The following is a 54,720-nucleotide window of genomic DNA, read 5'->3' as shown; positions in this document are numbered from 1 at the left end:
TATCTTCTAATTTTCGTAGTATACTAACCTTACTTATAGGTTACCTACCAATATTAAACAATTTGACAATAAATATAATATCCGGTGGGACCCACTTTAGATAAGTATGCATCGTTTTTACTATTCAAGCTGTGTTTAATTTCTCGGTAAACGAACAAGGAAATGGGATACACTTCCAATCGGAAACGCGCTGCAAATAAACTTCTTTGACTGCACAAAATTTTCTGATAATGATAAACGTTTTATAATGTTTTTTCATTAGTACTTTTTCTTTTTCATTGATCGAGCACTGCAATAGCAGGCCTGGGCCCCTGTTATGTCATCTCGGTTTATTGTGACCGGAATTGAACACAGATAATTGTTGATAATTGTTGATCTAGATGTTTGGCCAAAAACTTGGATTTATCACCAGAATTGAAAGGTTTTTCCACATTGTGAAAGCTTAATAAAACACCTGCCAAAATTAGGGCTGCAGGGAACAGTCCCTGAATTTCTCTCCAGGCTTTTATCCTTTTGGGGGACACTAATGAGCAGTTGCTAATGTTCGTGATACTACTGAAGTCTTATTTTTTATTTAGACTAGACGAATCAATTTCAGTGTGTCCTTAAACACAAAAGTGTAACGGGTAAGCGAACAGTCCTCTTTTTCTATTTTCGATGTAAAATAGGTATCGATGACATTTGCAACTAGAGCGTGTCATCTCAAAGATTACAATTATAGTTTTTATAACATTTTGTTGTTAGCGACACTGCAGCGTTTCATTTAAAAGAGCTGTACAATGGCGTGAAGAATTTAACCGATGGTACGGAAATAAAAACTACTTAATGAATTTATATTTGTTCTTATTGTTTTGCGTCTTAACAATTTGTTTAACTTTTGATAGGTAATTAAATAAAACATGATTAAATCATCATCCTCCTTGGCCTACTAACAGAGACGGCCTCTATCATAGGAGATTTTGATTTAGAACTTTGGCCCACCACTTGGATTTGTAGCCAATCATGCTAATCCCTAGACGAGATAGACCTATTATGATTCATAAGCTCTATATTTTGACCTGAAAAAAAAACACATATTGTAGAGTTTATTTGCTTTTCTATTGAATGATGTACGTATTTTAATTGCATATACTACGTATTTATGATTGTATATACTATAAAATTTTGCGCTAAAGTTATGTTAAATAAATGAGGAAACAACATTTATGAAGTTCATACTGCGCTGTTACAAGTTTATGTCAACTGTTAACTATTGTTTCTTTTCTCAGAGTTCAAATAATAAGTCAACAATAATGATTTTATTGAAAGAAATGTTATTAATAAACTTCGAACCTACGATGATGGGTGAAAAAAAGCTTTATTAACGTTAGCTTAAATTGAAAACTCCACGCCTGCCTTTGTTTAGGTCCTATAATAGCTATATTCCTTCACAATGAAACAGTATGATCTTAGAATTTGATCAATGGCAGACAATAGTATTATATAACATAAAGTATTGTTTTTATGTATCTACGACTTTGTTTTATGAGACAATGGTTCGAGCTGGTGGGTCATATCATAGTCTGTGTAAATTAGCTTTTATTGAGGTTAATACGAGTTTGCAATTGGTTTTTCTAAATGCTATTATTATTTGTGTTTGACTAATCTGCAAAAAGAACCCGAAAGCGGTGCAAGCAAATGCAGACTCATACCTACTGCCACGCCACAAAAGAAGGTTTATTCTATTTCTGAATTTAGAAAGATCATATTCCAGTATTTGTTTTTCTATCGGTATCGGTAGGTACTCACTGGAAAGGTATTTTCCCTTAGCAGTAATACGATTGTTTACAAATAACTAAAAATGGAATTACTTAAAAGTGTAATATTAGTTCCAATGTACTCCGCAGACCGCATGTCAAATGTGGCGCTTCAAATAAGGACAAAATTTCAGGTGTCATTGGTATGCATTTGTATATCTTTGTAGCAATTACAGCCATTTATGTGGTAGTAAAATAGGTCAGTATTATTAACTGAACTCAGAAAGAAATCAGCGCATTATGGATGCATCTATACTACACATAGCAACAGCGGCAATAATAATTATGAATGGTAGGGCCATTAAAATGCCTACTCGAGCGATACTCTATTGAATAATGTCTTGTTACTGTAGTTATCTCATTACAAGTTACAAAGGCGTTTACACACGGGGAATGTTATCATGATACCAAAGTCTGTTTCCACTCAGCGGAGCAGAGACAGTTAAAGATGGACAAATTGAATAATAAAGCGATGATATTATCATGAAGTCGGAAGCAGAAACGCATCAGCGGAAAGATTTTTTATTAGGAAGTTTACTGTTTTTGTCGGAATTGTTATTTGCGTATTGTAAACACGGACTGGCAACATTATCTAAATGCTGAGAGGTTATTGGCTGAAATGATAACCTTATTTTTTTACAGGATAAACTTGCGCTTCAATTGGCCTCGTCATTGCTTCTTGATAAAAGAAAGCAATGACGAGGTTTATTTTGGGGCGTGTTTGACTAAAAAATTCACTGCTACCTTTAAGGTCCTCAAGTTGCACTGAGCAACGAATTAAAAAAAAAAATGATAAATTATGTTGGAACTTTGGCTAACTAGGAAGAGGTTAAGTAGAGTTTAACATATTACTATAGATAGACGATATGGCTTAGCTGGTATACGCGCGTCACGAATAAATCGCGACGTAATCGTATGTAAGAGACCTAACAGTTTTTCATTACGTTTCGCGTAACGTCGTATATATTATACAATCTGTAATTTCCTTCCCGACATCCATTCATCCATGAATGTAACTTTATACACCTTTTTATTATTTTATTGTGTAAATAAACACGATCTCAAAAAAACAAGAGGTATTCTTTCTAATCACTTTGTGACTCGCGAATTTGCTGACGTGATAGCAACGTCTTGTCCAACTTCACAGTTTGTTATTTCAGATGGCTGCTGTGTTTTGAAAATTTCTAGACTCTAGATCAAATATTCGGCAAAATAAAAAATTGTGATTAGTCTTGTGAATCTATTTGAGTTAAGAATCTGAGACCCACCTTTTATTCAATTCTTCACACTTTACACTATTTTAGATTTCTTATTTTTATATACGATAGAATAAGGAAGCGTACAGCGTCTAAAAATCAAATTCCTCACTCCTAAGAAAGAAGAACGTGCAGAATCAATGCATAAGAAAAGCGAGAGAAATTTTCTGAACTAACTAAAAAACTAGAAAACATTTTCGAACTTTAAACCCACAAGAAGCTGTTAAACAATACAAATTGAAAGTGGGTGGGAATTGCCACCTCAATTTCGTTTGATGTTTACACGTCCAATCAATATTTACATGTCAATTTATTAATAAAAGTTAGTATAAACTTTCACACATCAAATTAACATCGGAATGTGAACCTTTCAAGGGCAAGGTTCAAGAGAACATTGCGCAAATGCTTACATCATTATCAGTTTAATAATATCTAAGACTAAACTCTCAGACTATGAATTCAGGCAAAACGAGAGTTGTAGGGCGATCTTGCACCCAACGAGCTAATTATGCGTACTATTTTCTCGTCCCATTTATGTAAGACGAGATAATGGGTAGGCTTGTCCTACAGGAGAGGTTTAAATAAAACTAGAGGGTCCGCTGAAGAGCTGATACTCCTGGTCCTGGCTTGACGCAAGGTATTCTCGCTTCGTCATCATCATCAACACATCAACCGATAGACGTCCACTGCTGTACATAGGTCTTATGTAGGGAGTTCCAAATTCCACGGCTCTGTGCCGTTTGGATCCAGCGGCTACCTGCGACGCGCTTTATGTCGTCTGTCCACCTCGTTGGGGGTCGACCAACGCTGCGCTTACCAGTTCGGGGCTGCCATTCCAGCACCTCGCTTTCTCGCTTCTTAAGTGATGTTAATTTTAGTGTAAGAGATAATGACCGACTGGGAAACGTGCTCATCTATAACTCTCTTAAAATCAGTACATTTACAAATTCTGGTTAATACCAGGCACTAAAATAAATAAGACTGATTTCTTAAAAAGAATTATTATAAAACCCGTGGCCGTGCCGGCCGTGGCTAGTTACCACTAAACCATTTACCTTTCCGGTAGGTACGATGTCACGTGGAAACCGATTAGGAGTATGGGTTTATTTAAAAATGCCATTCCCTTAACAAGTTAGCCCGCTGCCATATTAGACATCACTTTAATAAAACCTCTAAAGTTAATAATGGGAAGGCCCATGTTTAGTATGTATAATTATCATCATCATATCAATCTATCGTCGCCCTACTACAGGGCACGGGTCTTCTCCCACAGTAATAAGAGGTTATTATAGTTATCTGTTACCTTAGAATTGAAAAAAAAAATGGAGTGCACACGTAGTTACTAAACTTTTAAAATATTCAACATCATCATCCGCAGCCCATTATTGTTCTGCTGGCCGCTGGCCACAACCCCTCCTCTTTTATAGAGAAGATGGTTTTAGAATATAGATATAAAAGCTTCGCCAATGCGAGCTCTTAAAAATATTAGATTCGTATTTTTGTATGTATACAATTAAAATAAATGGGCAAATGCATTTCTTGGTTTGTCCTTTTTACACGCAGCAATGGAGCAAAGGATTGATTTGATTTTTTTGTACAGATATATCCAGTTAAATAGTCCGAGTTTGACTTAGGTTTACATTTATCTCGGAAACGAAACCGTAAGCTAATCTTACTTACTGTAAGATAAGCAAAACATCGCGGGAACAGAATACTACTTATATCCACACACAGAGATATTGTCTTCTGGTTGCGGAAGATATCACAACATCAGATGGCCATCGCACCGTGTAAACACCGGTAGTATGGGAATCTAGGTTAAACACCGGCGGAATTCTTTCCACCCTAGATCGAGATACCAACAAAGATAGACTAGAAGAGTTCATTTCATCTTGGTTATGGGTGAAAGAAAGGTAGAGAGTGGTATATACATAGATGCGACTTTGCTGAGCAGTATATTGTGCATGGTAACGGAGAAACGTTGAGCTTATTGGGGTAACTGGAGGGGTCATTGATCTGGTTAAATGATTTGGGAGGCCCGAATTTGCCCTTTACTCGTTTCCCATGCTTCATCAGTTGACTCGTAAATGTCGGTGTTATAATATAGTAAAACCGACCTAGCACGAGTCTGCGGACGGTTACGTACTCAGCCAGAAAAAGTATTCCAGATTCAAATTTTCTTTTTCCATGTTGACCTATCGCAGGCATTTATAAAGCGTTCATAAAATAAATAAATAAATATACTACGACAATACACATATCGCCATCTAGCCCCAAAGTAAGCGTAGCTTATGGGTACTAAGATGACTGATAAATATTTTTATGAATAATATATATATAAATACTTAGAATGTACATATAAACACCCAGACACTGAAAACATTCATGCTCATCACACAAACATTTTCCAGTAGTGGGAATCGAACCCACGGCCTTGGGCTAAGAAAGCAGGGTCTCTGCAAACTGCGCCAATCGGCCGTCAAATTCATATATATACTTTTACATATTTGTGTGACGGTGATGATGAACTTCGTTCGCTAACTTAAATTTTACGCTACGAGGGTTCCAAACGCGCTATGGTCTAAGAAAAGTCCACGACAAACTTAGCCGGATAATTCTTTTTCATTTATTCATTTCATTCATTTCAAAGTCAATTAATAATTAGGGAACGAAGTTAGAGCAATTCACACCCAAGCTTTTTTATCGTTTAAGTAATCCTTAATATTATAATAGGATGATTCTATAGGCTTACGATTTATATAAACTTTGAATTCGAGTACAACGAACTTTATTAACAAAATTTCACTTTTGTTTAAAGAGCCCCAAAGTAGAGTTTAAGGACTAACCTAATTTTGAGTTTTTTTACAATTAATTAAATACTATTAGTATGCTTCATATTAAAATAATCTGTGTTTAAAAGTAATTTAAGTAAGTAATTTAAGTAGTTATATTACTTAATTTGGCCTGGGTCGGAAAAATCGGGTAATTGAAACCTTAAAATAAGATATTTACCCGTCATTTAAATTAAAATACAAATAATTTTCGTTTTTGTATTGACAATTTACGTCCACTACACAAACAAATTATGTCAATTGCTTTCGAAGAAGGAACTCTAAAATTAAAATATATATATGTATTTTCAGGAGAAACAAAATATATAAAATGACAGATAGTTAATTAAAATTAAAATTGATAAGAAATCAAAATTACAAGGAAAATATCATAATTAAAATAATACATTTAAAATATAAAATAATACATGTTAAATAAAATGTTTTTTTGTTGAAAATAAATGATTGTTTTCCACTGCACGCCCTATGATGTCAACAATCGCAAGAATGAAAGTGCACGACTTGAACATTCCGATCACATGCTTTGGGTCTCTACAGATCGATTTATACACCAGAAAAAGCAATACGCGGGTAATAACAAATATTTTAAACTTTTGTTAAGTTCTTATTAATATTTTAATTGCGAAACGGTGTTTGTTTGTTTGGGTGTTTATTTGTTTGGGTGTTGGGGTGTTTCGGTGTTTGTTTGTTTGTTTGTTTGTTTGTCCTTCATCACGTGGCAGGCTTATTTCTGTCGCTAAGCAGCATTTTCGCAATGCAGTGTTCCGGTCTGAGAGACGTGCTTGCCGATGTAATAGCGGGCACATGAGGGCGATGGTTTAACACTTACCATCCGGTGGGCCATCTGATTAGTCCATCATTTAATACTACAAAAAAAATAAAGTAACATAGGCTACTTTTTAGCTTAGGATAACAAACGGTTCCTACGGGATTATCTCGGGAGTAATAAACCGCTATAAACGCGAACGAAGAACGCGGGCAAAAGATACTAATTTTATATGTTACTGGGAATGTCCAATATAACTGGATTTAAGATGCACTAGTGCTATCACACGTGGGTGTACATTTTGAAAGGACCTTAGTTTGTTAGCTTGCTTTAAAAATCGTTCTTTATTTGATGGTACCTACTTCGATAAAAAAATAGTAGGAACATATACGAGAGATAAGACGGGAAAATGGGTAGACATAATAATTACCTTAAGCTTTTGTGTGGCCCCACTGAAGTCCATAGAGGTGTGAAAATTCGAGCCGATCTCGTTGATTTTAATATAAATTTTGATGATTAATTAGTTATTTCGATGTGATCTTGTGGTACAAGATCAAGTTGGGTTTACGTACGACCCGTAAAGACAATGGTGATAGTCAGTTTTGGGACCGTAAGCTTTATAATTTTTCTATATATAAATAACCTAGGTTATTTTTATTACTAGAAAGGTACATTTAATAAACCTAAAATATAAAATATTAAGTCACTTTGATTTTAGTAAAACGGTTGGTTTTTTCTTTATTCTGGATTACATCTCAGAAAAGTCAAGTTCGGGGCCCAAAGGTCTTGATGAGCGGTTAATGTTTGGTTGTTTGTTTACGTGGTCTAAATTATTTTAGCCAATTCAACGTCTGGTATGTAGCACCCGTGCGTCACGACGTACGACTGAGCTTCAAGAAGTGCATCTAACCGTGATCTAATGATGTAACGCTTCCGGCCTCCAAGTATTACCTCATTGTTGGGCTCGGAAGCCCGATGGCTCGCTCCCATTCTTTCAGCCGGTTCAGTGAAAGGGTCCTCCGATACACTTTTACCCTCGACAGCGCCAGCGCTCAAGCGGGTGCTAGACTTACGCCGTCATATAAATTCGGTGAAAACACTGCGACATCACATTACGAATTCGGCGGCTGTACAAGGCGGTCGTCCGATTAGTAATATTTACGTGTTAGTGTTGTCCTTACACATAGTGGTTTAGTTTCGACAACGTGTCTAGCGTTCTTAAATAAACGTACAAAATGAAATTCACGGTGAGTGTGTGTTCTGTGATATAAAAAGTGCAGGGTTTAGAATTAGTGAACGTCAAAAAACAAGCGATAACCTGTACTTTAAGGATTCCAGTGACAACTGACCTATAAATCAGTAATTCGTTTCAAATTAATGGAATATAATTTTCGGAAAAAAAGCAAAAAGAGTAAAAGCTTTTTCTAAGTTGAATATATTGATTTTAATTTACCATCAAGTTATTCACAATACAGCTTTTAATAGAATGTTACAGAGAGAAATATTGCCAATATGTAGAATGCCTCGCTATGGAGCTTTCATCCATACATTAACTTTCTAAGCTTAAGACTTTCAACGGCATGTTAAAGACTAATTGCATACAAATTGGTCCTGAGTGTAGGTTTATTTTTTGTACCGAGTAAAAGTGGTAAAAGTGAAATTAAATTTATTACGGCAGCTATAATAATCTTGTACAGTGCCATGCGGGTCGTTGTTCTAAATAAACAAGTTTTTGATTCCCGTAGCTTAATTTGCATTAACGAAAGTAATATTACATTATTAAAATGCTACAATAGTTGCCCGCCAACCCGCATTGGAGTCGCGTGGAGGGTTGTTGTAGGCCTTATGTGAATTTATTTTATTTTATTGTTTCAGGTATTCACAGTTTTACTTACCATATCAACAACATGGGGTTTAAAATCCAAAACGGAAGAACCCAAAGATAAAAGAGAAGCATCAGGCACTTATCTACCACAAAGCTCCCACAACTACCAATCACCATCATCCTTGGGCCAGGAAGAAGCTAATGCTATCAGTATTGGAGCCGGATACAGCGTAGGAGGAGGTGCCAAGCCCACCTACAGTTTTGGTGGACAAAATGCTGGAGTTGGAGCCTCATATCAGTTACAGCCAGAAAGTGGACATGCAAACCTTCAACTGGCTGGTTTACAATCTTCGAACGGTGGTCTTGTATCAAATGACCTTTCGCAGCTAATGAGTCAAATATCTCAAGGCCTTAATAGTGGAGCTATATCCTTACCTTCATCTGGTGGTCAAGGAGCTCTATATCAATTTGCCGGCCAAGGCAGTCATGGTGGTCAAGAAATTTCTCTACCCCAATTTACTTACGGAAGCCCGCAATTGCAGCAGTATAGCTTAGGTGAACAAAGTCAAGGAGGCGCTCCAGCTTACGCTTTTGGCACTAAAGGCCTAGGAACGTATGGCTCAACAGGTCCAGTTTTATTTAGCCCTGAATCTTCCGGTAATCAAGCCGCACTAAGCTATGCAGCACCAAATTTCGGTCAATCTTATCAAGCTGCCGCTTTACCTTTAGGTGATTCTGGGCATTCTCTTCCTGGTTTTTCCTTCGGCGGCTCGGGACAGTCTTTCGGTGGATCTCTAAAAGGATTCAGTGGCAACTACGCTACACCAGCTGGAAAATCCTCCTTTAAACCGTCAGCTTTCTTAGGTTCATCAGTCCAAAGTGATTCGGGCGCTGGTCTTGCAGGTTTAACTGGTTCTTATGGATCTCCGTCCTTTACTAACTTCCAGTCATCAGCCGGTGGTCATGGCATTTCTGCTCTTGGTGCTGGCGGACATGGTGCTGGTTTCGGCTCTTTATCCGCCTTTTCCGGTGGTCCATCTAAAGGAGTAGCTGCATCATATTTACCTTCCAAATTTGAAGGTGTGGGATCTTTAGAGTCTATTGCTTCTGCATTTTCTGCTAGTGGTCAAATTGGTCAACCAGGAGCAACCTATGGGTCGTCTCCAAATGCGTACTCTAGCAATGCACATGCAGCATCGGCACCATCCCCTGCCTATTACATTTCATCTGGTAAACATTCTTCACCTAGCTTTGGTTTGGGCAGTTCATCTTACAGAAGCCCTGCCTCAGGTCATAGTTCTTTAAATTCTTTTTCCTCCGGACCTAAATATAGTTTTGGTGGACAGGGCAGTTCACGCTATTTGCCAGCCAAAGACATTCAAGGCTCTTACAGTGAACCCAAATATAATACAATCAAATACAGCGAGGAGTTTAAGCCTCGTTTTAACTAAGGTTATATAGAATTTTATATGTAGATTATGATGTAAATGCTGAATACTGGTTAAGATTGTTTGTGTGGAAGAAGTAAAAAGCGCACAGTGATATTGAGTTGCCTCTGGTAATTTATTTGGGTATGTTCCGATATATGGATTAATCAACGACTGCTGAACACTATATCCTTTTAGAGCTATTTTGAATTTCCAAACTAAATGGTATAGTTTACATAATGTACAAAACTTTTAAACTAGTTATACAGTTCAGTACATTGTAAAAGACTCAATTAGGTGGTTCAATGACCACCGCTACGAGTAATGTTGTTATTTTGTTGCTGTGAATACGTTGAATTTCTGTACATAATTATTATTAGATGTAAGAATGTTTATTTATTGTTGATACGTTGTTACTTTAAGACTGTTATTGTCTAATAAATGATTGTTACGAAATATCTTGTATTTTTTTTTTGCAAATATACCTACATCATTTTACATTTAAATTAATTAACCAAATACAGGAGATGCAATTGAGAAAATCACGAGGTCAGTCGTTTTGAAAATTTAGGTAGAGTTTGTTCTTTATTTAAACTTAACCAGACCAACTTACAAATAGACAACCTATTTGTTACCTACTACTGCTTCACCAGGATTTATAAGTAAAATACTGAGCTATTCTTATTCTAAAGGCTTGCTTACCTGAGACCATACAAGCGAACTAGATTGTAAACGTTTCTTATTACCCACTACGAAATAAACAATAATAACTGTGCAATCTAAAATGAGTTTGACTTAACTATGTCTTATGTATTATGGAGTTCAAGTTATCTAAGAACTTTCCTTACCCAGTTATCATAAAGCGCTACCTGCATTTTGGGTACCTCAAGATTTAAGCTTTGTGATACTTTTGTAACATGTGCTTAAATAATGTAAATTAAGTCAAATCGTTATAATTCTCAATCAAAAATAGCTGATTCTAAAATTAAAGTGTGTGATTTACTATGTATAATATAAGTATAGCTATATCTCACGGATTTGTCTACTTGAAGCTAATCAATTTTTCAAATTTATCAACCTGAAATACCATTTAATTAATAATACACTGGTTTACTCACTTATTTACTACTTAAAAAATTACAATAATTCTATCTTGGTGTACCCAGCGTTTTCTGAGTTCAATAATTCTCATATTAGCCCCAATGTCTAGAAGAAATCTTTTTTAGGGATAAGCTGATCTTATAGAGTGTACAAGTCCTGACATTTTTATACTTAGTTCTATTAGTTTTTGGTATTAACCTACGTCTAACCTAATAACTTTGAGTAACCTATTTAGGTATAAATTGTATTGTAACATAGTTATTATAAATGTGAATAAAGAAACAATTCCCATCTCCAGGATCATATTCATATCTATAAGCCAAATTTTGTCAAGATCCGTTCAGTGGCTCGAACATAGATACCGAATATGATGCTTAAGTTTTGGTGAATCCCACAGAATTCCTTTATTTTACAATATCCTATATCCTTGAGGATGCCATGTATCCCTGTGCCCAGTTTCGTTCAACATCAGTACAGTGCTTGAATTGAACATGGGTAATAAACAAACAAATACTTACGTTTATATAATATTGGTAATATTAGTAGGGAAATGATGATATGAACGAGCGTTGTGGGTGTGATATACATCTAGGACAATACCAAAGTTACACAAACTGATGAGTCACTGTATTGTGCAAATACATGGCTGTATTATGTCCGAGTGGCCACGCTTCAAGAAACATGTATCTTAATTCGCAGTAGCGAAATGCGTTCACTTCCGAATTCTTTGTTACGTATTGCATAAGTATTTTTGTTACCATTTTTATTCGATGTGATTGTTTGTTTTTATTTGTTCTGATTGAAATTGAATCAGAATAAAGTGAGTGGTGTTAACGTAACACAATTTGAGTTAACAAATACGTTTCGAGTTTATATATATATAACAAATTTATATTACGTGTAACACGTTTTTTCTTTTTTTATTAAATGCCGCAAGAACGGTTATGTATACTTATAACTTTTTTGTTTATCATATTAAATATTATTTTATTTATTTAGTCCAGTAAAAACACCAGAACCGAAGCAAAATATAGTGTTCGCTACGAAGCGATCAGGCCGCCATTTGTATTCTGATTTTGTTTTTTTTAAATTGTCTTTTATTTCCTTAGTTTGTAAGTAATGTGTAAATTTATAGTTTGAATATATAAACAGTGTCCTATCTGATATCTCCAAATCCAGGATGCCAGCTTGCTTTATGCAAAATTATGCCAAGATCGGTTGATCGTGGGTGATACAGGTACATACAGGTAACATAAGACTATTTATTATAATCCCTCGTAAAAGTTGTTATCCCCAGGATAGTATTTTAAAATACAAAAAGTGCGAGATTTCAGAACGACATCAGGCGCAGGATCGACTGCTTAACGTGCTCTCCGAGGCACGGGGGTCAATTACTTCCAATTTCCAAACTCCGCGCCGTTACTAAGAATTTCTTGATAGAAAAACCCAAAACTCTGTATTACAACGACCAGGGATCAATTCCAGACACGTGATCTGCAGTCAAATATGGTAACCACTAGACCAACGAGACAGTGGTCAAACAGTGGTCGTATATCCTATACAGTAAGCAGAACGGAGCTTTCTTTTGCATATATTTTGGAATTAAGTTCAGATTCAATAAGTTACCATAGTTTTAGGCCAACCAGGTTCAGTGGGTACTCAGTGCTCCATCAGGGATTGCGTGAATGCTTGCAGATATTTTTTATCCACCTATCCAGGTCAGCTGCAAATTATAGCTTGATGCACACTCATTCAATTATTTTTTAATGCCTCCCAGCGTACCTAAAACTGTCATTTATGGCATGAAGTATTTAACATTGGTTGGTGTAATATATCTAGATAACGAACGGGGATCCACATCGTTGTCGGATTTAATTGTTCAAAGCCTACAGCCCAGAAAGATCGGTCTAAAGACCGTAATTTATCGTAGATCTATATAAAATTACACCGCGGGTTTTTAGTACAGCCCAATAGTAACAATCGATAAATGTAGTGTCGCCACCTGATCTCATAGTTGTGTACTAGAAAGCCAACTGTATATTAGCGTTAGGGTTTCTATCCTTATACATAGATGGCGCTCTTTGCATTTTATTTTAAACAAAAAACTGCTACAACGCCACCATTAAATATTGTTAATATTAAATAGTGTTCCTATTTAGTAGTGAAAAGTTGAACCCAAATCCTCAATCGGGTTCTACGCAACACCGTCGTACCGAAATGCCAAATCACTTGGTGGCATGTCTTTGTCGGTAGGGTGATAACTAACCATGGCCGAAACCTATCAGAAAAGATCGGAGAAAATTCAGAAATTATTAATTACTTTATTTTATTACCTCCCACCTTTAAGAATACTTTTCCTACTCTACTAATAGAACAACTAAGAACTGCCCTAGGTAGGTAGGTATTACACGGCAGGTTACAATTCCAGCAATTACCTTATTATAAGAAATTAACTCATTTGTTTCACGATTTACCGTAATATATAGAAGATGACTATAATATAAAAATAGTCGGCATCTCAACGATGCTTATTAGGAGTAAAATATACTTACTTGATTGAGTTACTTTATTTCTTCCATAGAGCTATGCTTATAGATTCGAAAATATGTATGGAGCTTTACTAAATGTATTGAAAGGAAATAAATAAACTTTTTAACAACATTCATACTTTTATATAATTTATGAGTAACCTTGACTTACTGACTTGTTTAGTGACGGATAGCTGTTATTATTTTAAGTGATTCAGCATCGACACATGCCATGAACAACTACTGGTAAAAAAGAACTAGGGATATGAACGTGCCATAAGAAAGTTTTCTGTGAAAATATATCGCTAAGCTTAAACTCCATACAGGGGATGAAAACTTGTAAAAAGGTCCTGTTATTTCTGAATTTAGGTTGCCAAATAAGAAAAATAAAATACTGTTTAAGCGTTTTCCAAATATCAGCTACTGAAACCACACACTGAAAGCGGACGTCGGCTATTTTTAAAGATGGAAGTAACGTGAGATCTTCATTTATCCGTACTTAGGTATAATAAAACCGTAACTGGAAGATTTTTGTACAATTAATATATTTTGAAATATTTGACTGGGGGAACCTTTATAATCGATACTGAGTACAAAACAGATTTTTATTATTATTAAATTTTTGTCTGTCTGTCTGACCGAGCATCACGTGAAAACTACTGAACGGATTTAAATAAAATTTTGATATAGTGGTAGCTGGTATCCCGGGTCAACATATAGGATACTTTCTATCCCGATAAACAATAAGTTTCCTCCGGGAAATTTGCACCGGTTTTAATAATTCTTGTTTTTATTTGACAGTGGGTACTACCATGTATTGTCTAATTTTAATAAAGATCTGATGAATATTATCGGAGATCAAGGACATAATTATTCACATATAACAGCAAGTCGCAAGGCATATGGGACAACGATCGAATACATGCGTACCATACTACTTAATATTATAAATGCGAAAGTTTGTGAGGGTGGATGTATGGATGTATGGATGTATGTATGTATCAACTAAAATAATGACTTAGTATACCACGTAAAATAATAGTAGGTACAGTGGCGTGCACAGGTTTTTGACCAAGGTATGCATAAAGCACATGGTACATGGCATAAAATGGAAAAATTCCCCTTAAATACGAGCTATATAAAATAATTTGGGTATGCAGTGCTTTTGTGCATGTATGAAGTGCACGCCACTGAGTAGGTACATAGCTTGCCACGATGATTATGATGTTAGCATCACATCTATTCTAGCTTCTCGATTGACTCATACGAGGGCGAAGTCGCGAGGGTCCGCTAGTATATAAATATAAGGCTTTCTCATCCTTGGTTGCCATAGATAAACAAAATGCAACATGATTATGAAATACAATCATTAACAAGATACCGAGGTTGTGCTATTCATTGGAAATAGTCCAATATGCACTAATAAGTATACTAACTTGCTAATTGCTAATATACGAGCGCGTTTCAAAGATTTTTTAGCCCAATTTAAAATGAACCACAATTTATTTATTTATTTATTAGTAATCCAACAGCGTTACGAACTATTTTGGTTAAAGGTTTATCTTATTAGTAAAATAAGGCCAAATCTAGATTACAAATATAAATCAATAGGTACAAGTACAACATATACAAAATAATCAGTTACGATATTCACAACAGCATGAATGAGTGTGAGTGGGTGTGAGTGTGCGTAAGTGTGTGCGTGTGTTCATAAGTGTGCAAAAATGAATTATTTCACATCATTTATTATCTCTCGCGATGCAGTTTAGTTATTTCATTCTTCATATACAATGAAGATAATTCGCGATAACTAGAGACTTTCGTCTAAAATCGACCTGATGCGGTGGGTGGATTACACCAATTACCTGTTTTTGTAGTTATTATTGACGGCCGAAGCAGTCGGCTCACCTGATGCTAGGTACGTGGAAAACTATACATCATAAACAGGGCACGCAAGGAACACATCCTATACAAAGATTGTATATATATATATATATATATATATATATATATATAATTGGAATCTCGGAATCGGCTCCAACGATTTTCATGAAATTTAGTCACTCACTTGAGTTGATCAGTCTTATCACTCTGAGACATTGATATACTATTGATACACTATTAGACAAGAAAAAGAAGATAGTAAATTAACCCTAATGAGTGGAGATACTGTGAAAGTTATTTTAATATTAATATGAATAAAACGTCGAAAATATACAGATTTGTTGCTTCACGTAATCGCTTTCGGTAGTCTCTGACTTGTATAGGAAACCTATGTCGTGTCTGACATAACTCAACAGCCACTTTAAAAATCGCAATATCTTTAATATCTTCGATGGGAACGCGTCTATAAGTGCTCGCAATGCGTTTCCGCCGTGTTGCAGGAAGCTGGCGTTCTCAGAGAAACTGGATCTGTTACGATGCAGGACAAAGACCTATCGGTCACTTCCCTTAGTAGGTACTTCCATCTGGAACCGAAGGAAAGTTGCCCATAGCCGCTCATATAAATAAGTGAACTTTATATTCACTTACACTTTTCCGAGCAACGGTGAATAGAACACTTTTACTTAAAGTAATTTTAATCGAGAAATGTAATTGCACAAAATGGTGAAAAAGGGATTCTTTGTAAGTTATGCATTGCTCTTCTTTAAATGGGCATATTGTGTTACTTATTAGCGTTTCGAATTCGTTGTTAGTTTCGCAACCTTTAACCTTAGGCCTGGTTTACATCAAGCAAAGTGTAGGTCGAGGAACTCTCTGTTACATTTGGCAAACACGAGTTCGACTCAATAAAACACGCGTCGAACAAACTTTTCCACTTTAATATTCACTGTCAGCCTTTGTTTTATCAAAAGTACGATTAAGAATAGCTCTGAATTGGTATAAACTAACCGTCATACGAAAGAAAAATACAATGCAGCTATAAGGCACTGATTGATGGATCTAAACGCCTATTTGGAATTGTCTATGTCGAATTGTAAAACTGGTTTTTTTTTTCAGATCTTCGCCGCTTTCGCTGCACTCGTGTTGGCTAGCGAGATTGAAGACAATGAGCAAAAGAAAAGGGGAGCTGGGAAGACGAACACTCTGAACGCCATCCCTACGGGAGCACAAAAGCCTGAATATACTTACAGCATTTATACCCAAAGTGCGAATGCACAGAGCATCCCAAGCCAGTCCTATCAGAGTCAAGTACCAAATTTATTCTATCCTAGTAGTCAGGTTGCAAGCCAGTACTATGCTCCATCTAACAACCCTGACACATCTACCTCAAACTCTCTTCATACTCAAGTTACACCAAATATCAACTCCCAAGTCGCACAGCACACTCAACCTCAATTCATACCTATAAACTTCATTCCCAATCCAGGTTATCAATCGAAATATCAAATTTTATCTCCAAAACAAAGTGGAAGTTTGCAGTTGGCTTTTGTACAGCAGCCTGCAATACAACCTTCGCAAATTCTTCAGTATCCTCATTCATTCTTTTCGCCGAGTCATTCAAATCTCATCACAACCCAAAATGGCATTTTGGGTTCCCAAGGGCATTTTAGTTTCAGTCCGACCTTGCAACCTTTATCGTTGGGGGGTTCTTTTCTAGGTCAACCTTCAATGGTTGTCCTACCTCAGGGTCATTCCGGCCTATACAATAATTTGGTTTACCCTAACCCGACTCAAAGCTTCTATAACTATTATCCATCGCATTCTCAAGCCAAGTATAGTTACGCTTCAGGGCAAACCGTATCGCAGTCTAATGATCAAGCCCAAAGCACAATCCCTCAATCTATTACAAAAGATGACTCTATAAGCGCACACAACAGTGAATACATAACTCCTTCGGATTCCAGCTCCGGATACAAAAACTCGTATACCAGAAGTACTTATTCCAAACTTTGAAGATTGATAGATTGTAATGCCAAATATTGCTTTTAATTGTTTACTGTTATTTGTTTTTGTTAATCTTTTATTTATTTGTTCGACTTAATAACTAAGCCATGTTAAATAATAACAAATACAATTTTATAAATAATTATTATGGTTTTATTTGTATTTTTATAGAGGTGTTTAATGACTGTTATATAAGTTATTGTTGTAGCCGAGGGCAGTAACGGCATTAATGTGATTAGACCAACTATAATGATTACTTAGTAGGGTTATAAATACATGATTTGTTATGAGAAAGAAGCGGGTCATGCATTATAGTTTTATACACCTACTTTTTGCTTTTCGATAATGTTATTAGGGCATATTGCATGAAGATTTGGTGTAAATAAGCAACGATATTTACTACGTATGAATTAGTTGAACTTAAATTGTTGAAGTGAGAAAAGTAAGTGATTAAATATAGCGCCATTGAAATCAATAAATCCATCTGTAACCCACCAAGTTATTTAAATATTGGTTAACGTTCTGCAAGGATTTTTTGATTATATTATCATATTTCGCCACTACTAAATTTTCGCGGAGTATTGCAAATTAAGCTTAATTTACATACTAACCTGATGATTTAAAATTGTTTGGAATCTAACCCTGATGATTGAAGCAAACCCAGTAATTAGGCCAATAAGGCAGTTATACAAATATTTAATGCCTTGAACGTATTGCAATATGTTAAAAAAAAAAACAGATGAATGTGTCAATACTTATCAAAACGCGTGACCTCATCTTCTTGAACTCTTCAGTGAAAGGAATACATAAATGCTCGTTAATTGCAGCTTGTAATATTTGTAACATTTCTATATACATTATCTGTGCTATAATAACATAAGATGCGAGTGCTTTCGATTGTATTTTTAAATTGGGGTAACTTCACATATGAAGGTATGTAGCTATTAAAGTGACAGGTGTTTATGTAATTTCTTTAGCCTCTCTTGTCACACATCCATCAAAGATTTATCAATGAAGTATATGTTGCAGATAAATCTTATAAGTAATCGATTATTTAGGCGTAAATCAACGATTTATTTTTATCCGAAATATTGGATCGTTTTACGAATTTGGTTGGAGATATATTAATTGAAAATCCACTTTTTGGGTCCTAATATAAATATTGACCACCAAACTGCATTGGAGCAGCGTGGTAGGTTCTATGCTCTTAAATGCTCTCTCCTATCGCGAGAATATAGGAGGCTTGTGCCCAAGAGCGATAGTTATTAGGCTGATGCTGATGGTGATAGATAATATATAATATTATAAAAAAATCTAAAATCCATTTCCGATACATTCGCTTTTATTCTTTAACGTTTAATACCCTAACCTTAAATACCAACGAAAACAATCGTATTCAATACACATACTAACATACATACATTGCTAATACCATAATCTCTGTCGTGAATAAAAAACAATAGGTAAGGTACCTACCATAGTTTGGTGAAAAGTGGAGCTCTTAAGGTAAATCTGAAAAAGGTGCCTGACATGTTATAGATCAGACTATATCTATATATTTCATGCCCTAGAATTACAGAGAAACATGAAATAAAAGTAGTTCGTCTCAAATTGATCAACGTACATTTATATATGTTTGTAGGGAGCTTCCTAGCATCACTTAAATCGGTATTACTGTTAAACTGTAGTATATAACTATATATAATGTTTGTAGTATATTATGTACATAACTTACTTTATTTTGAAATAATTTTGGATTATATTAATGAAACAAACGTCAACAAAATCAAATCAAGTAGGCTACCAGTGTATTGCAAACACTACGCAAATCTACAGACGGTCAACAGCATGGTGAGCGATTATGTGAAAATTCTGTATCATTACATTTATGTTGTAATACGATTGCGTAATACCACCATAGGAAATTATTCGAGCGAACACTTCATAAGCGGAGTATGAAATTGTATCTTCATCTGACTATGAAGCAATTTCAAAGATTGACAGAATTCGACCATCCGTTTGTGCTACCAAATTATACCGCGCGGCAAGAACAGGTCGACGCAATATAATGTTCATCCATTAATTTTTTACCGCACATAGAAGAGTTATATGCTTTGTTTGTTTTTGATATGGTCATTTGCAACACCTGCTACTAGCGACTACACAAAATTGCTGCCTTAATATGAAAATTATTTGCTTTGAAACTCTCGTCTCTTATCTCTACATACTTAGAGTGACACATTAAGAAAAAATGCTAAGCTTGTAACACTCCACAGTAAGTAATAAAAAAAGGAATTAGTCAACTAGGATTTACATTGATTCCTTCCTAATAATTCCCTACTGCGGTGTGCCGAGGTCTTCTTAGAAGAGAGGAAATAAGATCACTTAAGACTATTCGATTGCGATTGGTGATAAAAACCGAGGCCGAGGTCTTAACGTGTTCTCTGAGGCAAGGGGTTGGATGCTGCCAATTTCATAACTCTAGTTTAGTACTGAGAGTTCCTTGCAAGAAACTGCCAATAAGTATTATCTGACCTCGTATATATAAGTAGTATCTGGTCGAACAAAAATAAGGCAGTTTTATCGCAATCATACGCGAATCATGAAATTATATCTATACGTTGTGACGCTGATTTGGGGGATTAGTTTAGTATAACTGTCGAAAAAGTCAGGTAGTTTCCATCTTAGATTACATTAGCATTTACCACCAGGTATGATTGCAGTCAAGGTCAAACTTGTCAAATGACAAAAAAAGGTTGTCGTTCTAACTATTCACACTATACCTACAGAGCATCTGCATTAAAGAAAACCACAAGGTCTCAATAACTCAACACAATAGGAAAGGCGTTGGTATCGGATGCAAGGGTTACAAAGAGAGATCGCAATAGGATATCGGCTCCGCTCAGGTGGGTTAGAAAGTGCAGTGAAACCGATAGTACTAGGCTGTCTAGGGCCCAGTATTTTTACATGAACGTGAAACGTGTGCTATTACGTCGACAGCGCATTACGGACGCATTTTTTAATACTGAATGAAAAAATGAAAAAAAAAATGAAAAAATTTTTATTCAAAAAATACGTTTTACATTTAACATTTATCCGTTGTTGGGACATCCTTTTAAGTAATTATTTTACTTGTGCCAGGGTGTCCCGCCTTCCGTAAAATGTATATAATATGTATTATCTGTGTATATATTCTTATATATATAAAATCAAATCAATAACCGGGAGAGAGTGTGTGTGTTTCTGTGTGTGTGTGTGTGTGTGTGTGTGTGTGTGTGAGTGTTTGTGTGTGTGTGTGTGTGTGTGTGTGAGTGTGTGTGTGAGTGTTTGTGTTGCGATTGGGATTTTACTTGTTTGCTTCGAGTAATGCCTCAGTGTCTTCATATGTTAGTTTTCCAAGCCACTCAGTTAGAGTCTTTTTAAGCTGGTAAGTATTAAGTGAGTGTATATTTAATAAACTGTTTACCTTCTTGTAGATATAAGTCGATTGTCTAGTATATTGTTTTTTAGCAAATGTAGTTTTTACAATATTTGAACCTGTTCTAATGTTTATTCTTCTTTTCGTCTTTGTGTTTATGTCTATGGTTACTGTTTTATGCCTCCTTAATAATAGTTGTAATATATATAGCTTTCTCACACTCAACAAGTTATCTATGGAGTATAGCTCAATTGTGGGGAATCGATATGGTTTGCAGTACATTACTTTTAACAAGGCGCGATGACTACGTTCTAATTCAAGGAATTTAATTTTTGATGCTCCTCCCCATATTGGAACGCAGTAAGACAGTATGGATTTAGCAAGAGCTGTATAGACTTGTTTAACAACTTTATTTGTTGCAACATGTCTTAAGATTTTAAAGATCCAAATTAATTTTCTAATTCTGCTAGATATTAATTCAAGATGGGAATGCCAGGATAATCTTTGGTCAATAATTATGCCTAAGTATTTGGTTGAGTTTATTTTATCAATGGTAGGACACGTACAAATTACGCTCTGGTCGTCACAGTAATGTATTTTTAGATTTGATGTAATTGGTTGACTTTTATTATTTATTGCGAAACATATATAGTTTGTTTTATTAGTGTTAAGTGTGAGAAAGTGAGCATTAAGCCAACTTGATATTTTTCTTAAGCCTGTTTCGGCAGCGCTATGAACTTCTATCCAAGTTTTCCCATAAAATACTATAGCAGTGTCATCTGCATAAGAGTAAATATGTCCAGAATTTATTTTAAAATCACATAAGTCATTTATGTATATTAAAAACAAGGTAGGTCCCAAGACACTACCTTGTGGAACACCAAAGGTCATTTCAAGATCAGAACTGATAGAGTCGTCTATTTTTACGCGCTGAGTTCGGTTACTTAGATAGTCCTTCATCAGGTTAAGCTGGTTTCCTCTAATTCCTATGTTATGTAGTTTTTTTACAAGGATGGGGATAGAAACTGTATCGAACGCCTTTTTTAGATCCAAAAAGACAGTTAGACATTTATTTTTCTGGTCAAGATGGTCAGTAATTCGCGAAGTTAAATCTAAGATGATATCTTGCGTACTTTTCCCTTGTCTAAAGCCATATTGCGAGGTAGATAATATGTTAAATTTATTTAGGTAGTGAATTAGTCTGTTATTAATTAATTTTTCCATTACTTTAGACATACCCGTTAATACTGAAATTGGCCTGTAGTTATTGATTTGAGTTTTTTCCCCATTTTTATACACAGGAGTAATAATTGATTGCTTCATAAGTGAAGGGAAAACACCTTTTGTAAAACAAAGATTTGCTAAATAAGTGAGTATGGGAACTATTAAGTCTTTTGAGCGTTTTAAAAACTTTGTAGGGATGTTATCAATACCAGAAGCACTGTCTGATTTTAACTTCAAGAGAATTGAAGTTACCTCTTCGTGATCGGTATTTAAGATAACAAAGGATGACAATTGATTATTACCGTTAGGTATCTCTATTGATTTGTGAAGGAGTGATAATTGATTGTTTGATTCAATTTCTTTAGCAAGGTTTGGTCCAACATTAGCAAAGAAGTTATTTACCGAGTTAACTGCCTTTGCAGGACATGGGTCGATGTCTAGTAATTGGGAATTTGTTGTTTTACTGGGTTTTGAATTAGTTAAATTTCTTACATTGTTCCATAGCACTTTTGGATTTTTATCAAGTAATAATTTCCTATCATGTAAACGTTTTACTTTCTTAATTAAATTGTTACAGTAATTGCGATATCTTTTAAATGTTATTTTAAGTATGTTATCATCTGGATTACGTTTTAGTTGTTTTTGCAAATTATTTCTATGACGAATACAGCGTAAGATACCATGAGTTATCCATGGTTTTAATGTTCTTTGTTTTTTAGGTAAATTCATAGTATGTGTATTTTCTTGTAAAGATTCAGTGATTTTAGTAGTTAGAGTTTCAAGTAAACTGTTCGGGTCGTCACATTGCAGTAAAGAAGATAGGTTTTTATTTGCTAGTGTTATAAGAGCTTTGTCAAAATCAATATAAGTTTTCTTCTTAGTAGTCTCTCTAGCATATTTAATTTTAGTTAAACTACAAAATACCATAAGATGGTCTGTGATGGTTGTGTTAAAGACAGCTACACTAGCATTGATCTTTTTTCTGTCCAGTTTTAGCATAAAGTGGTCTAAGCAGCTATTATCTCTAGTTGGTAATATATGCCCTGGTAAAAGTCCAAACGTAGATAGCATATTTAGATAATTATGTCTATTTTTATGATCTGTGGAACTTTCATTAGGTTTCTGGATAAGATTAATATTAATATCTCCAGTTACTACAATACTTTTACAAGTTTTGATTATGTCAAGGTGCATTCTAAGTGATTCAGTAAATCTATCAGTATTAGTATTAGAAGGTGACCTATATATACCTAGTATGATATGATTAAAAATATCAATCTGAACACATGATGCTTGATCTAAGATAATTTCTTTTATTTTAGGATTAAGATTGCTTTTAACAAATATTACTACCCCATCGTTTTGGTTGAGACGATTAGCTGTAGCAAATGATATATAGTTATTTAACTGAGGTAAGTTTTTACTGTCGTCAAGTCTGCATTCTGTTAGTATTAATATGTCGATTTCATGCCTTAGATTTGATATTGTTACTTGTAAGACATCAATGTTTTTATATATACTTCGTATATTTTGGGTGATAATAGTTAAATCTTTTTTACTTATATGTATATATTCATTTAAGTTTTCGATATCGCAATTTATTGAAGTAGCTATTTCAGTTTTGTCTATTTCATTCACTGTTGATAGTGTATTATCCATTTTGAAATGTTTTTCCCTGTATGCGTGTGAAGCAAGTGTTCGTCACCACGGTATGATTAAAGATTAGCTTACAGTATTTTTCGTGTAGTGTAATATACGTCCTTCTTAGCAGCAATTCATGTGTTACAACTATGATATTCCAGAGTAGTAACATAGATTTTTTAGGTAAAGATTGTTTGAGTATGTTTGGTGTGTATAGCAAACTATATAGGGTGATTTTTGGTAGTAATTTGTAATTGTAAGTTATGGAATGTGACCTTTGAGAGATATGTGTGAGTAAAGTAAGTGATGTGTGTATGAAAGTATTTAGCTCGCATGTTTTAAGATTATATACAATCAGATAGATGTAGTAACAATGTAAATTTATAAGAGTGATTGACACTGTATTCACTAAGCATAGTCAGTCTTCTTGTTGCAGTTTTTGAATTTGGGCCTCGTTAGTAATCAGAATCACTCGCGAATTGTCGTCTTTCCTCACATACACTTTGCCATAAGACGTCCAACAGTATTTATATAGACCCGAATTTGTAAGCCCTCTTCCCAGAAAATATAGTCGGGAGGCCTTCGCTGTTAAGTTTTCAGATATGTAAACCGGAGTGTCTGGTTCACGGCGTAGTCCTAAATGTTTCGCACAGATTTTTGTCTTGTTTTTTATATTAAAAGACTTACTCATTTTAAGGAAGTTATTTTTGGTTATTGTTGACATTGTTTCTATTATTATAGGCGTATTCCTTTGTCCTTCCTTTCTTGGACGTACTCTATATATGTCTCTTATATCAGACCTACTTATTTAAATGCTGCCTATAAAGACAATAGCTATACAACAAATATTTAGTACCTAAAAGCTAGCTAATTCGATTAACGAACGAGGTTCTTGATTCTATTTGCTGGTTGCGCTTAGTAGCGATACCTACTCATTTTTAAAATATCGGTCAAGCAATTTTGAATTATTTTAGTTATCAGTTGTATACAGTTGTAACGTTATTTTTCTTGAAATAGATACCTTGAATATTGGTGGCATATGGTCATTAGCACGGGAAAGTATACAGTTTGAGATTATTGAAAACCGAAACAAATGCGAGCAAATTCGCAGACAACAGCTAGTTTGAGATAGATAATAGAGACTTTTATTTCTCAGTTGCCCGTCCATAAGTTAATTTATTTTATTAAACGTACGTTTATTAAAAGTTCCCAAGCATTTTTATCTATTATATAATTTTGAAGTTATATAAAAAATACACTAATGTTAAAAACCTTGGGAAAGAATTGTATAAAGTATTTACCCGAATAGGTAATTAATACCCGATTTAGTATATTCGCTTTTTTTTCTGAAAAAAGCCATCATTGCTTGACGAAAATCACTTCTGGTGGAAGAAAATGAAAAAGTTAACTCTAATTCAAGTGCTATAAATTACAAAACAAATAGAGAGAAAGCGATATCTATTTATGCCATTATTTGTATACATATATGTATACCTACACAGGATTAAGAACATACAGAAACCGTGTACACAACTAATATTGAAGCATAAAAACCACTCCACTTTAGAATGGTTTCTCGAACAACGGTTAGTCACTTCGTACCATTTTCTCGAACAACGGTTAGTCACTTCGTACCATTTAGCAGTTGACAGTAATTATTTAAATAAGCGTTCCCCATAAAATGGGAAAATGGGAAAAAAATATGAGCAACATTCCGCCGTTTTCACTGTTTTTGGACACATTGCACTGCATACAATAATCGCTGCATGAGAATTCTTTATGTCCTTAATTCATTGTAAGTATACATATATGATAAACAAAGTGTTTTGCGCAGCGTCGCGGTTTAAATTACCCCAGAGGTTAAAGGAATTTTAATTTTTGTCGACTACATATACAAAATCTCGACACACCATGATCAAGTTGTTTGCGCGCTCAAAACCTCGCTTGAAGTAAGTACCTAAGATACCGTGAAATTTTATTTTGCCAATAAATAATGTATGGCGATGCGGCTGGCTAGGTCTTTCAACAATCGTTGGAATAGTGACGCAATGTTTTGTTTCACTTCAGCTGATAGCACCTTTCAAAAGTTAGAGTGTGAAGAAACACCGTTTATTATTCTGACGTTATGCCACCTTTATCATATATATATATTTTTTAATATGAAATAGCACGGAATTAAGAACACACAGAACCCTCATCTAGCCATTATTGCATGCATTGTGTCCTAAAATAATAAAAACAAGTCTCACTTCAGACCCGCAGAATGTTGCTAGCTCACGAGAAACATTACTAAGGTGGAGTGGTTTTTGATCGCTTCAATTTTAGTCGTGTACGCGGTTTGTGCCGCGTGGTGACGGCAGATCAGAATATAGTTGTCACCACCCCTACGTGACTAAGGGAATATAACTGGGAGAGGCCTTTAGTCCAGCAGTGGACTGTAATAGGCTGTTGATGATGACACGGTTTCTGTATTTTTTTAATTCTGTGTCAAATAGATTTTCTGCAATAGATCTCGATGGGCCATATAGCGGAAGGAGAGTTAATGTAATGTCGGTCGCAAGAAGGGAGCATGGTAACATAACGTTGCGTAACACATCCGCGCGTGGACTGGAATTGCCGCAGTCAATCATAATTAGTGACAGTCAGTTGTGTCCATAGAAAATCGATGTAAAGTCGTCTTTACTTTACCTACGAAATGTTTTTATATTCTTAGTTGTCTCCAAAAATATGGCTTTGAAGAATGTTTCTAAATTAATTTCTAAAGTTTTAAGATGATAGTCATATGTAAAACAAACTCTAAATATATAAGAAAATTGCACGCCAGAAAGTGGCAAACTGTTGGCACTATTATCACTTACAATACCAAAAAAATGTACACAGTTAAAACAACAAAATTTATTCTATTCTATACCATGCTCAGAGAACTTAACGAACTATTGCCTCTGCAAAGCGTCTTCTGTGTTATTGTACCATCTTCTGCGATCACCATCCTAGCGCAGCGGGGAGTTTTCTTATGAGAAAACCCTTCCTTTGGTAGAGGTCCATAGTCCAGCACATGTCTTGTTTAATAATATGACTAATTTCAACCCTGTATAGAAATAGTCACAGTTAAAACTACAATCGTTACTTAATATTGTATTTGACGGCCGAGTGGCGCAGTGGGCAGCGACCCTGCTTTCTGATTCCAAGGCCGTGGATTCGATTCCCACAACTGGAAAATGTTAGTGTGATGAATATGAATGTTTTTCAGTGTCTTGGTGTTCATCTGTATATTATAGATAATTATTTATGTACTTATATTATTCATAAAAATATTCAACAGTCATCTTAGTAGCCATAACGCAAGCTACGCTTCAAAGTAAGCGTAGCTTGCGTGTGTGGGCTAGATGGCGATGTGTGCATTTTTAATACTTTAAAACGGGCGAGTATGTTTGTTTTGTTTATCCTTCCATAGTGCCCTTACTAAGCAACCAACATGATATTTGGCTCAGATTTGGTTTAAAGGACGGCGGTGTATAGGTTTATTTTTATGCCAAGAAAACAAGCGGTTACTACGGAATTTGTTAAAAAAACAATTATAAAAGATTACGAAAGACGCGGGTAAGAGAAGAAGAAGAAGAAACACTTTATTGCACGTATAACATACAGGAAAAGAAACAGTAAGGAGTATACAGTACACAATGTAGACATGCAAAGGCGGCCTTATTGCTGCAAGCAATCTCTTACAGGCAACCTTTGTAGATAGGACTTACAGCAAGAGAACGGGATAGTGCCAAGAGTGTTGATAGATATACATAAATACCAAAATGTAAAGATACAAATACATATATAATTTAAATAAATATACGTAATATATAAAATATACCTACATGATATATAAATAGAAAATATACATAATATATATAAATATATAACAAACATAATATATATAAGTAGATTTTAACACAGTTGAAAAAAAAAAAAAAAAGAATATAAAGAATCTACTTCAAATTTCATCACTCAAAGAGAGGTAGTAGTCCTTCAGACGACTCTTAAATATCGGAAGGGAACTACTTCCACGGATTTCAGCAGGCAGATTGTTCCAGAGCATAACTGCTTTAAAGGTGAAAGAATTACTGAAGAACTTCGTTTTACTAAAAGGGAGTACCAGACGGTTACCAAGGCGGGATCGAAGGTTGGAATGAGAAGATGAGTCAGAAATAAAGCGAAAACGATCCCTTAAATAAGAGGGAGATAAATGACTATTAAGAATAGAATAAAAAAAGGAAAGTAGATGAACTTCACGGCGTAAACGGATAGGCAACCATTTTAGTCTAGCTCGGTACTCCGATATGTGATCAAATTTACGCAGTCCAAACACAAACCGGATGCATAAATTTTGAAGGCGCTCGAGCTTATTAAGAAGTTCTTCGGTAAGGTCAGGATAGCATGAGTCTGCATAATCCAGTATAGGAAGAAGAAGAGATTGGGCAAGAGAAATTTTAGTTTTAATAGGAAGGAAATTTTTCCAACGATTTAAGTACCCAATCGAAGCAAAGATTTTTCGACTCACCTCAGCTACCTGTGGGGACCACGACAGATTATTGTCTATGACGAGGCCAAGATTTTTTACAAAAGTACTCGGAATCAAATTTGTGTTGTTAAACTGGACAGAGGGCAAGGTACAGAAATTCACCTTAGCTAACTGCTGACGGCTGCCTATAATAATAACCTGAGACTTATGCGGATTTACGCAAAGTCCATATGAATTGCTCCATGTGTAGATACTGCGCAGGTCATAGATGATAGATATTATCTTTCATATTTTTGTTAAGTTTACTTTATATCCTGCACTAGGAACGACAATGGGCAAACGGGTGACGTTTGAACATACAAGCTTTCACTTTTCAATTCCTCTTAACCTTTAAATTTTTAAGGTTTTAATATAAGTCGAACGACTGAACACGAGGTACTGAATTCGATTCCTGGGCCAAAAATTGTCAGGTTTAAAGTTTTCTGTCTAAAAATTTACAGTTCAAGCCCGGGGTTATCGCCCATCCTCACGGCCTGCAATTGGCTCCGGGTTGATTCACTTACACGTGATAAGGGTATAACACCTGGTGGTAAGTGATGATGCAGTCTAAGATGGTAGCGGGCTAACCTGTTAGGGTGTATGGCAGCTATATTTAAACCATACCCCTAATTGGTTCCTACGCGACATCATGCCGGAACGCTAAATCGCTTAGCGGCACGTGTTCGTCGGTAGAGTGGTAACTTGCGCCGGCCGAAGCCTTATACCAGACCAGAGAAAATTCGGAAATAATAAATTCCTAAATCTCCCCTGCCAGGAATCGAACCCGGGACATCAAAATTTAGCGCTCAACGCTGCTTCAGGAATGTCGACAAATCCTTCTCTACTGTAAGATATAAGCTTGTGTATTAAGAAGCTACCGATGTTGATAATGACAAATTAAACGCGTTTTGTAAATAATTTTTATCACCATATTAATATAGTATATTATATAATTAACGTCCCATGGCTGGCCACAGGGCCAATCTCATAGGAGAGAAGGTTGTACACTGTAAGACAGTCTACTCTTAACGTTTCTTCAATTTATAGCCCACCACGCTACTATCAATATCAATATCGGCGGCCTTATCGCTTTTAAGCGATCAGGCCGCCTTTTGTATTCTACTCCTGTTTTTGTGTTTCTCTGTATTCGTCCTTTATTTTCCTAACTGTGTAGTGGTGTACAAATAAAGAGTTTAAATTTAAAAAAAATATCAATCAGTTTGGTGGTCTTTAACGATTATTATCACACGTTAGTATAATAAGTAATTACCGGTACCAACAGCCAACAGACCAACGTGCTCTCCAAGACAAGGGGTTTGTCAATAACTTCGGGCTAGCTTGCAACAGAATGCAAATCGTACGGGGTCAAATTTTGGCACTAGGCGGCGAAATCAGCTTTGCGATTTCGATAGTAAAAAAACCTTAAGTTATGGTAATATAAAACGAAAGATTATTAAATTATTTAAAATAGTGTTAATCATAAAGCGAATTTCCAAACGGGATTAGGAAATTACACTGCTTAGTTAAAAATTCGCAAAATCTATCAATTTAAAAAAAAAACCATGATGAAACTAAGAAATATAATATATAGTGTTTGAAAACATACAGATAAGCGAGCGAATGAGAAGGCGGGCACAAATATCTCCAGCCTAACCAAAGGAACTGTTAATGAATTGCCGATTTTTATTTTTTATTTATTCCTTTTATAACTCCATATTGAATCATAATTTCATCTCTCACAAGATAGAAAAATCAATGTCAAAATGTAAAATGTAAATTCTTGATGTTGGAAAAGAGCAACTGCTGAGTTTCGTGCCGGCATCTTCTCGGTAGAATCTGCCTTCCAAACCGGTGGTAGAGTCACTACAAACAGACTGACTTGACTTTACTTTAAGTAAATTACGGGACGCAGCGTACTGCTGCATATTCTACACCTAATCTCAATAAATCAGATACCATGCGTTAAGTTATTTCAATCGCACTGGAAGTGCCAAATATAAAAACCTATGATATTAAGTACAGATAGTATTTCAACAAATTTAAACATACTGCTGAGGTCCGGGCGAATAATTCGGGAACTCTAAAATATGGAAATACTGTTCTTGCTCTAGGAGCATTAATTTTAATTTTACCCACTATTTGAAACCTTCAATCACGTAAACATTGCCAATCGCAAATGTCCACCTACCTCCGTTTTGCCTTATTTAAAAAACATTTAATATATAAAATATCATTTAAATGAAAAGATATAACAAATGACTGACATTAATAATGTGTGTATTAACAGCAGCACTATATATTAGTCGATAGCGCTGGGTAAAAAAACGTTGACCCAAATCAGCAAATGGATGGGTGCCCGTCTTTGGAAATTTGAAAGATAATTTGTTATTCACCAGTCTCAGGTTCTTTTACTACCAAAATAGTTACCTTTGAAGTAAGAATTGAAATCGCATTATTAGTTGATTTGTTTACAAATTGTTAACCAAGAAAATTTCTTTCACAGAAACGACCTTAGGTGGAAATAACCGATCCGGCCGATCCTAAGCAAAACAAAACTGTCCAATTACTAAACGATTTCAAAATCAAGAGGGTGAATGGGATTCATGTTTGCATCAACTGTTGAAACTTATTTTTGAACTCGGCTAACACTTTCACCCCCTCTTCCAGAGGAATTGAGCTGAATTTTGGGATAAAGGTTACTACGAGATATAAGATAAACCTTTATGTTTATCATATATCTCGTAGTATGACGTCAAATCGTGGAAAGTTTCATTCAAATTCATTCAGTAGTTTCAGCACGGCTCAGATACAGATAGACAGGCAGACAAACACGAATAAAAAACAACACAGTTTTAGGTTTAGTATCGGTTATAGAGTGCCCTCCAAAACAACATTTTTAAAATATTTTCAATATTCAATGGTTCCAGGACTTCATAATCTATAGTCAGACAAGCTATAGGTAAAATAGATCAACAATGTAAAGTCGATTTTTACGGTTTATTACGGTATGTTTTATAATTTACACAATAATTTGGTTACTTTTTTAAGATTATTTTAAATTGTTAAGAAAAAAAATTAAACGCACTTAAATAAAGAAAATCTCTTTTTTTTATTTTTTATATCACACTGTGTTTTTTAAAACATAGTTTACACTAAAAAGTTATTTAAAAAATGTTTACATTATAAGATATGTTAGAAAACATTGAGTTGTAGTTATGGTATTGATTCATAATGACCCATAATGTTTCAAAATTGTAACCGAAAATTATTGGTACTTTAGATACTCGTATGTTTATTTAAAATGGCTTTGCACCACTAACATTTCGATATAGGTAAATGTCAAATATGTAGAACGAAATTGCGAGAACTTTGATATTGTAACTTTCATTGCAAACACTTGAATTGTACGTCTTTTGAGTACCACTTTGTCCTAGTTTAGATACTCTTATACTAAGCAAAGCTAAATCTGATGCAAATCAGCGACGTGCCGTTCGATGTATTAAAAGTGCATTGCACGAATTTATTATAATACTTCATTCTTAAATACTTAATGATGGCGGAATGTGATGCGATTCTACTTGATGCCATAGTTGAAAAACTCAGTCCAGTAATTTAGGGATATATATTTTATAACTTGTATACATACAGTAAGTAGACTAACCTGTAAAAACAGACTTTCCTTTGAATCTGGTAAAAGTTTATCCAATTGATAGAATTTATTCAGCATAATTATTGCAAATGGACAATATAATAGAAGTAATTCAAGTCATATATTGTTAAACTCAATTTAAATTCATTTATAATAACGACGAATAAATACGATAACGACAAAAAAAAGAAAAAGAAACACTTTATTGCACAGGCGGCCTAATTGCTGCAAGCAATCTTTTACAGGCAACTAATATTTGTTGACAGGACTTACAGCAACAGAACGGGATAGTGCCAAGACTGTTTTAATATATGCATATATATTAAAACAATATATAATATTCATAAGATATATAAATATATTCACAAGTAGATTTTAACACATAATATACAAACAATAGTTAAACAAGAACTGCAGATGCCATCACTCAAAGAGAGTTAGTAGTCCTTCAGACTACTCATAAATATAGGAAGGGAATTACTTCTACGGATTTCAGCAGCCAGATTGTTTGAGAGCATAATAATAGCTTTAACTTTCTCACGTGTTTCTTTATCATAGTGATAGTTAAATCGCAAAGAGATTGAAGTAAGGGACTAAAATCCGGATTATTCGGATTTTAGGAAGGTATTTATAATATGTCAATATGTCAAAACTTAATCAAGGTCTTATCTTGCACTACATTCACGAAAAACAAGAAAATACATATTTTATTCATGTTCAGTCTGATGGCAGACATTTTATAATGATGTTATACTGTTAGCGGCCAATCGCCAGTCGCCATGAGATGGCTATTTTTAAATTGTAACTTGATAATAATCCCATTGTCTTTATATTATCAAATTGTATAAGTGTAATCTAGATATCGTAACTAAGATGTCAGACTGTGAAACAGAGTTAAAAGGTCAGCCTGTCAGATAGCTAAATGTCAATATTTCTAGATTAATCTGATTGGTCGGATCTGCCTAATTAAAGATACACAAAAATGTTTGTTTGGAAGAAATCGGTTCCACTTTCATCTGCATACTTAATTACAAGATACAAATTTATATTGCAACTTCAATAAAAATAATAATAATAATAAAATATCTTTACTTTTCCGCCTGCTCCAGGAAAATGGCTATCTTATAAGTAAACTATATTAACAATAATACCAAAAAGGAAGTATGTATACAGAAATTTTGGTCTTGAAAAGTTTGTTATTTATCTAGCAACCGGCTTTGATCAACGTTGCTTTTTCAGGGTGGGTAACGAAACCCTCCCTCCACCTTCAATTTCGTAAGCATTTGAAAACAGGTAGGTACATATTTTTAAATTAATTTATCTATTACAGATATGTTGCAATAACCTCAGATTTGTTTAGTTTTTGGATCATAGCAAAAATATGTCATGGACTTCCGCAATGTAACACCTGGTTCCATCCAATGGCGGATGGATGGATGACAAAGTTTAATACAGGTATGCGGAAAACATAGCGTGTAATACAGATAAGGATTAAATAAAGCGAAGGTATGTTTCGCCATCCAAACCATCGCAAATAGTAGATTTCATAATGAATTGGACCCGTTGACGTAAATTTAATCAATTTAATACCTCCTGTAGCTTAGGTGTCGCTGTCAAAGGTCTTTCAGTATTAAGCTATTTTGCAATTTACTTTATGGTTTAAGGAGCGCCTATTTGGAAACAAGATTACCTGGGATATTCACTTTCATCGAAACTGAATCTATCTAGTTGCGTCTAGTGTATATTATAAAATATAGGATGTTTATCAATGGATAAATATAGAGAATCTCTCACCTACAGATGTACTTTATATATCAAAATAATAAATAAATTCAAAAACATTTTCGAAATCACCCTAGCGAGGTAACAACAAACACATCGTAACATCATAGAGCTTATGATGCTACCCGTTTCAATGGTCAAACTAATTATTTTGCCATCTCTAAGATGTACTTGTACATAACATGTAGACTATTTAACCCTTTTTGTCACTTTGTTAAAAAGAGCTCGAGCCCCACGACCCCAAGGCTTAACACCGAGAGGTACTAAAATGAAACTGCTATCAAGGTTTTCAAATTTGTGTCTCCTGGGTTGCTCGGAACGCGTAACAGCCCAGATACCCCCAGGTCACGCCTACTACATGTGCTGTATTGATCTCTCGAATATCCATTTACTTAATATCACGAATAAAAAAATTACTTTTTCACCCACATTCACACACGCGCACGAAAACACATATGTAATCTTTTAAGTACAATCTCTTATTTTTCAATCTTTGAATGTAAGAAAGAAAAATGTTCAGAGTATATCAATGCATTCAATTGAATTGACTAGATGACGAGCACTGTTATTTTTGAACGTTGTTAGGTCTAACACTGTTTCTGTGAAGCAAAAGAAACCAGCAAAATACTGGGGCTAAGAGACCAATTATTTCTTGCTTCTGCCATGCATGACATCTCTATGGACCCCAAAGAACTGGATATAATGTTGCTATAAACTGTTTATGTACTGTAAAAAGAGAAAAGAAAGAACGAAGACGCGCAAGAACGAAGGCCTCTCAGGATTTTCAAGAAAACGAGAAAAACGTGGATGAAGTTCCGGGCATTAGAATAAATATTTGGGGTTAGAAGAAGTTACTTCTTGCTCGTTCTGTAACATTTGGCATATAACTTGCGTTTACCTTCAAATCCCGTAGCAATAGTTCCCTATTTAAGGAAGGTATTCGTCTCTGGTCGTCTTTAAGATGCAAGCTATTTTAGTGAAAAATTTTTTGGTTCTATGAGTTGAGAGTGATGATTGTTGTTGTAGATGAGTACTAGAAGTTTTATGAGTCTCTTGGTAAAAGTTCTACTCCCGTGTCCAATAGCAACAAAATTAAAATTTGACCACCTCAAAGCTTCACTAAATTGCATAAGTACAACGCAAAATAATAAATATAAAGCGCGTATAAATAATAATAAGTATATTAATATTTATACGGATAAATTGAGAACCTGAAATTGTTAGAGCAAAGCCAACAAAAGTATGAATACGATGCTCCAAGTCCAGTTTATAAAAAAAATGGAACTCTAAGCTATGCCTTGCCTGTTTAGATGATGGAACTATTAATTTATAAATTATTCGGGAACTCTTAAATATGGAAATACTGTAACCAGCCTATGCGACAAATCTACATAGGTGCAGTTCCCAGATATGTATGTCATAATTAATGACTTAAGACGCTTCCTTTTTGATAAAAACATATTGATACATTGTTGTTCTTCGTAGTTGTGGAATCTTAGATATACAACTGTTTACGCCTTTCTTAAGTAGATATGTAGAGTAGTGTATTTAACAACCGAACAAGTGATACGCGCGTCCACTTTTGTATCACGCGGGTAACCGGCCGAACGCGCGAACCTGCGCCTTTCATTCAGAAAAAAAGTAAATTGCTTTTTTTATCCCCATGGCAATTGCCTTAATCTATTTAGCATAGTCTTTGATGACACTTTATTTTAAACTCTTTATTAAGATAAAAAAAAAAATGGGTTCAGTTTTATTAAATTACATTCCCGTTGGGCAAAGGCCTTAATTTATTCAGCTTATCAAGTTTTTTGTTTTTTTCCAATATTTAAAGCCACAGTAGGTAATGACAATTAAACCAATTAGACGGTAATAGAAAATGTTTCTAATGATGTGTTTGTTTAAATTATAGGGTTTCATCGGTTTCGCTTGGCCAGTTGGCGGATGTAAACAACGTACCTAGTTCAAGTCAATATGCGGTGACTGAACCTGCGTCTACAGTGTTTGAAGTGTGACGAACTCAGTGCTGAGCTTACGTGAAGTGCTTTATCTACTGACATTATGTTCTTATCGAAGGTAAGCTTTTAAATCAACATAAACTACATAAATAACTTCGAAGCAAGATATATTAACTGAATCATTGTGTATTCGTTTAAAAAGTTAAAATTTAAATACGTGAACTTTTATAGGTTTGAGAATGAGAGCTTTTCTCAGCAATTATATTTATAAGTAACCTACATTTTGAGAAGTTACCAGTTTTGTGGTTGTCTGACCATTAAACAACTACCCAAAAGCAAATTTTGTTCGAGGTCGAACCACAAAAACCAGTAGATTTACGTAATTTATGTCCTTATACGAAGCAAGAGGTATTCGGGTTAATCTGTACTTTAATATTATATCTAAGAGATTGTCTCGGCTATTTGTTTCCTTTTTAACTGAACTGTTATGCTTTGGCAAATATATAGTTTCTGGGATAGGGACATAGTACATTGTATCTCGGAAAAGCTATTTTGAATTTAGAATTCTGCAGCACTAGTTAGTAGGAGATACCTTCTGCAATACTTGGAGTTAGTTCAATGGTAAATCTCATCTCCTGTCATATCTGGGCTCCTGGTAGTTCTTAGTTCCATGGGACAATTAATAAGTTATTGGTTTTTACTTTCTACGAAACAAGGGTCAACGAATAATAATGGCCTGCGCTATATTTTAATCCAGAGAGAAAATAGAAATTCCATGTGGATGATATCGCAGGCCACAACTACTAATTAACATAATATGTTAATATTATAATAATAATAATAATATTAATATTAATATTATTTATATAATATTATTATGTTAGCAAAGCTAGATTAGGAGCTTAGGCACTTAATTATTGCAAATCTAAACAAATTTGCCAAGTCTAACTGATCTATTGGTCTAATGGTCCACGTGTTTAATTTTGGTACAAGAGGACCTCAGGGTTGGATTTGCGGGTCAGGCTAAAAATATACATTTTGGGTTTCTGCAGAAAAATAAGAACCAACAAGGAGTTAGAAAATTGTCGTTCAGGACCACAAGCCGTCGATCTCGGCTATCATCACTAGCTTGTGATAATAATCGTTTAAACCCGCTTATAATACTCTCCTACAAGAGAAGAGGTATGAGTTCAGCAAAGAGACGTTATACTTCAATGACGAAAAAAAATTCGCGTAAACGTATTTTAATTTTTTTCAAATTTTAGATACTAGCTGTTGCCAAAGTTCTTCGTCGGCGTGTATTACGGTTTTCTTACAAATCGCGTAGGAACCGCTTGTTTTCCTGTGATAAAGACTATCGTTTTATAATAATAGGTAAAATAAGGATACAATGCATAGCTTTCTTTCACTGTCTATTAATATAGATATTCCTTTTCCCTCATGTAACTCAATGTGCCTAAACGTGACGAAGTTTAAATTTCACTCTCAATTTATACAAGGAAAATATCGAATCCTTCTAAGAAGTATCACTTCAAAACGACACAAAAAAAGCTTTACTTGCCTAATAAGTGACAACAACTTAAAAGCAGAAACGCACCCACTGTTATTAGCCAAGGTGAAAAATATTTGCAAAGCGACAGCTTGTATCCTGGCAATAGACTTCGGATACTTTGTAGTCCGGATTCTTTAAAAACAAAAGCGAACGAAGACGCCCGTAGTAGCTTATTATGTTGTTGGAACGCTTATTTATTTAACTAACTTAACTACTTATTTATTTTATTGTTGAACTTATTGGCGAACCACACGAACATATTTGGCCAAATAATTAACATAATTCGCTTAAGAAATCTCATTTCATAAACATTTCCAATAATTTATTATACAATAGACGGCATATCAACGAAGTTCCTCCGATTTTATGAAGCAAGGTCATTTTGCTCTTAGTAGATTTTTAGTAACTTACATTCTCGGGGGGACCGAATTGGATCCCCGGCCCAAAGTTTTCAAAAGAGCAAATTGTTAAAGGAATTTATAGATGATTTTTTAAGCAGGAACAAACGTAATCTAAGTTTCTATGAATCACGTCGATAAAGATTAGTTAAAAATGGCACCAAATGTAGATAGGTATTAGGTTGAGTTATTAAAATATTTAAACAGTTTAAGCTTACGTAATAAATTAACAAACATCTCTACATTTTGGCTATTTTTATGACTGTTAATAATCGTCTACAGTGTATGAATGCGCCTACGCACCTTTATTGTCGCTTACTAATGTTATGTTCTGATTATATCAATTTCAATTGTTGTGAGTAGTACGTTCAGACTGTTTCACAACAATATTTTTATCTATATAACTACTGTCTCCCGGACCCAGTAGAAAGGTTAAAAAAATATCGATGTCAGATTAATTTTATTGTTCGAATATCGAAACATGGGATTATCAAAACATCCAGCTTTATAGAGGATAATCAATTTGACCTAATCTAAATTAGCTAAGTTATCTACCTCTTTTTAAACGTGTATGTATAAATATAGTCAAACTATGTATGTAGTATCTCTGAACATGTAAATCTGTCTATTAAAAGACACTATTCAGGAGCCCATTTTTCATACTATATAATATATTACAAAATGAATCGTAATCTATGAATTATCATAGACTAAGATGAATATTTTTCGAAAATGAGTAAACTATTCCATCCCTGATTTTATAATACGCGTGCAAGTAAGAATTTTTTTTTTCCGTCGTCTAAAAAAATATAATGAAAGTCTATTTTCTTCAAGAACGTAACAAATTGGTAATTTGGCAACCTCTCGACCTTGTTATAATTTGACGGATGGACAGGTTAATAAGTCTCGGTGTGTGTTAATCTCAGATTTAGTTTATCGTAGATTACCAAAAGGTTCGAAAGTGGTGAATGAGTTTCTTATGAAAATACTGAATCCACGACCATCACTAGTGTCCACATGAACACTGTAAAGTCAACAACTCCAGTATGGCTAGCATGGGCCACAGATAATTATATTCCCGAGGAAAGGATAAAAGTTTATGTTCTACCACAGCTTTATCAACACTCAGAGCACTGTGAAAATAATATCCAAATATTATATGTGTAGAAAGGTGGTGTATAAAAGGGAGTAAACTTCTCCTATTCCATGCTCGTGCTTTAGCAGGTGGACACGTTAATTATATCCCTTGTTAGAAGATATAATCAGGGGATATTTTTTGTCTCCTGCCTTTGCTAGCCTTGCTGAGGATGCTTTGGTGTCGGAGCGAAACGTGCGAGTACATTTTGGACGATCTGTTTGGTGTGTTGTATAAAGATTTAAGAAATAAAAAATTGCATCTTACAAATTTCCATCTTTTTACAGATTATAAAATTGAGCTGAATGTTAATCGAATTTTGACAAACTCCCTACACTTACCAACCTACCAACAAAGACGCGCCGCTAAGCGATTAAGTGTTCCGGTGCGATCTCGCGTAGAAACCGATTAGGGGTATGACAACCATACTCCCTAACAGATTAGCCCGCTACCGTCTTGCATAATCGCTTAGCACCAGGTGAGATTGCAGTCAAGGGCTAACTTGTAGTAGAACGAAAAAAATGATGAAATAGCCTGTAACATCTTTTTCAGACTACTCTGTCTACAATACCGTATTACAAGATATGTTAACGAGAGGTAGAATACCTACGTTCTAGGGAGTTTTTACCTATAGGTACTAAATACATAAACCAGAACCCTCGGAACGCTATCATTATGCAGCACTAAGAATTGACACTCGTCATCAACACCTACGATTATTCATTGAAACGCATATGACCAAGACGCGTACGATACAATCAACTACCAGAAGTCATCTAAATTTTTAGTACCGAAAAATGCGGTGCGGATCTTTAGACAGTCTGCAAATAAATTACACTAGGTCCAAAGTAATGTAGTAGCCAACGATTTTTTTTTAAATCTATCTCACACCTTTGACTTTTGTATAAGAAAAATAATTTTTGATATCGTTTCGATTCTATGATACGGTAGTGAACTGCCATCGCGTGTATTTGGCTCACAGGGATGCATGAAGAATGACTTTCTTGAACAACATTTAATTAACATAAGAAGTAGTTCGATGAATATGCTATGAAAATAAATAGTAAATACATGCCTAATTTTAACTTTATCATTTTCTGATTCAATTAATATCATGAAATATTTCGTACGTAGATACTTAAATATTAAAGATTTAAAATTAAGATTTTCGTTGTTAATCAACATTTCTTAAATATAGTTCAACGGGTACATACCACGATAATATTTTGGGATTTGTCGATATTTTGTAATAATCTAAAATCTAAATATTATCTAGTAATAATTAAGGCCTTAGGAAAATTAGTAATTTTAGGGCTATATAAGTAGTAAGTAATAAATATAAGTAGTCTTTTGATTTTCCAATTGAATTTATGGTATGAAATTCGTTCGTACATATCAACGTTAATAATCTTTAGCTATATAACATTTATTAGTGATATAAGTTAATCATTACGGCTTCGAACTTTAGAGTAGAAAACGGAACTCAGGTTCTTTTGTTATGTTAATTTATTGGGTTAATTAGAGCGTTAGATAGGTATATGGACTCTTCATTTTTGGAAAAAAAATTTACCTCTGAGGCTGCTTGGTTTTTTATTTATTATAAAAAATATCTTTTATAGCGCAAATTGCGAAACGACTCGGTTTCTATCCATTGCATAATAATAAACATTATGCACACTTAGTTTTTTCATATCTGGGTTATGTCTCGAATAAAAATATGAGGTTTCATTGTAATTTATATCTAAACACTGTCATAACACTCACAAGTGTAGGTATACTCACAGAATAACTATTCACTTCAATACGATCGCATGCGATGTGAAATTTCGGAAACAAAAGGCCATTTCGTAACGAATGGACTCTTTTATTTATTTCACATTATATTAATCTGAGACGTTACATCGTAGAATTTGCATGTTTAAATTTCATTGTATTCCGTGAGATGAGACTTAAGATTTTGATAGTAGAATATTTTTAGCAGCTTGTATGGTTTGGGTAATAGATCCAAATAAGTCCAAACAAGTTATAAGTTTTTTTCATTAGCAATAATTGATGGACCAAGATGATGCAATAAAGTATTTTTGATTGATTGATTGATGGCCCAGCTGTATGTGAAAAACTATCGCCCATGAACAGTGCAATAAATACTTCGCAAGGTATACTAGGTGCACCTGCTAGAAAGTACCACTCTGTGTTAAGCCTCATTTGCCTGTAATTAGTCTAGCAAGCACGCTCTTTAGACCGGAACAAAGCAATGCTGTTTGGCGGCAAAAATAACCCTGGCGGTAGTTTTTTAGATTTGTCTGTACGAGATCTATCAAGTTTAACTTTTTTAATAGACTTTTTTGTGCTTGATTGGTTTGGGGTAGAGACTAAACAGAGTCAAATACTTACACCAACATTTGATTGTAATGTAGAAATATTCTCGGCTTGCTATAATTAAATATTAGGAATACAAAGATACCTATGATTCCTATACATACATATATATCTTTGTATATATTATATATGTGTGCTATGGCTGTTCAACGTTACTGTTTTATTTTATTTTTAATGCAATACAAACAAATATTTGTACAGCGTATTTAAAAAAAAGGTAATGCGACGATTCCCAGTTACAGGCTTTCTGCTTTTGAAGTATAACATTGTACCATAGACATTGTCAATTATAATATATTGATGTTAATTAAGGAAACCACAAGAAATATCCACCAGAAAGTTGAATGCAATTAGATAACCACATAAATTGAGAGTAAAAGCTGGCGCGCTCCCTTTTACAAGTGCCTGCCCGGTTATAGTAACCGGTTTCATAATAGCCTTAAGTATATTTTTTGCCATTCACCTGTTTACTATAAGAACTCGTATGGCAGTTGGCACACCTCCTTGCACCGTCTTTAGCGACAAAGTGCAGTGACCATTAACGGATGTCCACCTTTAAGGAAGTTGTTAATTAATACAGGCATGTTTCTTACATTTCCAGGTTACGTTCGGTCTTCTGCTGGCAGTGGTAGTAGTGGCAGCCGAGAAAAAAATCGAGCTACAAGACATTGAAGAAGATAATTTAAGGAACGAAAAGCAAAAGCATTTTGAGAAATCCGACGGTCGTGGACCAAGTGCTGGGACAGCTCCAGGCTCCGCACCTCTGGATTTTCTTAAAAATGGTTTACTTCATTACTTTGAGGGTCCAACTCAACAGCCACAGCAATCGAGGTACATTCAACAATATGATGTTACTGAACAACCAGAAAGGTCTTCTATACTTGCACCTAAACCACAATATGGACCTCCACAGCAGCAAGCAATGTTGGGCTATCTATCAAATGTTCCAATGCAAATATATTTAATACCGCAATATTATAATGAGCCGACTGAGCAAGTGGCACACCAGCAAAATGAAGTTCAGATAACAGCACCTGCTGCAGCAAGAACGCAAGTTTATCAAGATCCACAACAAAATCAACAGCAAGAACAACAACAACAGCAAACTAATTACATTGAAGTACCGACATATGTAACTCCTACTGGCAAGCCTTACACACAGCCCTACACTTCACCTCTGATTTACGTTAGCCATGGTCAACCATCAATTGCGTCAGTGCAACCTACCGCAACACCAGTTTTCACCTATCAGGTTCCCGTTGTCCAATATTCCACCGCTATATCAGCACCACCACCGAAGGGGTATTACCAAAGTCCACAGTACACAGAAACTAATTCAGTCGATGAAGTACAAGAAAATAATTATAACTTTAATAACCAGTATTCTAGTCATACCGAAATTCCTTCTAAACCATCAGGTCCAGATTATCCACGATACTACAACTCTCGGGCTCCTTTAAGAGAAGAATATCGAACTCCACTTGAATTGCCTCATCCGAGCTCACTTCTTATAAAGGCTCCACCGCCGCATTTATCCCACATTCCCAAGGCCTTGCCAGAGTATCGTCCTATAGCGAAACCTGTTTATGCTTCAGGAGGTAACTTTATATCAAGTGCTTATAGTCCGAGACCAAGTGAATCGTACAACACATTTAAAAGGCGACCAACTTCATTATTGGATTCATATATTCCATCTAGTGTTCAAATAGAGTATTTGAAGCGAGGATATACTAAGGATCCTTTAGCCGCATACGAAGCGTTGTCAAGTGGTCGATTTTTATCACAAACACCTGTGATTCCAAGGCATTACGAACGTGGTTTCTTACCAAATCAAATTTATCACACGGCTGCTGGTGGTATTACATTTGGGCATCACAAAAGGGCTCCAAAAATCAATAAGCCTCAAAAAAAATAAACGGACATGTGCACTATTCCAAAGGAAAGTTGGGTTTTTATAAATCATACAGTCTGAGTTAACATATTATAGGTTTGATTTTATATAACTTGTTCATGTAAATACTTATTTTTATATTTTATGTAATTTAATTAATGTTAAGGAAAGTGTTAATGATTCGTGATTGTCATTACAATTATTGTTATTAGTCGAGAGGTCAGTATTTAAATCCATTGTTGTCAATAAAACTTAATGTTATATATTACGCTTTTTCTTTTAACATTATTTAGAACAATATCAGATTATTCAAATTTCATCATCTTGTTCAGTTGGATAAGAATTTTAATGAAATTGTTGTTATACATTATCAAATTTATACAATATGAGTTATGAGCCTGGACACATAAAAGTATAGTGTTCTCTTGAGGGTTGTATAATTTTATTCACCAACACGATTTTAGTGCTAGTATTTCAATTTAAATATTCAATCGATGATGTTATGATTGAATGATATCTAGGTTATTAGAATTGACACATAGAGCCTGAGTGGATTATGATAATAAGCAGACTTCGCTTTAGTAATAATTTATAATAAATTTTGAAACTAAGTAGTCACTCGTATTTGATGGCCGATTGGCGCAACGGGCAGCGACCATGCTTTCTCAACAGGCTGTGGATTCGATTCCCACATCTGGAAAACTTTTGTGCGATGATGAATGTTTGACAGTGTCTGGGTGCTTATCTTTATATTATAAGTATTTATGTATATTATTCACGAAAGTAGAATAGTAACCCATACCACAAGCTACGCTTACTTTAGGGCTGGATGGAGATGTGTGTATTTTCGTAGTATATTTATTATTATAACTATGAAAACTTTACAATTTTTGTTTACGTATTACATTTGAAGTTCCAGTAAGCGAGGTTAAAATAAAAAAGAATACTGATTAACTAGTTAATGGTGGTGAATTAAATTATTAAAATGACGAGAATCTATACATCAGGATGATTTATGATTTGGTTCACGTAGAGTTTGACTATGGTATTTATTTCTTTTTTTCATGTTTCTTCCAGGCCGCATGAGATTTCACTTGAATAGTAAAAAGGGCTAAAACTCTCCATCCGCAATTGGGATTTTGGTTTATCAATAATTTATGAATTATTATTTGTTTGGTTTTATTTATTCCATTGACTTAGTTTAGAGTTAGAGTGTGAGGGTTGTCGACCCACATACAAAAAATATTAAAACCAAAAACTGAATATTATTAGTAAGTGAGACAGGTTAAAGTCGTGATAGCTTAGTGGGTGAGACTTGAGAGAGGGATCTCTGGGGTTCGAGTTCAATCCCCATTAATTCCGAAATTTTAGAGGCGCGTCCTCTAACATTTTGGAATTATGTCAGTAAAAATCACTTGCGTGAACGGTGATTGAAACACATCGTGAATAAACCTGCATTCAAAAAGAGATTGTTTAAATATTGTCTATCAGATTGTGATTTTGAGATCATATTATTACAGTACAAAAGCACTGCCTAGCCTAAAATTGATATATAGCTCGTATAGGATGAGAATTTTTGCCATTTTATGCATTTCTCCTGTTGTATGCATATCTTAGTTGTTGAAGGGTTTTTTTCCATTTCTATATGTCTCTCTTTATGTTCCTTCAGTGCTAATTTTTAGTAAGTGACAAGTAATTATATTTCTGGCTATTTTTTGAGAAGACAAAAGCAGGATAACTTAATATATTGATTTCTTCTTACGCCAGATATTGAGCTATTTTTGAATCGTGCCTTAATGTTTAAGTTTATTTGAATGTTAAGCTAACTATTTAAGGCTTTTTAAAGTCACGAACAGGTTGTGAGGGTAGACAGAGTAGTATACATATACTTGCTTACTTTACTCCTTCACTAAAGCCAAAAAAATAACCTTAAATTGGTAGTTCTTTGTTTTATTTTATTAAAAGAGGTTTTTACGAAACAATTAAGTCTGAACTAAAACTTGTATTGTAAATATTATATATTGTAACAAATCCAGCACGGCTAGCACGGGTAGAAGGCAATTATCTCCCCGGGAAAGAAAAAAAATCTCCTACAGATTTATTTTAGGCTCACAAGTGGTAATAATATCCAAATAATGTTCCAAATAATATACTTCTGTGTAATAATAAACGGGGGTAAATTCTCCTATTAAAGGTTCCCATGCTTTAGCAAGTGGACACGTTATTTACTCGTATATCCTACGAGTAAATAGCAAAATTATATCCCCCGATTATATTGTTAGAGGATATAATCGGGGGATATAATTTTGTCACCAACAAACCCCAAAGCATGGCAATTGCGTTTTACAGTCGAGGCGGATTATGCGCATGAGCTAAAAGCGAATGTGCTAAGAATTTGGAAAATACTATACCTTTAACTAAGCCGGTTTACCTTTTATATTATTTAACATGTTTAAAAAAAAATAGTAATGTTATTATATTTTACCAGAAAAATACGTCATTCGGCATAATTATGGAGCAGGCAGCGTACGAAAAACACAGGGCTTTCAATTAAAACTTTGAAGACCATCTTGAGCCACAAGAAACAACCGAACGCCATCTGTTTAACCGTGTGCGAAGCTTTTGCGATTAAATAAGGCACTTTCTAAAATGGAAAGAACCATCGTAGAATGGTAAGATCGTACATCGTACATGCACTTTGCGACTTGAAAAACTTCGTAACAGCTTACATAGAGGGCGTCGTATATAATAATTAAATTATGCTCAAGATAAATGAATGATGTTTTATCAATATTTAAAATGAAAGCAATTACCAACCAACCAACCAAATTTACAGAAGTTTATTTGTTTAATAGTATCATTAGTATTTTCTTTTAATTGATCTTCCAATCTCTTTTTAATCCCGATGAAAGACGACATGTGTCAGTGCGTAGCGGCGGTTGAACAGATTTTGATTTTGTTTCTTTTGTTTGAAAGTGTGAGTGACTATCAGAATACCATACACTAGGATAATTTTCAAATCCAATAAGGCCACCACCAGAAAATAGTAAATAAAATTTATTTATTTTCTGTCGAAGGTTTTTAAAGTTTTCATTTTCTTAAATGTTTGGATTATAAGGCTTTCAATGTCTACTTTTTAAATATTTTGTTCATATTATAGCTTCTGTGGCTGAAAACAAAAGCAGTCTTATACTTCGCACGTGTTGTTAGTTGATCCTTGAACATGGGCGATTACTATGGAACTGAGTAGAAAGCTCAGTTACTCAGCTTGCGATAAACAGAGCTATGCCGCTAATCGCTCTACGTGTACTCAATGAACGAGAAACCAGAGTGTCAGCATAGCAAAACTTTGCTAATTTAATGTGTAGTGTATTATGATTATATCTATTTATGAGAGCTTCCACTATCACAGAATATGACGTCATAAGGTTCGCAGGGATCTGCTCGGAAGCCTCTGTTAAACAATTGTGAGCATAATTTAATAAAATTGCAAGATCAGGAATACATAAGACAAATAAACAAAAGAGTTGAAATAATAATGATGATGACTGTACTTCCCGATTTCAGACGATCTCATTTGTTTGATTCGGTTAACTGCACGTGTAATCACGCAAGATTCTCTACATATCTACCTATCAGAGTGAAAAACAGAGTACACCTATATCTCGTAATTGAAAAAAAACGAGTATAAAAATTCCGTTACATAATAACACATCAGAGTAAAGTAGCAATTATAAAATAGTTCAAACATTAGATGAGACAAAATGTCTTGAGAAAAACTTATATTTGATCACTGACACTAAAAAATATTACAGTTCAATTTATGATTATGATAATTCGGCAACTAATAAACACAATTGTTTATTATTATTTTCCTATAGAACTTTCCTTTTATTGATATAGTTAATACTGAAACGTGTAAATTATTTACATTTTAATTTTACAGCTCATACTTTCTTAAACTAAGTCGTTATTTAGTAATCAAATGTTAACAGCTATTATTTCTTAGTGTATAACCAACTATAAAACAATACTTTATGGATAACGGAATGGATTTCTTTTCGGCAAATACATGAGTATGCCACAAAATTATCCCAAATTACATTTCGAGGGTGGAATTTGTAACTTAAGGACGTGGAGTTGTAAAATAAGGACTTTAAACATAATATAATATATATATATATAACACCTTCGCTACGCGACGCGTATCTAATAAAGTGGCAGGAGACACATGATTTTAATTTTGCATACGAGGGCTGAATCTGATTTATTTCAGTAACAACTATAGCAGTGGTTTACTCAAAAACTATGAGGTTTTCTATTTCACAGATGTCACTGAGACAGTACATAATATTCTTTTGACGAAATTTCTTGTGACATCTTATTTCAGTTTTCATTTACACATTTTATATATGTTATCGTATTCACATTGACCTAAGGTTTTTAACGTCCACAAATTATATTGCTTTCTAGAAGTAAATAGCCCAACTTTATAATGATGATAATGATCATGTACTTGTGTATATAATATTGTTGTTTAGTATGTTATATTATATTCTTACTAAGAATTAGAAGTTTCATTAGATTGAATTGTAATTTTTTCTGTCTTAAGACATTTTTGTAGCGTGTTTGCGCTTGCTATTAGTGAGATTCGACCCACCACGATCTCATGAATAATACATAAATACGTGTCTTCGGTTATTACACCCGAATACATACATTTTAACTAGACGCCTCATCTTGGAGGAAAAGTGAAAATCTAGGAGCGTGCCGAAAGTCGTCTGTCATTCAGCAATTAAGAGTAGCCAATTAGTGCACTATATAGCTAACGTAACTAGATTCTCTTGTTTAAGCTGTCTTTCCACGTGTGATGGTTGAGAGAGGTTTGAGGGTGCTTAGCCAATGATAAAGCTAAGAAATTAAAGTGAGCTACACTTCAATTCCATAGCTTAAGCATAAGCTCCCTAATTTCTGATTTTTTTTAAAGAATTTAGTCGAGATTAAATTGGCAAGGAGTTTATTTTTTAGATAAAGGAGCGGAATTGATACATTGTAGCTAGTGTTGCCCAAATTCAGTCTTGGTCTTGCAGTCTTGGTCTTGTTCTTGCGTTTTTGCAAGACCAAGACCAAGAACAAGACCGCGTATTTTTAGCAAGACCAAGACCAAGACTGACCGTGCAAGACTTGAGCAAGAACAAGACATAGCCTGCAAGACTCTTGCGTCTTGCAGCTAGGACTTAGCGCTATTTCACGGAGTAGTTAGGTGTAACAGTTCGGTGTATAGGTAGGTAGGTACGCTTAGGAATTCTATGAGACGCAAAAAACTATATCAAAGAATATGAAAAACTGGACCTATGCGCATTACGACTAATACCATAAACATAGCGAATAAAAAAATATCTATTAAAATCAAACTGAGTGCATGCATAGTTATGTTTTAACCATCGGCACTTTGATAATGCGGCATCAAAGGTTTTGTACTTACTTCTCAAAGAAATTTGCCGCTTTTCGGAAGTACATGGTTATGATACACGCGCCGGCGGCTTCTTTTGAAATCTAAAACAATCGTTGCCGCCGCGCCGAAATCATAACATTTGACACTATTCATGCAAAATAATTTCGAATTTTAAGAGTACCTACAGGTGTTCCAAAGAATAAATAAGTTTCAGAGTGCTTAGAATGAAAATGAATACATTATACTGATCACGCAAGTAGTATTATGATTAGGATAAAATGGTGAGGATAGGTAGTAGATGTCATAATAATTCATTCTAGTAAGTAATTATAATATTGATTACTTATATGGTTTTAAACTAATTACTTAGGTACTATTATTGTACATTTAGTCATTATATTTCTTAAGTTTTTACAAGAAAAAATAGCAAAAAAGTGTTCGAATATCTCTGAGAGAGATGATGAGAGTAAGTATTTACTAGCTGTGCCCGCGACTTCGTCCACGAGGAATAGTAACTTTGGAGGTATAGTGACGTTCAGGATTTATTTATTTATTTTAAAACTTCTGTCATCAAACATACAAACGAACTCTTCAGCTTTATAATATTAGTATAGATGCACGCCAAAACATTCACTTATATGTAAAGAATAGTGATTGGCACTAATTCTTTACATATATTTTATTCACGGGTCGCGTCTGTACAAGTAGGTAATATTTAGTGTGTGTTTGTACGCCGCACGCGGCATCGTTCGATTTGCGGCGGCATCCTTTTCATAGAGCCGGCACGTGGCGAGGCGGCGCGGTAAAAAGCAAGGAAACGTACTATAAATGAAGGAATTATTTTAATTCCAGTCATTTCCAATTGAGCTGTGCTTCGATTCTAACTTAATAATTGTTTTTACTAATTCTCGTTGTTTTCTAAAAACGTATCACGTGTACAATTTAATATGAGTGACGAAGATTCAAATTATTCTAGTCCGAGTAACGAGAGTTTGAGTCACAGATCTAAAAGACCCAAAAGCAAATTTGAGGAGTTTTTCGAAATAATTCATGCATCCCAAACTGCCTTGTGTAAATTGTGCCAACATAAAAAGATTGAAATAAAAATGAAAAACAGAAACACTTCAGGCTTAAGGAAACATCTAATGTCTTTCCACAAAAAGGAATCAGAAATATTTCTTCCTGTTAAACCAAAATTAAGTGGAGATATCACAAGCTTTTTAGTAACCGCTGGAAGAAGTGGACAGGTAAGAATATTTTTTTAACAGTTGAAAAGAATTTTAACTCCGCGTAGCTATTCATGCGATACTTTCAAAAACGCCATTAACTTACGTAAGTATTTTTGAGTTAGCGGTGTTTTCATCTAGGGGTGCGACATATTAAGTATGTAATTATCGTCTTAAATATTTTTTATAAACACCCATATTTTCATTTAATCGGCCAGTAACAACTAAGTACTTTATTTTGGTAAATTACAGTACAGTGCAACCTTAATATAACAAATATCAATTTAACGATTTTCTCGATTTAACAACAACAAACCTCCTCCTCTTATACGCTCAAACCTAGTATGTTTTAAATAATAACACAAGATTTATTGTTTTGTTTCAGTCGGAAAACAGCAGTGACAACATCACGACAGCTACAGTTGATTGGGTGGTGAAAAAATATCTTCCCTTCTCATTTTTCGATGACGAAGCTACACAAGTATATTTTCGACGTATTTGCCCTAATATGGTGTTTCCTAAAAGGTCTACACTTAGAAGGAAAGTCAAAGAGCGATTTGAAGAGCTCCAATTGAATCTCAAGGAACGACTTCAACCATTATCATCTAAAATGTCGTTTACCATTGATGGGTGGACGTCAATTGCTGGTAGGAGTTACTACGGGGTTACTATTCATTATATAGACAACGAATGGAAGTATCGATCTGTAGTTCTTGATTTTATACCATCACGCGGTCGACATACTGGGGAAGATATTGCAACGATTTTCCATGAATGTTTATTGGAATATGGCATAATTGATAAAATACAAGGTATCACGGTCGACAACGCAACTGCAAATACCAAATTTATGTATGAACTGGGCAAACAGCTGCCGCCACACTTTGATTCAGACAATCAACATTTCCGGTGCTTTGCTCACATTTTAAACCTTGATGTACAAGATTTATTAAAGACCTAAGCATTACACTGTGAGTCTGACACTAACGCGCAAGATCAGCAGTACGAAGACTATGCAGACGAAACTGAGGATGAGGAAGATGAAGAATCTGCACCAAATATTGCTGACTCGCGTACATCTGTAACAAAGTTACGCAGTATTTCCAGTAAAATAAAAAGAAGTGAGATAGTGAAGAAGAAGTTTCAGTCTGCTTGTGAAGCAGCTGGCGTGCCATCAAATCTAAATGCCATTCTTGACTGTCCAACGAGATGGAATTCCACACATGATATGATTGGATTTGGTTTAAAAGTGAGAGCGGGCATTGACATATTGTGCAGTTCTGTCACCGAATTGAATGATTTTCAAATCACAGCTAATGAATGGCAGGTACTCGAAAAATTACATAAATTTCTAATAAACTTTAAACTTTTAAGTACAAAACTTGGTGGAGACAAATATGTTACGTTACCGCTAGTCATTGTATCATTTAATCTCTTGCTAGATAAAATTGAATCCATGGTAAAACAGTTAGATGAGAAACCTAATCGATCTGAAGTGGATGAAAGGCTCATTCTAGCTTTCCAAGCAGCTCGAGACAAAATGCTTAAACATTACAAGAAGAGCAACTGGATTTATTGTACTTCTTTAATTTTAGACCCAAGGCATAAGGCTCAGACTTTTGACCTGACAATGTGGGGGAAGCAACTTAAAACAGAAAGTCTGCGCAAGTTCAATGAACTTTATGAAGAATATAAAAGTCTACACTCACTGAACAAATCTCTGGAATTACCAGAAAAAGACAATAAAGTATGTGATGAAGATGAAGACGTAATAGACTTTGATAAACTCTATGAATGTCCCTCGACGTCATCTGGATCTTGTCTTCAAGGCTTAGTGATAGACGAGTTGGAGGAGTACCTGAGAAAACCAAGAACTGCCAGCTCGGAAGACATTTTAGATTGGTGGAGGACGCATGAGACAGAGTATCCGATTTTATCGAAAATGGCCCGTGATTTTCTCTCAATACCTGCAACTTCAGTACCTGCTGAGAGGTTATTTTCTAAAGCATCATTAGTAATTAGAAAACATAGAAATAGGTTAAGTGATGAGTCAGCCAGATGGTTACTTTGTATTAATTCTTGGTCAAAAGAATTGATATAAAGTATCATAACCTAATGATAAAGCTGTTGATTTGTGTTGTATTTTATTTTTTATTCAAATAAATGATAAATCGTAAAACTTTTTTATTAAATTTCTTATAAGTTGAGGGTTCAATCTCTTTCTAGACAGATAAGTATTGTTCTTTAAAATACAGTCAAGTTATTGTAATTAATTTGTTTTTTTACATGTTTTAGCAAATGTAATCTTATAAATCATAAATGTTTATTAAGAAACAGTTACTTCCATGGAAAACGACATATAGGTCAGTTGATTTTTCGAATTTCTTATCAAATCTTCAGTTATTTATTAATCTGCTTGATCTTTACTATGGCTATGTTAATTCAAGCTCACAATGTTCCAATTCTAATACGTTTTTCTAAGATTTAAAGTAAACTTTAATAAATAGTAATAGACTAATAGGTAATTGCAAGACTTGCAAGACTCTTGCTGCAAGACCAAGACCAAGACCAAGACTGGGAGCGCAAGACCAAAACCAAGACCAAGACCAGGGCCCCAAGTCTGCTATTTTACAAGATTTGTCATTATGACACCATTCCATTGCAATCCAATTATCATTGTGCCCAAAGTCGGTAGTCTACTAAATTCACAATGGTCTTACAATTGGATTGTAATTGGATGATAATTGCATTGTGGTAGAAAGAGAATCAGTGTTGCCATTTGGTCAAACTGTGTTTGAGAAGTAAAATTAAAAAAACTACCATTAATTAATAATGTCCAATTAAGCGAATTTTTGATTAGAAATATTTTTAAATGTTATTGATTTGTGTTCTAAAGACGAACTTTGTATCACATTTGGTAAAACAATCGAAGGAACCCAAAAAACAAATATTTTGTGTGCCAAATTTTGTCAAAAATAATTATATTTAATCTGTAACTGTCGAATTGACATTAAATTTCATTGACGTTATTTTGTGCTAGTGAAAATATATAAATTATAATCAAAACAAACAAAATGCTCCTCATCGAGCAAACTTCGTCGCTGCTTTTAAAGAGTTAGACAGATCAGCCTGGACAGCTGCAGCTGTACCAATAACGGACGTTGCCCGGCGAAGCGACATTGGGTTGCGTACCTACGCTCAAATTTTATAAATAAATTCCCACTGAAGAGCGAAAGTAAGTAATGCAATCTTGTACTGTTTAAGCATGATATGAAGTCTAAGTAGGTATCAAATTGGTGTGTTTCCAACAGTATCTCTGGTAATTTAATTAAAAAAAACACAAATATGGGGAGTAATCAAAAATTTAATAAAATTCTTAAATTCTTTATTCATGTACGCTTATCACAGGTGCTAATGAACTTGTACTTATCATGGTGGTGCTAACTACATTTTTTAACTTAAAACTAAAGCTAGGAGGTTTTCATTCCATTCTATTTTCTTTTAAAATTTTTATCTTTTATTAACTTGTGGACCCATTTAAGGTATTGCACAAATTGTGACCAGCATCCCTGTAACAGAGTAAAAAATTGTTGTAGAATAAATAAAAACAATAGATTAATAGGACAAAACACTATGTTTAACCCTTGGAACACATATACTCATAATATATGCCTTTGTCCACAGTCTTTTGACAAGAGCCTGCTGCAGTGCCCAACCTTCAAGCAGACCCTGGTTTACTCGTTGAAGTCTCTGTGAACCAAGTCCTTATGTGATAGAGCTTTCCAACTCGGCTCTAATCGTGAACAAAGTGATTTGCTGTTATCAGTTGAAGAATTCTGTCCTCTATCTATAAGGAACTTCATCAGATAAAATAAATAATTCTTGGAATGAATATAAAAAGGGTAACAATAAAGGTTTGGATTTCAAAATGAAATTATATCCTCCTGCTTTTATTGGAAGCCAGCTGAAGAGTCTTCATTTTTTACATGTATTCATTTGTAAACTAAATTACTGTAAATAAAAATCATTGTTCAGTGTCTTATCTTTATTAACTTGTATTATTTGTCTCCTCATAGATTTATAAAAATAATTTTAATAACAAACAAAAGTTAAATGCCTCTTGCAGAAGAATTGCTTTAATTGTGTTGTGGCTTTTATATTGTGCCAAACACAACATGCATTTGCAATCTTGCCAGCAGTGCAATTGTTTAGAGCAAGTATGCATTATAATGCATACTTGCTCTAAACAATTACCAGAAAAAGATATTTGGAAATAAAACACTTGACCATCAAACTATGTACATGATTTACTACAGTTTTCAATCTAGGAGACCCTAACATGCTATCTAAAGCATTTTATTTACTTTACCTGAAACATTCTTCCAATATACTTTTACAGCACTCTACTGTATTGCATACAGTCACAAGTTTCATGCATAGAGTAGTGTGGTATATCTCCCCTCTATAGTATTTAAGTTGTGGTCATCATAGTTTTCCACAGAGGAAAAACTCACCTGAAAATCCAACCAATATTAACCTTGACGATTAAAAATCTATATTGGAATGAATTAAAAAAACCTAAAATAAGTAATACCTAAAAAAAACCTCATGCCCCATTATCATTTAATGGAGTTAAGTGTTGGCTGAGTGGGTGACTCTGCCACACATTGGAGTTAAGAGCCTGGGTTGCAGGCACAATATATTTAAATCTGCGTCACAGATTGTTAAATAAATTGAAGATTATTGGCTAGATATATCACATAATATTAAAATATGAGTTCAATATTAAAGTTACTATTATAACAGTTAGGGAATGGAATACCTTAGTGTTATAATATTGCCTTTCATGAACATTTGGCCTTATTATTGCCACATGTGTCCCATCTATGATATCTGAAGTAATTTTTTTCATAGAAGCTGAAAAAGCATTCTTCTTGGTAAAGTACTCAGCATATAACTGGTAAAATATAATTTCTTCCTTCATCCATCACTCCACTTCAGCATCCTTATCACTCTGGACA

The 54,720-nt window shown here is 34.5% G+C and overlaps 3 protein-coding genes across 3 annotated transcripts; all 3 read left to right on the top strand.

The window, feature by feature from the left end:
- Positions 1 to 7,880: 7,880 nt before the first annotated feature.
- Positions 7,881 to 10,264, top strand: LOC120631577 (glycine-rich cell wall structural protein 1.8-like). The gene is made up of 2 exons (XM_039901215.1): positions 7,881 to 7,917; positions 8,546 to 10,264. Exons 1-2 carry the CDS (start codon positions 7,906 to 7,908, stop codon positions 9,944 to 9,946), a joined length of 1,413 nt encoding a protein of 470 aa, XP_039757149.1. The 5' UTR covers positions 7,881 to 7,905; the 3' UTR covers positions 9,947 to 10,264.
- Positions 10,265 to 16,155: 5,891 nt separating this feature from the next.
- LOC120631715 lies at positions 16,156 to 17,448 on the top strand. Its single transcript, XM_039901396.1, has 2 exons — positions 16,156 to 16,176; positions 16,552 to 17,448. The coding sequence occupies exons 1-2, from the start codon at positions 16,156 to 16,158 to the stop codon at positions 17,446 to 17,448; spliced, it is 918 nt and encodes a 305-aa protein (XP_039757330.1).
- Positions 17,449 to 31,827: 14,379 nt separating this feature from the next.
- Positions 31,828 to 43,042, top strand: LOC120631768. The gene is made up of 2 exons (XM_039901447.1): positions 31,828 to 31,881; positions 41,729 to 43,042. Exons 1-2 carry the CDS (start codon positions 31,828 to 31,830, stop codon positions 43,040 to 43,042), a joined length of 1,368 nt encoding a protein of 455 aa, XP_039757381.1.
- Positions 43,043 to 54,720: the final 11,678 nt, after the last annotated feature.

Source organism: Pararge aegeria, chromosome 18 (genome assembly GCF_905163445.1).
Source record: "Pararge aegeria chromosome 18, ilParAegt1.1, whole genome shotgun sequence".
Classification (NCBI taxonomy): Eukaryota; Metazoa; Arthropoda; class Insecta; order Lepidoptera; family Nymphalidae; genus Pararge; species Pararge aegeria.
This window is presented reverse-complemented; position numbering and strand designations above follow the sequence as displayed.

What these genes read in the sequence shown, in the direction of transcription:
- LOC120631715 (XM_039901396.1), top strand. Translation starts at nt 16,156, where the DNA reads ATGGTGAAAAAGGGATTCTTT. An exon ending in TGGTGAAAAAGGGATTCTTT is followed by an intron (nt 16,177 to 16,551) that starts GTAAGTTATGCA and finishes TTTTTTTTTCAG; the next exon opens with ATCTTCGCCGCTTTCGCTGC.
- LOC120631768 (XM_039901447.1), top strand. Translation starts at nt 31,828, where the DNA reads ATGGCGGAATGTGATGCGATTCTACTTGATGCCATAGTTGAAAAACTC. An exon ending in TAGTTGAAAAACTCAGTCCA is followed by an intron (nt 31,882 to 41,728) that starts GTAATTTAGGGA and finishes TTACATTTCCAG; the next exon opens with GTTACGTTCGGTCTTCTGCT.